The following is a 69,567-nucleotide window of genomic DNA, read 5'->3' as shown; positions in this document are numbered from 1 at the left end:
TTCTGGAATAATACAATTTCTACCTTTAGGAGCAGACACCAATAACCTTCTCACCCCATCTGGTATTGCATCAAAAACTACAGCATATTCTCTTGGAGTGACAGGAAAATCATAAACAGATAAAAATTCCTTGTAAGAAAATAATTGACCATTATCATTCAGTAACTGACTCACAAGTAAAATATTTCTATCAACCCATTTCTGAATATATAATGATTTGTTCTTAAATTTAATATCCTGATTATTCCAAATGAGATATTTATGGGGAGAAAAGTTGTGAGAGTATATTATTAACCAAGATGATAAGAATTGACTATGAAAGTTGGAGAGTTTAATCGGTAATTTAGAGATATTGTAGTTGCATCTTAGCAGAAAGTGCATTCCTCCAAGTGAGTTAAAGATTTGGTTGGTAATAAAATTACAAATTGAATTGGGATTTTTTAAAAAGAGTTTGATCCATTTGATTTTAAAAGACGCATTTAAGGAAGTGAAATCTAAAGAATTTAGGCCACCAGAACACAACTTGTTTATCATTACATTTTTTTTAATATAATGTATTCTCTTTTTCCAAATGAAGTTAAATAATATCTTATCAATTTTTGTGCATAATTCTTTTTCGAAACATCAAGTGCCATAGCTGCATAAATAAGTCTGGAGAGGCCTCAACTTTGGCTACCAAGGATCTCCCAGTGATGGATAAATCTCTTTGAAGCCAAAGATTAAATCTATGTTGTATTGCAGTTATAAGAGGGTCGAAATTTTCAGATAATCTGGCATCTTGGTCTTTTTGAATGATAATACCAAGATATTTAACCTTATTTTTAACAGGAACACCTGATATAATAGTATCTGTGCAGAATTTAACAGGGAGAAGTTCACATTTTGGAATGTTGAGTTTAAGACCAGAGGCTATTGAGAAAGTATTGACAGCTTTGAGAGCTTCATCAACTTGATATTTATCCTTTAAAAAAAGTGTTGTGTCATCCGCTAGTTGAGTAATATATAATGTTCTGCCAGCAATAGAGAGACCCATTACACTGCTGTTTTTAAAATGAATAGAGAGTAACTGCATAGGAAGAAGGAAAAGATATGCAGAAATTGGACAACCTTGCCGGTAGGGCTGTTCGATATAACGATATATATCGGATGACGATAGAAAAACGTCTATCGTTTCATTTTACGCTATCGTTTGTTTCGTGGTGTCGCAAAATAAACTGTTTATGGCAATATTTTTTCATCATTTTGATGGTCACTGTAGTGGCTATATTAATTTCTTAAAGTTCTCTCTTTCTCTTATATTTAATATAACCACACTACGGACGGACAAGCGCTTGTTTTTTATGCGTTTTCGTTAGCAACAACGACGGTAAAACCACGGCGTGTCCGTTTGTTTATTTTCCACATAAACCTTTCACAATAAAGCTCAAGATCCTGTTGAGGCTTTTCAAAATAAAACGAGTCACGTGAAAGATGCAGAGTATTTACGGATGAGAAGCAAAAAAGAGCCGCCAGGTGCTAAAAAATAAACCTTAGACTCAAACGTTAGAACAGACTTTTCTCCGCAGCATGCTGTGTAATAAATACTTACAAAGAAAACAGTGGCCGTTACAACTTATGTCTAAAAATGTATAGTTCCATGCATCAGCTAAAACACTCGACTCCAGGTACACGACGCCCAGCTGGAAACACTTCACGCAAGTCGAGATGCCCGAGATTCACAGAATTTACAGGAAATGTTACATTTTTGCAATTTATATCGTTATATCGACGATAGATTTCTTAATATCGGGATATGAGATTTTTGTCATATCGCACAGCCCTACTTGCCGGATCCCACGGTTGATATCAAATCTTTTTGTTGTACCAAATGGGAGTTTGATTGAGCTATTTGCATCTGCATATAAAGTTTGAATTGATTTTTTAAACATATTTCCAAAACCAAAAATATCAAGAGCTCTGAACATGAATTCATGTTCAATGGAGTCGAAAGCTTTATAGAAATCCAAAAAAAGAATGAGACTATTATCTGTGATTAGATCTGAATAATCCAAAATATCAATTACCAGTCTTATGTTGTTAGTTATGTGTCTGCCAGTCATAAAACCAGACTGTGTTTCATCAATGATATCATTAAGTGCACATTTTAACTTTTTAGCCAAACACATAGCAATTATTTTATAATCGTTATTCAGCAGTGAAATAGGTCTCCAATTTTCTATCAAAAGGGTGTCTTTTTGAGGTTTAGGAATCAAATTAGCCCCTGAGTCAAAGAAGGAGGGAGCTTTTCACTATCAATGCTTTCAATATATACTTTATGTAAACAAACAAAACTCTAGCTATTTTTTCAAATTAGAAAAACACCATAATGCTCTTGCCAGCATGACTAAACTTTGTTCAGGTGGGGTCATCACACAAGACCCTCAAGTGATTTCCAAGACTTGTGAACTTTTCTATAAAAATTTATATAAATCTAATTTTTCTACAGAAGCCATGGAAAAATTCTATAATTCCTTAGGTAATATTAAGACAATTAGTGACAATAATAAAACTATGTGTGATGCCCCCATCACAATACTAGACATTGAAGGTGCTATTAATAAAATGAAACTTAATAAGAGTCCAGGGAATGACAGTTTGACTTCTGAATTTTACAAATTATTTTCAAAGGACTTATCACGCTTTTTACGATCCCTAAAAGTTGATTTCGTTCAGTGGGAGAAACGTTTCGTCACTGATCCACGTGACTTCTTCGTTCTCAGCTGACTGCAGGTTTCTTATAAACACCTTGTAAGGTTGAGGGCACCGGATCCGTGGGGATGCTGTTTGCTCTGTGTTGTAGCGTCCTCAAGACACCCAGTTTATGCTCCAGAGGATGATGGTTTTAAATATCCCCCATTACTGATGGAAATCTCACAGTCTAAGAAGGCCAACCTGCCTCCTCCCTGGTGTATCTGATGTGTTCGTCCAGCTAGTTGCTGTGATCTGTGAATTGTGGTACGCCCTGAGATTTGATTGTCACCCAGGTGTCGTCCACATACCTGAACCAATGACTTGGTGGTGATCCAGGGTAGGATAGCACAGCCCTCTGAGATAACAGCAGGGTTAGAGAGTCTGTGTCTGTGCCAATAACAATCCAAATAAAGTCATTTATGAGACTGAGATTGGCTTCCTGTGATAGTGAGAGTGAAAGTATGAAAGCATGCAAACGCCGCCCTGAAACTCCCGTTACATCACCAGGTCACTCCTATTTATAAACAATGATGATGTCATCAAGGAAATAAGGAAACGACTGAGTGAGTTTACAGTAAGTTAACTAGTTAAGTGAGGTTGACACGCACCTGTACGTTAATTGCAGGGTGGCGCTGCTCGGCGACGCAGGTTTCCTCCCGTTCATTCCTCCCTTGCCTCCTGCAAGCAGCATTGCGAGCGGATACATCTTCAGGATAAACCGGGTGGTCTTGGTCGGGCTACGCTCTGGACATTTGAGTTGTTTAGTGACACATTTGTGGTCCCAGTGTGGCCGTCTTATTCCTTTTTAACTCCAGCTGTCGTGGAGAGAGGTAGTGCAGTATTTAAGCAGATTCAGTATAGCGACTTCAGTCGTGAGGTAAACAGCCTGACTCCTAACTAGAGAAGGTTAAGAGCTAAATGCATTTTTCAGGATCTGTCTGCTGCTATAAACCTCTCCTCAGCGGTAGCAGACACTGTTTTGGGACTCGTTCTCGACAGAGCTGCTGTCTTGTCCCAGTTGATTTAATTTGTATTGGTTTTATTTTCTTTTACCTTGCCTTGTTTTATTTAGTTTATTTGTGGACTGTTGTTTATATTTGTGCCCACACGGCCGGGCGAGAGTGAATCCCCTGCCTGTGTGTCGTGCTGCTTCTTTGTTACCTCTGTACCGACCCAGCTGATTTGCAACAGCTGTAGAGGATTCCTCTTTTTGTGTTTTAAATACCAGTGAACTGGGGGCACACCAGTAGCCATGGGACCTTCGGTGGTGGGTCGTTTTCCACCATTCCTTTGTTGTGCATCACCTGGTGTATAGCCTGTAGACTTTTTGTGTGGTTTTCTTTTGGTCCTCAGCTGCTGGTAAGTCTAGTTCCACGTGTGGTTTTATGTAATCCAGGACACTGTTTTAGGATGGGCTGTGCCACAGTCAGATTTTGGTGTTTTATTCTTTGTTTTTTTTTAATGTTTTTTTACAAACACAAATATATGTTAATATTGGAGCCAATCTGCCTCAGTGCTGCATCCTTGATCCTGTGCTGCCTTTTTTTTTTTAAGAAGAAGATTTTACGTTTCCTGGGGGTGAAATTCCCTTAGGTGGCGTTGTCATTTTACATAGATAGCCAGCACTTATTGACCACTTCTCACAAAGTAGAGTGCAGCTTTTCCTTTAGTTTAAATTCTCATGTGAACTGACTGTTTTTTTAATCCTCATTATTTAGTTTTATATCACAGAGGCCTTTACATTCAGTCAGACACAGAAGCCTGCGTTCAAAGAAAGAACTGAATATTAGGGCTGGGTATCGTCACTGATTTCTAGAATCGATTCCGATTCACAAGGTCCCGAAACGATTCAATCTGCTATTCGATTCGGGGAAATTTTGCCTCAGACAGTCAGAAATATGATAATTCTGATCACATATCAGTACATATAAAAATATAGATATCTATAAAAAGAAAGTTGACACTTGCGAGACTTTATCAGAAGTGTGAGCATCACAGCAGATGCCTTTGTGTCAAAGTAGCTGAGGATAAAACACAGAAAAACATGAAGGTGATTTTCCTGGCCTGGGATTTTATAGCAGATGACATTAAAATATTCTGCAATCAACATATGAACATTACCTGATGCTGCTGAAGAGAAGCAAAGGGTGAGAAAGTCATATCTCACTGATTCTGATCTGTCGGTGGGTCCGCGCTCTGTGTTTACGTCTTTGTGCAGAATCCGTGAACTTGCTCTCATTTACTGTTTTAGCTGTTTGGTGGTTGTTGAAAATTTTGTGAGGTTTAACCTGAGGGCAAAATAAATTTATATTTAAAAATCGATTCAGGATTTTAATGAATCAATATCACGTTATCCAAGCTAGAATCGATTTTAATTGATAAATCGATAATCAAAACCCACCCCTACTGAATATGTGAGTTTTTATGTTCTTCCCTCTGAAAGTACGAGGTTCCACTTCCTGTGTGACGGTAATGTCAGTGTACGAGACAGCAGGGTTCACTTTATCTGTAATACAGAACAGTTCATGTGTTCACAGCTGGACTCAACTGTGTAAATCCACATAAGTGTGTTTCAGTAATAAGAGAGAAGGAATCATAAAACTGCTGCTGGAAACAAAGCAAATAAAGAATCTGGGTCACAGATCTCGACCAGCAACACCCATCATAAGTGTAAGAGCCAAAGTCGATGTTTATGTTTTGTTTATTTGTTAAGGTGGCACAGGTGTTTATATTTTCCTGGATCTCAGGTGATTGCGTGGGGGTGTGGTCGCATGTTATTTACTTGACGCCATGTTGGCACCAGGGTTGTTGGGTGAGTGATTTGTGGGCAAACTTTTCTGTTGACTGTCATTTTTGGCACGTCAGTTAATGCATGCGCTATTTGTAATTTGATTGAAAGCACAAAAGTTTTTGTTTTGTTCTTAAAATAAATACGCAAAGTAGAAGTACGACTCATTATGGATTATTGGAGACGCGTCACAGGAACACAACCAACTCAGCCGGCCGTGGCTTTTATGGATGGAAGCCGCAACAATAAGTGTTGCCTGTGTTTGTTTATAGGGTTCTCCCTGCATAGCAAAGCAGGACAGAATCCCTCTGACATCAGACATGTTATGTAAAGATGTTTATGAAGGCGTGTGAGAGTAACGTGTGGAATGACTGACACACCCAGTACATCCACTGAGAGTTATCGCCTGACCTGAGATGATGGGTTCATGACCAGTTCCAGACTGAATTGTTTTTCTGGTTCGCTGATATCTCTCTTTCTCGCTCTTTCGTCCCCCCACTCTCATGCTGTATTTTCAGCTGGGAACATTTCATTTGTTCAACATCAGTTTGATTTCAGCTGCTAAATCTAAAAGCACTTTGGCTCAGCAATAACTAATACATCAGTGTATCCAGTGTTTGCACCCTAAACATCTCACTGCTTGGCTGCAGCAGGAGAGGACTCCTTCAAACTGACAAAACAAGAAGCGATGAAACACACTTATCACCTGACCTAAATGATTTTATGATCAACTTATTCATTGCTAACATGTTTAAGAGTTATTCATTATTAAAATACGTCATGTTACAGTATAGTTACTTGTGTTTGTTTACCAGTAACTATACTGTTACTGGTAAACATCACCAGTAACAGTAGTTACACAACACTAACCCTTTTACAGTGTTAGTGTTCCGTTTCCTGAGTGTTTCCAGCTGTGTTCACTTTCTCTGCAAACATTTTGTGTGTTACACAAGCGCTCAATTCAAGCATATAAATCCAGAAAACTGTTCCAGTAATAAAGTAAACACACAGAACTGCTGCTGAAAATAAGTGAACAGGATTCTTTTGACACTTCAGGTTTAAAAAAGAAAAAAAAGAAAAAGAAGGTAGCGAGGAAAAAATCGACTGGAAGAGAGCACAGATCTAAGACCAGAGGAACGAGCTCTGTCGCTGTTTGAGTGTTTACTTTGTTTGGTAAACAAGGAAGGAGTTCCCTCCTTCATTCCTAGTTCATTCCTTTTGCTGACGAAGATGAATGAACTATAAATAACAGAGTTATAAATTGTTTCTGAAACATGAGCTTTGTCACAATAGAGTGTCTCCCAGCTTAACACAGTTTCTTCATGACTTCTGAACTAGACTCTCCAGTAATAAACCTGCTGTGTTTATGTGTCAAAGTGTGATTCTGAATCTTCTCTGCTGAGCTTTGAAAGACAAACTGAGTATCTGAGTGAGTTTTTATGTTCTTCCCTCTGAAAATACGAGGTTTCACTTCCTGTGTGACAGTAATGTCAGTGTACGAGACAGCAGGGTTCACTTTATCTGCAATACAGAACAGTTCCTGTGTTTCAGAAGAAATCATAAAACTGCTGCTGGAAACAAGGCAAATAATGAATCTGGGTCACAGATCTCGACCTGGTGTTGGTTGGTGGGTGTTGCACCCAACAACCAACACCCATCATAAAAGTGTTTCCTGTGTTTGTTTACATGGTGCTCCCTGCATAGTGAAGCAGGAGGGAATCCCTCTGATGACATCAGACATGTTATGTAAAAGATGTTTATAAAAGCGTGTGGAATGACTGACACTCCCAGTGACAGACCCACTGAGAGTTATCGCCTGACCTGAGATCATGAATTCTGTTTTTCTGGGTCGTTGCTTTACAATAAAGCACCTGGAGACGACTGTTGTTGTGAGATAGATATAGAGATAGTCATCTATATCTAAGTTACAGATTTTAAGTTACAGATTACAGGGGATGCAGAGGGACGTAACACCTCCTCCCTCAAAAGGGTTCCTCTAGGACCCCTAAACAAATTAAAGCCCCTCTGAAGCCTTGATCCCTCAAAAATAAGCCCTCAAAAAGCATACACTTGAGTACTTTAATACCAGGTCTCCTAACACAACTAAATACTGACATTTCGTTAGTTAGCATCTTTAAGCATGGATGCCCCGTCATGAGGATCTGAAGTTGCCACACTGAACACACACACACACACACACACACAAAGTAACATGTGACCAACACAAAGGAGTACAACAGTCACAAACCCAAAATGATTACCTGACCTGCTACAACACAAAACCAAAAGTAGCAGCAAATAATCCCAACTAAGTGATCTGTTGTCTCCACCACACAAACAGTCACATACAAGTGGCCCTATACCACAACAAGTTACTTTAATCCAAAAAGTTCAGTAAAGCAAGCACACTAGTGACCAACCACAAAATGGAGAGCTATGGCCACACAATGATCACGTCAAGGGCGGCTCAGCACCCCTCAGTGTTATTGCCATCACCTGGCCAACAACACTCACAAGTGATCCAACAAAATAGCCATATTCCCCACAACACTAAAGGTCACAACATAAAACACTCACCTCACAAGGATCTCTTTAGCATCCATCAACACTGACATGTTAGATGCACACACAGTACACATTATGCCAACTTAAAAACAACCTACCTGCCTCAGCTACAAGACCATGATTTTAATGAATGGTCTCAAACCTCCTGCCAAGTTTAGTGCCACTGGTTCACTTTGAGCAACTCCCATCCTAAAATGCTAAAAAAAAAAAAACCAATAAAACTTTACCTGTCTAGTCTTCAGTGGTGTACCGGGCTCGAGGCACCTTTAAACGCAAACTCAAGGGTAGGCAGCAGACCAGGGGTACAGTCTCCCACCAAACCCTGAAGCGTACCCCCACCCAGGATAACCACCAAACACAAAAAACTAAAACAACAAAGCAAAACAACAAACAAGTGCTTCGATGGAAGGGCAGCACAGCCACCCAGCTGAAACACACTTACTAAAGGGATGTTACTCAATCACAGTGAACACCTTTGCTCACCTACTTAAAAGTCAAACAGATATTCAGTCTCCACTAAAATGTCCAAATAATCCCGGACGAGCCCCCACTTATGTTACGACCCGGCTCGAGGCCGCAACATAAAAAAAGGAGACGAATAGCAGAGTGTAGGTAGGAAGAGGTTTTATCTTATAATGGATAGGAGGTTGGCTGAAATGGCTGGTGACACCAAGGCAAAGGCAAGTGACTAGGTGTGGCCAATTAGCACCAGCTGAAAACATTGAGGAGATTAGGGGATGCAGAGGGACGTAACAACCACACTTTCCTGTTCAGAATAAGTAAAAACAGATTCATGATATCTGGTGATTTCTAAAGCATGTTCCTGTAAATTATCTCTGTATGCTGCTCACTGACATTCTTACTATGTTGTATTTTTCTGATTTCAGTTTAGTTTTCAATAATTTTAGAGATATTTAGGTGTTGCTCAGGATTCCCCTCACTCTTTCTGTTGGTGTAGTTGTTGCTCTCAGCCAGCAGCTAACATTAGTAGTTGGTCAGTATCGTAGCTGCTGAATTATATTCGTCATGTCGTCTTGTAGTCAAAGTTTAAATATAAACTGAGCTGCATGTTTGTGTTGAGGTGTAACGGTTATATTTTCGCCTGCAGCCTGAATGTGAAGATGACGAAGAAGAAGATCTGGTTCCACACAGACTGTTAAGAAGATGACATCATGGATTTCATGCCTTTCTTCATGGTCCCACTATGGACTGTAATGCTGTTTTTCATTTTTGATGATTTAAAAATGGAGACGGCACTTCCAGTTAGAGCAGGTTTGTTGTGAGTAAAGATGTTCACTTGATTTTAAAACACTCCGGTTTAAGAACAGAGCAGAGGTAAGCAAACAAAATGTGGAGACGAGCGATGCAAACCTATGACCTTTCCTGCATATTAAAATTCCAGTTCCTCTGTGTTCTCCATATGAGGTGGCTGTAGAGCAGGTCTTCTAATTGAAAGGTTGGTGGTTTGATCCTTGGCTCCTCAAATCTGCATGCCAATATCCTTGAGCAAGACACTAACCCTGATGCATCCATCAGTCTGAATGTTAGATAGAAAGATAGAAATGCAGAGGCCATTATTATTAGTGCTGTGGATTGTAAAGAACAATGTGGATTAGACAATCACTTAAACACTGGAATCCAAAGTGAAATCAAATAATCAATCAGATATTATGTAAATATAAATAAAATATAAATACCTGTTTTGAATGGCAGAAAGATGAGAGAAAGTGAGAAAGACAGAGACAGATGGGTGAGCTCCATTCACTCTTATCAGCAGAGAGAGAGAGAGCTGCACACTGTGCTGTAAACTCTTTAAAATACCTCAATAAAAGCCTCGTCTGTGCCTACAAGGAGAAACTGAAACAGGAGCAGTATTTTGTTTGTTCCACTTTCAGCAGAAAACTTTATTTGCTGCAAGAAGTAACGTCAACCTGACTTTAGCCCATTAGTCACATACTGAGCTGCCATAAAGAATAGATTTATGCTGCTAAAATGTTAGAAAAACACTTAATTTTCATGCCAAATATTTTTTTTCTTTTCCTTTTTTTTTATTTTTTATTCCATCTCACTTCTGCTACAAATATCTCATAAACAGGAGGCAGGTTCACTATAACCAAAACTAGACTCACACATCATGTCAGTGTTATAACAAACAGCATCCACAGTAGTATAAAGTTAGGTTTCTTCTTGGCTCAAAGTTTGCTCAGCAGAGCGGTCCACCAGTGTGAAATGGTCTCTTACAATTGGTCAGAATTAACCAATGAAAGTAGGTCAAATGTTACTTTTTTTTTTTTTTTTTTTTTCCATAAAGAAGAAATTAAGTTGAGAAAACAGTCCAATTTTTCTCTGCATCATTTTTTTGGGAGGGGTGTTTTGTGTGTTTGTGGTGAACTTCTTTTCTACATCAGCAGATCATTGCAGGGTCTCTGGTTGTCATTATCTATCATCTGTTTTGGCTGTCGCTGGTTTTCTGCATATTTCTTTCACTGCCTTCATCAGAAACTAAAAGTGAGAGTAAGTATGTTGTTGCTGCTTGAGCAATCAGACTGACTTTTGCTCGTCTGTATAAACTTTGTTGTGCCATCAGTGATTCATGATATCACTTGTGTTTCATTGTCATTGTTGTATATTGTTTATTAATGCCTGTTTGTTGTTGCACTGAATGAAAGTTCTGTGTCTGTAGTTTTTGTACATGTGTGTTTCAGGGATATCAAAATCCACTGCATGCGTATTCAGCTCAGTGAAAACATCAACTGTAAGTCAAATCATATGTATTATTAATTTAAATAAAACAAAAGATAAAACAAAGCTGATTTTATTGTTTCTTTTACTTTACTGAAAAGTAAAATCAGAAAATAGTCACCATGATGGTCCATATGTTGATTTAGTGGTCAGCTTGTTGCCTCACAGCAAAAAGGTTGCTGGTTAAAATCCCAGCTGGACTCTTTCTGTGTGGAGTTTGTGTGTTCTCCAGCTTCCTCTTTGAAAACGTGCTTCTTAGGTTCATCAGTTGTTTTAAATTGGATCTGAGTGTTCAGATTAAAGCGCTGCATGAAGATAAAAATCTGACTGGTGGTTAGAAACACTTTGGAGGGCAGTAAGACTGAAATCAAAGCAGAGCTCATGTGATCCACCTGAACTGCCATTTTTGTTTTGTGTTCTAACTGTTAATGCTTAATTAATACTGATTATTATGGATGATAATTATAAGGCTTTGTTATGATACAGCAGTGATGACAGAGTGTAACAGCTGTAATGGTTTTACACGGTCATAGAATAAATTATAACTGAATGTTTTTTTTTCCCATTTTCATGTTTGATCAAATATATTTAAATTATCATGAAGCTGTAATGTTTTCATGTAAAACAGGACATGATGTCATGTGATAGTACATTCTTTAAAACATGAACCAGAGTATCAGGAGATTCATAAAAAACATAACATCTATAAATACTCATACTTAATAATCTGACCATCATTCTTTGCATCGTTCACAAGTTAGAGCCTGTGGACCAACACGCTGCAGACGCTCTACAGAGCAGAGTTATTATTTCACATATTTACTAAACCTCAGCCTCTGACAGTCTGCTGCTGATCTCAGTAAATGAACAGTTTCCCTGAGCTCAGGTTGTCACGTGATCAAAGAGGAGCGATGAACTGCACTTTTTTTAATGACAGAATTTCTTAAAGTGATCTAAAAATGTAACATTATTCAATATTAAATACTGAAGGGACCTTCAGATCAGTCTGACCTCAAGGAGAGGTCAGAGGTCAAATGAGACATAATATTTTAAATCATTATACTATACATCCTATATGACAATAATACGTCCCACACGTCTAAGAATCATAGTTTCATCATAAGTTGCAAGGCTTTTTGTCAAACTTCCACCAATAAACCATACGTGACTTAATGGTTTCGGATGTTGTTGACTGCTTCCTCTTTTAAATCTTTTAAATTAAGTTCCTGTTAGAAAAAACTGCTGAACTGATGAAAAAAGAAGCATGTTTACTTATTTTATACAAACTGATGCCACGTGTTGTCTTAAGCAGGATTTACAGTTCAGCAGAGGCAGCGCTGTCAGCTCTGCTCCAGGGAAAAGTTATAATAAAACGATTTTTTCTGAATTAGTTCTTTCTATTTCAGAGTTTTTTATTTCCAGAGCAAATTTTCTTATTTCAACTTTTTTATTGTTTAAAACTTTTCATTTTTATTCGTTTCAGTGGTAGTTTTATTTCTTTTAATTATTATCACTTATTGTTGTATAGAGCGCAAATGTCAGAGACAAGATTTAGGTAAACCAGTGCATGTGTTACAGTAAAAACCCACTGAAGTTGATTTCACTATAATAATCTTGGATTGTCCAGTCTGCCTGTGGTGACATTAATTCTCAGTAGAGGCAGTGGCCAAAAGTAGTGGTTGCTACACCCATTCAGTGGGAAACACGTTTGCTGTAAGAAGAAGTGAAAGCGAGAGTTTATTCCCGTCAAACTTTGCTGTCATTAGCATACATCATCTGCTTCCAGTCAAGTGCAGACTGTAAACAGCTGCAGAAACAGGATGTTCATATTGCTGGAGCTTCTGTTGAGCTAATTGGTTTTGTTATTGGGAATTTATCTATTTAACTAATGGCACAAAAACTCAAAGGTATGAGTCCTAATTTTTTTTTAGATATATTAAATATTATTTTAGCACTTTAAATAAATGCCATGCTATTAAGGATAAATTAAAACGTGCTTAATTCATCATTTATATATCATTACTTCTCTTTAGTCTATTATTTATAAATACATATATTATTATGACTGTGATTATGGTTATTATTAGCAGTGATGTGATAGCTGTACATGGTGTATACAAATAAAATGTCTGTATTGACTAATAGCATATAAGGAGGAGTGCAGTGCTCCCAGCATCAGTGTAATCAGCAGAGCTTCCATTGTTCTCTGTACTGACATGTCTGAGCATTTATACTGGCAGGTGGAGGATGTTACACCATCACAACATTTTAAACAGCGCTGAATCTTTGCTGCTGCTTTGCTGCAGGTTTGATCTCACAGATGATGATGATCAAAAAAATGATCAAAGACTTCAGTTTGAGGTGGTGTGACTGTCACCTTCTGTATCTAACAGATTATTGGACTGATTAAACTGTCGTATATCCAAGTTAGTCTCTGGATGCTGTGCTACATACTGCTGAGTCATTAATGACACAGCACGTTTTTGTTGTGTCAACGTGACTTTCATGTTTCTCCATTATGAAAGTTCAGAGTCACTTACTTCACCTGACAGCTTAGCTTGTTTTTATTTGTTATCAGTCAGACACATAATGTCTGAGTCTTCAAACTGAACAGAAAGTGAGACCGAGCAGAATTGGTTACAAACTGAGACGCGGAGTTTCTATAGAAATGATCCAAATACAAAGTAATTTTTGTGATGCGTTAAAGCACGACAGGCACGCAAGCGTCACAGTGAGATTTCCCTTACGTCATCACGTCATGGGACTAACACTCTAGGGCTGAGTTAACCCCACCCAGATTTCAGTAGGCGGAGTGTTTTATACAAGAGCGAGTGATCCTCGCAGCTCATTCATTCAGAGCGAAGCAGGCAGGGACCGATCGGACTGTAGCTTTCCAAAAAACTCACTTCACTCAGAAAACGGAACTTTTAATCATCTATCATGTCTCTGAACAACTTCTACTTTAAGGACTCTTCCTCTTTCTCACTCTGGACTTTTCTCCTGTGCTCGGCTTTGTCCGTCTGGACTCCTGCACAAGGTAAACGGATTTTTCCAGCTACCAGCTGCATGTTAGTGTAGATTACAGTGAATTTTAATCACATACTGGCGGATGTGAATAAGCTGAATTGACTATTATCAGCTGTGCTGTGTTGTCCGTCACTAACAGCGTGACAGCTGTCAGTGAGTTACTTTAAAACCAGACGAAGCTTAGAACGAGTATATTGTCAGGCAGGTTCTGACTGTGAAGCGACTGCTCTCAGTTTAGAGGGGAAAAACACAGTTACAAAAACACAACATCCGATGAGCCGAAACTAAAAGACTGATTATTGATCCGGAATGACGCAGATTCAGTCCGCACACATGCTGCTGTTGACCTCACATGTTTTCACAAACGCACTTTGATTTTATTGAAAACACGTTAGTTTGATAAGCAGCCGTCACGTCTCCATCAGGAATTAGGTCAAACTGCCCACGTGACTCGTTCGTCTAATCAGGTGTTTGTGCGTGTTTTGTAGTTTCCTCTGGATTTGTAGTTTACATTTTTAAATAAATCAATAAATTTATTTTTATATTTTTCTTTATTTGGAGCAGCGAGGTGAAAGAAACAGCATCAACAAGTAAATCATCAGAAGATCAACATGAATAAGTGAAAAGCAGATACTCTGTATGATAGTAATGAAACAAAAGATGGCAAATTAAATCAACTTGTTTACTTTCAGCATGTAAAACTTAAATGTTAGAATTTCAGGACCACAGACGGCACACACGAGGGTCAGTCAGTCTGTAACAGAACAACAAACAGTCATCATTGACAACAACTTCACACTGATTATAATCCTCCCTGTTTGGTGATTTTAACATGTTGTGACGTATATGAAGAAACACTTAAATAACATAACAGAGACTCATGGGGCTCTTAATGATCTTCAGGTCTTCAGTGTGTAACTCTACAGGGGTCTGTAGGAGTTCAGGAGAATTAATTTTCTGCCTGTTTCCAGGTGAGGTTCTGGTGATTGGTTCAAATCTTCCAATCATCGCCGCTCCGGGTGATGATGTCATCCTGCCGTGTCACCTGGCGCCCACGTTCGATGTCCAGGGTCTGACGGTGGAGTGGTCCAAACCCGACCTGAAGCCCGACCCGTCGGACCGGCTGAGCCGAGTGGAGTACGTTCACCTGTACAGGGACAGGAAGGAGGTCCCCGACATGAAGATGGCCTCGTACTTCAGGAGGACGGAGCTGTTCATGGACGACATGAAACACGGGAACATTTCACTGAAGATCCTGAACGTGTCGGAGGAAGACAACGGCAGATACCGATGCTTCATCCCCAAGCTGCAGAGCCGAGTGAAAGCTGCTGTTGTTGAACTTGTAGTCGGTGAGAAGATTTGTTTTGATATTGTGATTCCAAATTGAAAGACTCTGATTTGTGTATTATTTTTTTTTTTATTTTTGTCCCCTGATACAAACTTTCAGCCTCATTTTAATAACAGATTTTGACTGTTTTGTCTTTTAGATCCAAACTTTGCTACAACCTCAACGACAGAGACGTCGCTGCAAACTCCAGATCCTCAGGACGCGACTCCAACAAATGGTGAGAAAACAGTCCAACTTTACTCTGCATCATCCCTGTTTGGGGTTTTGTGTATTTGTGGTGACCTTCTTGTCTTTTCTACATCAGCAGGTCGATCCAGGGTCGCTGTGGTCATCGTTGTCATCACCTTATTATTAGTTCTGGCTCTCGCTGGATTTGCTGCATATTTCTCCAGACACATTTTTCAGAAACTAAGAGTAAGAAACAAATAAACAAACAAACACAAACATGTTGTTGCTTCTTGTCCTGTCAGACTGACTCATTATTCTACTTCTTTCGACAGAAGCATCCAGAGGACGATGAGGCACAAAAACAACCACTACCAGTCTAGCTGCCTTGCTCAAAGGAATAAATGGACTGGTTCTTCTATACTGCTTTTCTACTCTGCTTGAGCAAACAAGACACTTTGAACTTTGACCCCAGCTGAAGAGTCAAGCCTCGTCCAGTTTATTTATCGAGCTCAAATTCGCACAAAGATTAAAAAAAAATGATCCTCTCTGATCATCGCTGTGCTGGACTGGAGTGAATCATTCCCAACAGCAGGGCTGGAAGGTTTTCACAGAATTAAAGGGAATTTCCATGAACATTGGTGACACAGCTCAGTTGGAAAGATGGAAAAAAAAAAAAAACCCTGAAAACTGTGTTGGAGACACAGAAGAAGTTACAAAAACAGGTTATAAGCTGATTACTTTACTGCACTGTGTTAAAGACCTGCTGTGAATGATGTTTAATGCAGCTGTAATTTAAACAAAGTCACTTATTTTTATATGAAAGCTAGTTTTATGTGACAACACTGTCAGCATCTTATAGGAAGTGATTGAAACTTCAGATATTTATTTTTTTATTATTTTAAAATCCACAGTTAATTTATTAAATGTAATTGAAACTTCCTCCTGGTCAGGACTCGATGTTCAGGCTGTTTCTATTTATTTATTGAAAAAAGCAGAATGATCCTGATACAGAGCTCCAGCTTTACTTTTTGTCATTTAAAGCTACAAACATTGTGCAGACTGACAGGAATCCTCCTGACTGTAGTTTCTGCTGCAGTTACAGTTAAAATCAGAGGATGTTTGTATCCAACTCTTCTTTATTCCTGCTCTGTCACATGACCGTCGCTCCTTTGGTTCACAGTTAAACTCAGACTGATGTGTCTGCAGCTGTTAGCCAGCTCAGGGTCATGTTCTTATCTGACCTCAGATATTTATTTATAAGCATATTGTTGCACATGTGTGTGTTGTTGTCTCTGGATGGATGTATTTGGGTCTGCAGTGAGTGTAAAGTTACAGTGATATATGTGAATGTGTGAAGTCTTCTGCAAATACGAGTGTGAAAGTAAAAAGTTCAAACACCTTTAGACACTAATATTTTTTATTCCAGGGTTTTGTATTTCCAGAGCAAATTTTCTTATTTCAAGTTTGTTTTTATTGTTTAAAAACATTTCATTTTTGTTAGTTTCAGTGCTAGTTTAATTTCTTTTGATTATTATCACTTATTGTTGTATAGAAGGCAAATGTCAGAGACAAGATTTAGGAAAACCAGTGCTTGTGTTACAGTAAAAACCCACTGAAGTTGATTTCACTATAATAATCCAGGATTGTCCAGGCCGCTGCACTGAGATTAGTTCTCAGCAGAGCTACACCCATTCTGTGCTAAACGCGTGTGCTAGAAGAGGAAGTGAAAGCGAGACTTCATTCCCGTTGAACTTTGCTGTTGCTAGCACATGTCATCTGCTTTCAGTCAAGCGCAAACTGTAAACAGCTGCAGAAACAGGATGTTCGTGTTGTTGGAGCTTCTGTGGAGCTAATCCATGTCATTGGGAATTCATCCATTTAATTACTGGCACAGAAACCCAGAGGTGTGAGTTCTGATTTTCTTTTTGATATGTTAAATATAATTTTAGCACTTTATATAAATGCCATGCTATTAAGCATAAATTAAAACGTGATTACTTCATCATTTATATATCATTACTTGTCTTTAGTCTGTTATTTATAAATACAGATGTATTATTATGACTCTGATTATGGTTATTATTAGCAGTAATGTGATAGCTGTACATGGTGTATACAAATAAAATATCTGTATTGACTAATACAGATAGGACAGTGCTCCCAGCACCAGTGTAACCAGCAGAGCTTCCATTGTTCTCTGGACTGACATGTCTGAGCATTTATACTGGCAGGTGGAGGATGTTACATCATCACATCATTTTAAACAGCGCTGAATCTTTGCTGCTGCTTTGCTGCAGGTTTGATCTCACAGATAAATGATCAAAGTTACCTTCTTTAGCTAACAGAATATTGGATTGATTAAACAGTTGTAAATATACAGTTAGTCTCTGGATGTTGTACTACATACTGCTGAGTCATTGATGACACAGCACGTTTTGGTTGTGTCATTAATGCTTTTCATGTTTCTGCATTATGAACGTTCAGAGTCGCTTACTTCACCTGACAGGTTAGCTTGTTTTTATTTGTTATCAGTCAGACACATTATAACATGACTGAGTCTTCAAACTGAACAGAAAGTGAGACCGAGCAGAATTAATTACGAACTGAGACTCGAAGTTTCTATAGAAATAATCCAAGCACAAAGTAATTTAGGTGATGCGTTAAAGCACGACAGGCACGCAAGCGTCACAGTGGGAGTTCCCTTATGTCATCACGTCATGGGACTTCATAGCGCTCTGGGGCTGAGTTAACCCCACCCACGCGATCTGGGTGGAGTTAACTCAGCTCCTAAATAAAGAGCGAGTGAGCCTCACAGCTCATTCATTCTGAACGAAGCAGTCAGAGACTGATCGGACTGCAGATTTCCAAAAACACTCGCTTCAGTCAGAAAACGGAATTTTTAATCATCGATCATGTCTCTGAACAACTTCTACTTTAAGGACTCTTCCCTTTTGTCACTCTGGACTTTTCTCATGTGCTCGGCTTTGTCCGTCTGGACTCCCGTACAAGGTAAACAGATGTTTCCAGCTGCATGTTAGTGTAGATTACACTGAATTTTAATCACATACTAAGCAATGTGAATAATCTGAATTGACTATTATCAGCTGTGTTGTGTTGTCCGCCACTAAAAGCGTGACAGCTGTCAGTAAGTTACTAGAAGCTCAAAACGAGTATACTGTCAGGCAGGTTCTGACTGTGTGAAGCGGCTGCTCTCAGCTTAGAGGGGAGAAAGACAGCAGAATTACAAAAACACAACATCCGGTGATCCGAAACTAAAAGACTGGTTATTGATCCGGAATGACACAGATTCGGTCAGCACACATGCTGCTGTTGACCTCACATGTTTTCACAAACGCTTTTTGCTTTTATTGAAAATACGTTAGTTTGACAAGCCGCCGCCACGACTCCATCAGGAATGAGGTCAAACTGTCAGGTCAATCAGGTGTTTGTACGTGTTTTGTAGTTTCCTCTGGATTTGTAGTTTACATTTTTAAATAAAATCAGTAAAATTAGTTCAGGTTATTGAATCGGACCTGTTGTGTGTGGGTTTTTTTTTTTCTTTATTTGGAGTTCAGGTTAAAGAAATGGCTCCAAGTAAATCATCAGAAGATCAACATGAATAAGTGAAAAGCAGAAACCTTGTATGATAGTAATGAAACAAAAGATGGCAAATTAAATCAACTTGATTACTTTCAGCATGTAAAACTTAATTCTAAAATGTTAGAATTTCAGGGCCACAGACGGCACACACAAGGGTCAGTCAGTCAGAACAACAGCCATCACTGATTATGTCTGAAATCCTCTTTGGTTGGTGTTTTTTAACATGTTGTGACGTATGTGAGAAACACTTAAATAACAGTACAGAGACTCATGGGGCTCTTAATGATCTTCAGTGTGTAACTCTACAGGGGTCTGTGGGAGTTCAGGAAGTTTAATTTCCCATCTGTTTCCAGGTGAGGTTCTGGTGATTGGTTCAAATCTTCCAATCATCGCCGCTCCGGGTGATGATGTCATCCTGCCGTGTCACCTGGCGCCCACGTTCGATGTCCAGGGTCTGACGGTGGAGTGGTCCAAACCCGACCTGAAGCCCGACCCGTCGGACCGGCTGAGCCGAGTGGAGTACGTTCACCTGTACAGGGACAGGAAGGAGGTCCCCGACATGAAGATGGCCTCGTACTTCAGGAGGACGGAGCTGTTCATGGACGACATGAAACACGGGAACATTTCACTGAAGATCCTGAACGTGTCGGAGGAAGACAACGGCAGATACCGATGCTTCATCCCCAAGCTGCGGAGCAGAGGGAAAGCTGCTGTTGTTGAACTTGTAGTCGGTGAGAAGATTTGTTTTGGTGATGTTTGTGGTTCCAAATTCAAAGTTGTTTTGTCCCTGATACAAACTTTCAGCCTAATTTTAATAACCAATTTGGACTGTTTTGTCTTTTAGATTCAAACTTTGCTAAAACCTCAACGACAGAGACGCCGCTGCAAACTCCAGATCCTCAGGACACGACTCCAACAAATGGTGAGAAAACAGTCCAACTTTACTCTGCATCATCCCTGTTTGGGGTTTTGTGTATTTGTGGTGACCTTCTTGTCTTTTCTACATCAGCAGGTCGATCCAGGGTCGCTGTGGTCATCGTTGTCGTCACCTTAATATTAGTTTTGGCTCTCGCTGGTTTTGCTGCATATTTCTCAAGACACATTTTTCACCAGACACTAAAAGTAAGAAACAAACAAACAAACACAAACATGTTGTTGCTTCTTGTGTCATCAGACTGATTCATTATTCTACTTTTTTTCAACAGAAGCATCCAGAGAACGATAAGACAGAAAAACAACCACTACCAGTCTAGCTGCCTTGCTCAAAGGAATAAATGGACTGGTTCTTCTATACTGCTTTTCTACTCTGCTTCAGCAAACAACACACTTTGAACTTTGACGCCAGCTGAAGACTCGAGCCTCGTCCAGTTTATTTATCGAGCTCATTTTCACACAAAGAAAATGTCGTAAAAGAAATGATCCTCCCTCATCATCACTGTTCTGGACTGAAGTGAATTATTCCCAAATAGCAGGGCTGCAAGGATTTCACAGCATTAAAGGAAATTTCCATGAACATTTGTGACACAGCTCGGGTGGAAAGATGGAAATAAACCATCATCTGAAAACTGTGTTGGAGACACGAAGTTACAAAAACAGGTTATAAGCTGATTACTTTACTGCACTGTGTTAATGACCTGCTGTGAATGATGTTTAATGCAGCTGTAATTTAAACAGAGTCACTTATTGTGATGCTGTAAGTGTTTATTTATGAAAGCTAGTTTTATATGACAGCACTGTGAGCACCTTATATTTATTGGTTTTCATTTTTAAAGCCACAGTTAATTAATTAAATTTAATTGAAACTTCCTGCTGGCCAGGACTCAATGTTTAGGTTGTTTCTAGTTATTTATTGAAAAAAGCAGTTTGATCCTGATACAGAGCTCAAGCTTAACTTTCTCTTTTTGTCATTTAAAGCTACAAACTTTGTGCAGACTGACAGAAATCATCCTGACTGTAGTTTCTGCTGCAGTTACGGAGCTAAAATTAGAGGATATTTGTGTCCAACTCTTCTTTTTTCCTGCTCTGTCACATGACCGTCGCTCTTTTGGTTCGCAGTTAAACTCACACTGATGTGTCTGCAGCTTTTAGCCAGCTCAGGGTCTTTAATTTTTTTATTACCTCAGATATTTATTTATGAGAATATTTATATTTAAGAATTTTGGATGGATGTATTTGTTACTGCAGTGAGTGTAAAGTTACAGTGATATATGTGAATGTGTGAAGTCGTCTGCAAATATGAGTGTGAAAGTAAAAAGTTTAGACACTAATGTGGTGTTTTCTTTTTTGCCTCTATTTGATGTTAAGTCACTGTTTACCTCGTAACATGGTTACATTTGACAATGAGAACCTATATTAATGGAGCCTTTACTTTGTTTATTGTTTGCATGTTATAAACCTGACGTCAATCATCAACATAGTGCATACAGTTCAAATGCAGCTTGTGTTTAAGAGAACGCTGCCATCTGCTGGCTGACCTGCAGAAAAGCTGTTTGTGTCACAGGTTTGATGACACACCTGATGTTATCAAACCTCCAGTCAGTCTTTTTTTCTGCTGCTTTATGTCAGACTGGGTTTGATCCATGTTGGTTTAAATCTGACCAGTAGAGCTCAAAGTTCATCTCCTTCAAAAAAACAAGAAGGAAACTTTCCACTTCTACTTAGTCAGACGACTGTGAAGTCGTCCAAACACAGAATCGACACATTTAATGTCACTACATTAACTGTGACGCTGATTTTTATATTTTTATACTGAACACTGGTTCTCATGAAAATGCTGAAGTTCTTCCCTCAGATCAGTAACATGTAGTAAAACACAGCAGTGCTGACCTGCAGCTTCCTCTCTGCTCACATCAGGTTGCTCTCGTCCTTCCTTCTACTCCCACATTTATACTGCGAGCACCTCAGACAACATGCAGTCACATCATCACAACACATCAGCCTCTTCCTCCTCAACATTCCTCTTTACAGTCTGATCTGCAGCTTCAAGGACCTCTCTGCTCCCGACTCTCTGGTTTCTACACAGAGAGGAGAAAACATCCACCTGCTCCACCCAGAATCAAAAAGATGAAGAAAGCAGATTTCCTGCTCTACTGGACAAATGAAAATCCCAAGTGACAGCAAGGAAGACAGAATGACTCAGCATGAAAATGTCTGTAACTCCCAACAGTTATGTGATATGTGTTTTGCATTAAAGCTGCACTTCAGTTGCTTCAGATTTACATTTACTTCCACATTTATCATTTAAAAAAATCCACAAACCCCCGCCTCTGTAGTCAGCTGACTTTATGGTTTTACCAAGTGATCTGAAACACGAGACTGAACTGAAGAAACACAAACATCACTTCCTCTAATTTCCACATTGACTCACCAGTGACTCAGTATGACGCATGTGATACATGTCCAGTGTTCTCTTTCAGGGACTCGAGTAAGCTCCCCAATCTCAGTGTTCAAATGACAGTAAAATAAATGTAAAATAAATTCACTTGCAGAGTTGAAAGTCAATACTATCTAAAGAGACCACAAGTGTTGTTGTACTTCCTTTATAGTCATTTAAAACCTCGGTGCCTGAGGTGTCACACTGCAGTGTCATAGCTGTCACATGTCATGACGATGCAATTTTACATCAACAATCACCATAAATTCCTCTTCTGCATATGAATCATACTTTAACCTAATTACCAAGGTTCAGTCGATGGTGGTCGGACCTTGAAATATTTCTTAATGGTCTTTTCGGCCTGGCATGAACTGAAGGGTCATTCTTCAAAACCAGACCCTTTATTTAATCATTTCCTGTTACACATTTAAGAAAAACAAACAATAAGTCATGAAAGGTAGATGTAAATAATACTATCTGAAAATATTCTTCACCATGAAGTTAAAAGATGGTCATCCTCTTATTGGATACTTACTCAATTTCAAATAAATATTCATTTAGATTTTCAATTGTCACATTTTTAAGGTTTTATTTTCAAATCTATGCTCAAATAAACTCTTTATCTAATAATTCAAAAGGTTACAGTTGTCATACTTTAATTTGTCTTCTTTCATCATGTGGGTCACAAGGTTATGGTGGTTGTGCTACAGGCCGTCTAAAAATACTTTAAAACCAATGACCTTTGTCACTGGTGTTGATGGTCCCATGCTGTTAACACAAGATTCTTGTCATGGGTTGTTATTAGTAAGGAAGCCCTCTATCCTCCTCCTGTAGGCCTCCTTGGTCAGTTTGATGCCTCTCCTCACGTTGGCTCTGCTGGTGTTGTAGAGAGCTGTTCCTCAGCCTGAAGCTCATATGAGATCTGATCAGAGCCTGGACTTCACTCGTCATCCAAGGTTTTTGGTTATGAGAAAACCCGGATGGTTTTTGTCACTGTCACATTCTCTACACAGCACTTAATGTGGAAAAGAACAGACTGAGTGAAGGTCTTCAGATCCTGCTTTGTAATTTGTTTTTGGTTTTTTTAGATCTTTCTTGTATTTTAGATAAAATTGTGGAACCACATTTAAAAAATAAATGAATTACACTGTAAAATCTAATTAGTTCCCAGAACTCCCAAAAATTATGGAAACTCGTTGCCTCAAAAAAATTGAGTAAAGCTTAGCTAAAAATGACTAAATTAGAATAACTTATTTATTTTGAGTACTCTGTACAAGCTCATTTGTTCCCAGAACTCAAAAAAATTGGATCAAGTTTATGTAAGATGACCAAGTTAGGGCAACTTACTCATTTTGAGTACACTGTACAGCCTTGTTAGTTTCCAGAATTAAAAAAAATTATGGAAACTCGTTGCCTCAAAAAAACTAAGTAAAGCTTACTTAAGATGACTGTTAGGACAACTTATACATTGCAAGTCTGCAGTATTAAGAATAACTTGATATTTCTGACTGTACAATACTAATTGTTTACCTACTGACAAACATTTCAAGTTCAACTAAATGAAAAAACAATTTGTGGTAACCTGAATATGATTAAAAATAATTAACAACTTTTTTTGTAATGATGTTAAAATGAGCCCAACTTTTATTTTCAAACACAACAAAGTATAACAGCCAGCATACTGGACACTGTTCTCTTGAACAACAAACAATTATATTGCCATCACTGTTATAATCTTACAATGAAACAAAGTCTCAGATGTAATTATTCTGAAAATAAGTTTAGGCCTACCACAAGTTTGTTTTGTACTTACATTACTTATATAATCAAAATAAAATATTTGTTGTTCTGTCACAAGTGCAGTCTCTAATTTAAACAACACATTTGTTTTTCATTCCAACACAGGAGCTGGAATGTTGTATTATTTTAAGGATGGCTTGTTTCCAGTCCAGGCATTACTGCCTGAATGACTATCATGGATCGAGGTGATCCAAATGTAGGTGCAGAAGAAAGTCTTTAACTTCCCTTAAGTACAGTGGCAGTGGATGTGGTTTGGAGATGCAATGAGCTTGAACCTGCAGGCGACCATCTTCCCTGACCACACCATCTGTGACGGAGGACTCATCTCTCCTGGTGTCCTGCAAGCAAACAATCATATTTTTTGGAACATGAACTTAATTGCTTTCTTAAAACATTTTTTTCTGCTTTTGGTATAGAACAGACTCCAATTTAGACAATCTCAGGCTCCCTCCCCACCGGAGAGATGACATTCAATGTCCCAAATTGTCAGTCTGGATAGCCGTGACCACCACGCAATAATGTCATGAAAGCATCATTTTAAAAAGGGCTATGCAAACATGGCCAATAACTTTCATTCTAATGATGTGCAAAATGATTTGGGCACAAAACAAATTTTGCTGTTAGAAAACTTGCAGACTTCACTATATACAGTGTAGATCCTCTAAACTAAGTTTGGGGGATGTGATCTTTCAAGAAATGCAGACCAAACTGTTGTTGTTTGTTTACTTACACAGCATGTCTTGTAGAATTAACCGGAGTCACCAGCAACAGCATAGTGCAGTCATATCTCAAGTCTAATAACAGAAGACAGGAAAAGATCAGTAAAGAAACAACTTCCCCAAACCAAAGCACAAATAAAACAATAAGTAAAACAGGCTGATCTAAAGTATGATTAAAGTTCAGCCTGATTAATATAAATGTCACTGACAGTTGCTAATATATTGGAAAACCAAAACACTTACCACTGAGTTGATGTCTTTCTGTCCAACAACAGGAGTGCTGGTCCCGATCGGCCTCAAAGACAGTAAGAAGCAAGCAGAGGGAGAAAAAACAGAACATTGATTTGATCCTTAATGGCTGTGCAATCACTGTAACATAGAGTTTGCTTATGTTGTTAAATAAAGGCTAGATTTGGCATTAATAGATGCCACAGGTGTTCAAAAGCTGCCACAAAGCATGAAAAAAATGGACGTCTCTGAAAACGTCGGAGCATTTTTGCAAATATGTGATGTCTTGATAAATCGAGCAGATATTTGAACTTTACACAGCTACATTCTCGCCTGAAAATATCTTAAAAGTTTATTTTGTGACCCAGAAAAAGTAATAAGTTTTTCAGCGGCGCTCCTCCGCCATTGCCGCGCTTACAAGTACACACAGGCTCCGACAACCACCACCGACAAATGCGATCCTCCTTTTCACCAGACTACCCTTTCTGGGTCACAAAATAACCTTTAAAGATATTTTCAGGCAAGAATGTAGCTGTGTAATGCTCAAATATCTACTTAATTTATCAAAATATTACATATTTGCAAAAGTGCTTCCACGTTTTCGGAGAGCTCTGTCATCCACCCCCCACACCTACCCCACCCCTAACGGCTGCACCTCCCAAAGAATTTTGTCTGGGCTCTTATCTCACTTATTTATTTCAAACGATCAACAGAAAATTTCACCACATAGTTTTATGTAAGGTTTTTAAGGCTGTGGTGTTAATTTTTAAGTAACATGAGCCCAGCGGCAGCAGCAATGCTAGGCTAACACTAACTAGCTAGCAAGACTATAAACCTGGTGCTAAACTAAGAGAAGCCACAAAATCAGTTTGAATAAGAGTAAACATTTACTCACCAAGTCAGTGTATCAGGTAAAGATCCACAGCAATGACAACAATAATATCTTGAGCTGACGCTTCTCCAGGTTTGATCAACATATTACATAAAAAATGCGCTATGAACATGCGGACTGATCCGAGAGGGAGGAGGACGTGACATTTTCAAAACACATCTTTCATCCTTCCGCACTGAGAAGCAAAACTTCCAGCTTACTTAGTTTTTCTAAGTTAAGACAACTCAAATTAATTGAGTTTATCAGCGTTTTTGCATAAAAAGTACTGGTAACTTATTTAAATTGAGTTCTAATAACAAATTGATAAAAATTGAGTTCAGCCTATTTAATATTTTTAATTAAACAGAATATTACATTTTACAGTGTAATTAATTGATGGTGTTTATTAGCTGATGTTCACTTTGCCAACTGCAAACTGCCCAGGATAACAGCGATTACAACGTGGATTTAGCACATGATATTTACCAGGTTTTAGTTCCTCATACACTGAGCTTTAAATTATAATACATTTAATGTTTATAAACTTTATAAAGAAACACAAAAAAAAGTTCGATGAAACTATGACTCAGGTTTTATTTTACTGTTGGAATAATTATTTAATAAATAAATTCCATTATCAGTCCTTAATTAATCCATCGTTACTTACATGTATGATTACTGAAAAAATCCACTGTCAGAGGAAAGCTGTTTGACTTTAAGTAACTAATTTATTTAAAAAGACAAAAAATGCTGTTTCAAAAGTGCATCTTAATTTTTATACATGATGAAGAAATCCTGCAGTAGGAAATGAAACAGATCTGTCAGCTTGACTGACAGGTTTCATTACTAAGTGGTGAAAAGCACAATTTAATTGTTTGCCTATAATTTAATTATTTTGGTGTGCCCATATTAGGGCAGGTTGTAAAATGTATGAGAATAAGGCAGAGTTTACCTTATAATACACAAGAGCATTTTTTAAAGACTCGTTACCAATGTTCCCTCTAATTTTTCATGTGTCTGAGCGAACACACAAACTCCCTTAGCGGTTCCTTGGACAAATTAGAGCATTTACATTTATGTTAGACTACTTTTAATTAACTGCTTTAGCCCACTTACAATGAAAAAAAAAAGTTCATGATCTGTGTAGTATGTTAATAATAATAATAATGGATTGCATTTATATAGCGCTTTTCGGGGCCCTCAAAGCGCTTTACAATTCCACTATTCATTCACTCTCACATTCACACACTGATGGAGGCAAGCTACAGTTGTAGCCACAGCTGCCATGTTAACACTACTGAAAGTAAAAATAAGCTAAAATCCAATTCTGAAAACACAACTTTCTTATTTTTTTAATAAAGTTGACTTGTGTTATGAGTCTGTGGTCTGGGAGAGAGTCCTGTAACTCTCTGTCTGTAAAATACAGTATACAATGACCAATGTTGGGCAATTAATTATATAGTTACTTCTTCAAAAAACTTACTGAGTTTTGCAAACAACAATTTTTTGCAGCTGTTTATCTAAAAACGCAGCCAAGGCGATTTTTTAAATAAACATTTCAAATTATTTACAGAACAATCAGCTGCTCTGAATCAAATCTGATGCCACACAAATTTTTGTGCCACTCCAAAAAATAATTTCTGTCCACTATGAGATAAATGAGAATAACAGCCTGATACCTGCAGGCCTGACAACAGGAGATGTTTCACACTTTTTTTTTTAAATTGAAAGTTTTGTAATTATGACAGTCATCCACATGAAAAAACAAAAACAGCAACAACAAAAAAGATGCACAAAAACAAACAAACAAACAAACAAACATAATACACACTGACAATAACATAATGGCACAGTGAAACCCTCAGATCTGCCTGGTCTGGGGGAGCTCCCCTCCACCTCCACCTGACGAAACCATGTCGTCAGGTTTCTGCTACTGTCTACGCAGCACTTTACGGTCCACCCCTGATGATATTTGGAAGGGTACACTCTTAACCCGAATTAGTTGACTTTACTCGCAAATTGCGAGGAAACCCGTTGCCTTATACCACTTTAGTTTTTACACAAGCTGAAACTAAATACGTTTAGTTTAACTAACATGGAATGTTAAGTTTTTACACAAGCTGAAACTAAATAGGTTTAGTTTGACCAACTTGGAATCATAAGTTTTTACACAAGCTGAAACTAAATATTTTTAGTTTTATTAACATGGAATACTACGTTTTTACACAAGCTGAAACTAAATAGGTTTAGTTTAACTAACATGGAATGTTAAGTTTTTACACAAGCTAAAACTAAATATTTTTAGTTTTATTAACATGGAATACTACGTTTTTACACAAGCTGAAACTAAATACTTTTAGCTGTATTAATATAACATGAATTTTCATATTCATATTTTTTTGTGTAGTCAGAATTATTGAATAACAAGATATTACTTGTTACTGGTACTTACTAAAAAAATTAGATTGTATTTTCCTCTAACAAAATAACTTTTTTATGAATTATAAAAAACATTGTTACAATGAAGTTGGATAGGAAAAAAAACAAAATCTTCAAATGCTCCAATGCATTTTATTTTTAAGAAAAAGCCACAACAAAGCCAATGTTAATTTGTCTGTGTGGTAGTTGAATGTGTGTGTGTTTGTGTGGTAGTTGAATGTGTGTGTGTTTGTGTGGTAGTTGAATGTGTGTGTGTTTGTGTGGTAGTTGAATGTGTGTGTGTTGTGTGGTAGGTGAATGTAACAACCAACAAAAAACAGAATTCCCAAAAATTCCCTGTTACAAACAGGATCTGCACCATCTGCCTACATTAAGGCAGGTCAACAGACATACTAACAAAGACTTTCTAATTAGAACAATATCCAACTCCATCTACAAAGACTTATGATGCAACAACTTAAACAATGTCTGTCTTTCAGGTACAACTCTTCAATTTTTACTTTCACGTCACATGCTTCTGCTCACTTCTAAAGCATCTAAGTGTGTGTGTGTGTGTGTTTGTGTGTATAGAAGTTTATGTGTAGTGTTTTTTGTTTGTAGGTGTTGTATGGGACTGTTCTGACTGGGTGCTGAATGTGTCTGTTTCTGCGTTTTGTGCCTTTTTGTTGGGCTGTTTTACAGAACCAAAAAGGTGAGGAAAAAAAACAAACATGTCACAGTAGAGATGACATCACTTTACATTGTAAGCTGATTTTTCAAAGATTGTATCTTTGGCTTTAGGTCAGTGTGGCCTAATGAGAGCAAAATCTGTTGGATGAACAGAAAGGTCAGCTTCATACTTTTAGGATAGTTAAGATGGAGTGCATACGTGAGTCCAAACAGAATGCACATTGCTTTAGGCAGATCTTGGATGTTTTCCATCACGACTTCTCCCTCAATGATAATTTTCAACAAGGTTGGACTTGGATGCTGGGCAGATGTGAGCACAGCCTCTTCACGCTCAGTGAGAAGAATCCCGATGTCAAGGTCACGGAAAAAATCAGCATCTGATTCCTTGTAAAACAAAAGTACATAATCATTAGAATACTCGTTACAAAAATAAACTTCAATCATGATACCATGAGAGTGTCATAGTGAAATGTAAAAGAAAAGAGTGGAATAGAGGCTTCGGGAACACTTGGAAGTGCTATAAAACAATCTTCATAAGTAGATTGACAGGGTTATTGAAACAAAAAACAACAACCAACCAACCAGCGTTTAAATATGCAGCATAATATAGGAAGGAACGTCGATACACCAATCAAAATGTAGGGGTGGTACCTTCAATTTAATTGGGTCAAAAGCAATTTGAACTGGATCAGTATAAGTGATTTTTCAGACTTGATCCGGTTCTAATTCCATTCTAATTGTGTTAATTACTTCCTTTTATACTTAGACATTCTTTCTTTGCATTCCTTTTGATATTTTATTTTTCATATTATTTTTCTTTTGTTCTTTTTTCCAAATATATTTTGTGCATTTCCAGGTTGATTATTGTTTCCTATAACCTCAAAGCGTTTTATTTACTGCAGGCGTCTGTCCAATCAACTCTTGACCTTCTCTGTGCACCTTGCATGTGGGTGAAGCTGTGCCAGGAGACGTTTGGCTAAAAGAACACAAGAGTGTACTTACAAAGCCTGCTTTGAAGAAGGTTGAAGGATTGTCCCCCAGGATGATTGGAAGCCCTCTGAGCACCTGTGTCCGGATTGCAGTTGGGTCAGTAGTCTTTGGGAATGAAACAGAATAACAAATTAGACGACTAAAATAAAACAAAATAACTTATCAGTAAGAAAGCTACTGATCAACAATAAACTGAATTACACAAACTATAGACTGGGACTATGATGTTTGTAAAACCTGTAAAGAACAATACTAAACATAATTTGTATGAACTTACATTGGTCTGTTGTGAAATCTGAGTCAACAACTGTCCAACATTCCCTCTCTTGGAACGAAATAACTCAAGGAAACGAGGACTGTGCCGATCGATGTTCTCATAAAATTCCTGCTTGAGGTTCTTGCCCACAATCCTGCTGAACTCCATGAACACCTGAAAAATACAGAAAGAGAGAGAGAGTAAAAAAAAAGCACTTAACATAACCAACCTGTACAAGACAAGCCATCTGCAAAGTAGAGCTGGAGAAACAGCCATGAATGTCATTTTTGTGGAATTTTAAGTTTTGATGTTTCTATGTATAAACGACATGCTCCACATTAAAGTCATCCATGTTTTCCTTAAAGGGGTCAAAAGAAATCGACATCTAGGCACATTATATAAAACACAGATAGTTATTAGTTATCTTTGCTTTTGTGAACATACCTGATCTTCTGTGAAGAGGGCAGGCCAGCGTTTCACCATCATGTTTATGGGGGGTTCAGAGTCCACAACCTCTTTTCTTCTCAAAGCAAAAGTCTGATCCATCTTTTGTTTTACAAGAAGTCCATTTGGGGTTCTCTTCTGCATTTCATCAGCCAAGTCCTTACGGGCCTCTTCCAGGGCAGCTTGATCAAATCCATCCGGAAAGTTGGGCAAGTAGTTGATTTCACCTTTCTTTGCCTTTTTTATCCGCTTGTTTGCTGGTTGTCCATCTGATGAATGCCTTCCCCGCTTACCGGCATTTACTGCAACATCAAGGCATCCTGATTGCCTGCGCTTTGTTCTATAATTTCCCATTTTATGCTTTAGACTATTTTTCCAACCACAACAGCGAGTGACAGAGCCTCGCTCCTGGAGACAGGGGTGTTTGTTTATCAGTGCTGTTGCAACACTTTCAAACTGAGCAGCAGTTGGGTATGCTGTGTAGCTATACATGCTTTCTGCCAGTCTCTCTAGTATCTCATGTTTCAGCTCTTTTGAGACCTTAAGGTGTGTTCCTTCACTCATAAACAGCAAATCTGCTTGCCTCAGTCTATACTCCACATCAACAGAAAATGTTGGAATGTCAAAAAATTCTGGCCATGGTTCACGTCGATCCTGAGGTGAATGTGAGAGTATCTCTGTATCTGCAGTACTTGTGTCGCTAAAGACGTCATCAGATGAGACAGGCACCAGGTCAAAGACAGGCAGGACTTTAATGGTTGGTTTTTCTGGAAGTTCTTGAAGATCTGTTAGATTACATAGTTCATTATTGAATTCAGGGTCTTGGAATTGGAGACTGAAGTTGTATTGAAGTCCCAGTGACTCTCGAAGCTTGGTTATCAAGTCTTTTACTGTAGAAGGCCTTGAATGTAGGATGACTTTCCTTATATCTGCCTCTGTTAGAATGACTCTCATGGTCATTTTCTGGTTTGCAGTCATCTTGGAAATAGAAACAACAATTAGAATATAACTTTACATATAAAAAAAGGAATTTAACGGCTAAACAATCACTATGTGCATCACAAAAATAGTTGATTAATGCATTTGTTGCCTAAATTCAGTACACTTTTTTTTCCTTCAGAAGAAACATCACTATGAAAATAATTAAGATAACTTAAATGATAGAAGTGTTTATGATTTCAAGTCAAAATATTTGAGAGCATCATACTGGGCTTTGGAAAACACTGAACAAGCTGAACTATCACCAACACAGAAACAAGTTATGAGTACTATCCAGAGGGGGAAAAAACTATGGATGTCCATGAGATTGAAGTTGTACATCCAATAAATGTGTGTTGTTTTTGTTGGTGTTGCTTGTGTCTGTGTGGTACATGACTTTGTTGTTTGTCTTGGTGTTCTATGTAAGATAAGAAAATTATGATTTATCCTGAGATTTAAGTGGTAATTCCATTTTTTAGTCTATTTCTATAGAAGCCCCCCTACTCAAATGTACAAGAAAAACATTTACTAAAATAGTCAGACATTTATGAAAAAATATAAAACCCTTCTCAGACTGTATTATTATATATTTCATCATGAGCTCTAAAATTAGACAAAAAACCTTACAGTCTAGACTGATTGCAGAAACCACACTTTTGCTTTTTAGCATATAATATGACGCTTGAGGGTCACTACTAAATGTTGACCATATGTGTATGCTGGAAGAGGGAACACATCATTTAGATCTTTCAGCTGCACCACACACAGAGAGGGGTTCCTGCTGTCACAGATGAGTTCAAAAGACCTCAGATGCTCGTGGTACCAAGCAGTCATCTCATTACAAATAAACAGGATCTCGGTGTTGAGTGCCACTATCTGTTTGATCTGCCTAAATGAAGGTAGCCCAGCGCATGAACCAACAGAGACTATCATGCCAGAACGATATGTAACTCCATCTACAGAGACTGATGATGCAACAAGCACTGATGTAAGCTGAGGAACTTTCCGGCAGAAAACCTGTTGGACATCCTCAGGATAAGATCTGATTGATGCTGTAGTGACCTTGTCCATTTCAACTGATGGCCTGAAAAATGAACTTGTGTCCAAATAGTAAGCCATCATTTTCTGATGCTTAACAGCCAATGTCAGAGCTACATTTTTGAAGTTGTGGGCATTACGTATGACCCGTTTGAAGAATTTGTGTTTCCCCTCAAATCGCATTGTCCAAACGTCTGAAAGGGGACCAAATGCTTTGATCAGCTCGGGGTAATGCTCGAGGTAGTGATGTTTTGGCCGTAATCTAAAATCTGGGAATGTTGTTTGCAACAATTCTCTGTGTTCTGACACTTTGCAGTCAAGGAAATGTACTGACTCTTCAGTGTGCTTTGTTGCAACAGCCAACTCAACAATCTCTTTTAGGAGCAGTAAAATGTTCCATGCATCGTCTCCCTCAGGGACTTTATGGCCAATGATAAGTGGGAGCAGCCTAAGTAGAGCCCAGTTCTCATGGCCATTGCCACCAATGGTCCCTTTGGTAGAGAAGCTGTGGGAAATTGGCTGAGGCTGGTCAGTTTTGTCATCAAAGGCATATTCAAAAGCTTTTATAGCATAGTTCAGTGTGTCTATGGTAAAATATTTTTTAGAAATCATGTTTGAAATGCAGAGTGATAGCTCAACAGGAACAATCCCTTCCAAAAGGTCATGGAGGATGTCGGGGGGATACCCATGGACAACGTGAAAATGCTCCAGACCATCAGTCAGTACACACTCTCCTTTAACACCATATTGTTTTGCCTTAGTAGGATCCTGCTTTACCTCCTGCACCTGCTGATTGTGAGCATCAATAGTGCGGGGTTCAAAAGCACCTGAATTTACCTCTTTGGCTTGCATCTCGTCCCTTGTTGCCATGCAGAACCTGCAGAATCTGTCCACCGTAAAGCTTTCGAAGAATCCTGCCAGAGAATGAGCAGCCAGGTTATCTGCAGCCACATATACAACTGTCCCTTTAACACATTCTCCCAACTTCTCAACATAGACACCATGTTGCTCCAAAGAAGCTAGATCTTGAATGAGTGGGTGGAGAATTTTTGCATAGCCAAATTCTTTCACATAAGAGGCTTTACACAAGACAGCAAGCTGGATGGAGTGGAGTGTGGATCTGTACTTTGATGGGACATTAGCTATCACCCAATACACTGCACTCATTTTGTGTTTCTTTCTAGATGTTCCCAAAGGGTTGGACACTTCAAAATCATCTGTATATAGTCCAACAGCGATTTTGAATTCATCCCCTTTAAGGAGGTCATTTTCATTACAGTATGTACCATCTCTGTATGAACTGTACTCATGTTGCACATGCTTTTGGATGGAAAGAGCTTTATCCAAAATGTCTGCCCTACTCAACATCTTCTGTAGCATTGGATGCAAAGGTACATATACAGCACTACATTTTTTTCCTCTTTCAATAAGGTACTCTACTGGTTTAACCTCTGTAAAGTTTTTATTCACATATGCTGCTCTCCTTTTTGTAGTTGATAAGGGGCCATTCTTGCCACAGAATTTCATCATTACATTACCCTTTTCAGCAGCCCTTACTAATTCTTCCACAACAGAATCTTCCACATTTGTATGTGGTTTGAGAATTTCCTTGACTGCATTATGCAGCAGTGGCTGGGCTAGTTCACAAATCTGTAGCAGCTGTTTTATAACTTCTTGTACTGTATTTTCTGGAATGTGTAGCACTGTTTGCATCTTTAAAAAAAGAGCAGCAAGATTGTGCTCCAGCTGTTTTTCTAAATCATGAAGATCTTCATTGGTAGAGTCCTCATTGTCTTCCGATTCGGAGGTGTCATTGGGAGGCTCGTGATATTCTTGTGCCATTTCATTAGTTACATTACCAGCAACAATTTCCGGCCTGAACATCCTCCAGTCGAGTGTTCTGTGCTCTTTACTTCTGTGTGCATTAAATGTAGAATACACACTGGTGTGAAAGTTGCAGCCATTAAATGGACACTGGACTCTGTGATTTACCTTCAAATGTGTACTGCGCAAGTGAGTGAGGAAGACTGCTTCTGTGCAGGGTGCAGAAAAGTCACATGACTGACACTGAAAGGTTACTTGTGCAGTATATATTGGCTGTGGAACCTGGGTTTTTTGGTGGATCTTTGCTAAGTGAACCTTGAGTGCATTCATGGAGTTGAATGTGCACACACATTCTTGGTGTAAGCAGGGAAATGGGGCTGTTCTTCCATAGTTTCCGTGTTTTAACCGGTAATGTTTTAAAAGGTAACCCCTTTTCTCACACATAAACTCACAATACTTACACTTCCACAGCATCTTCACAACACAAGGATCTGTAAAACATAAAACAAGAAAACTATCAGACCAAAATAATATTGCTGTATAACACAAAAAAGTAATAGAACCAAAATATATGTGTTACCATAAAACTGGCACGTAAATAGGTAAGAGAGAGTGAGGGAGAACGAGAACAGAGTTCCTACAGGTTAGTTAGTCTTTTTAAGACCTTTTATGTTAAAAATGAAAGGTGGCAGTATGTGTAAAAGTTGATAACAAGCCAAGCAGAGTTGTGAAAAATTAAAGAACACTTCAGAAGGCCACAAGAAAGTTTGTCTAACAATGTTGTTTTTTAACGTTGTTACATTTTTTTAATGTTAATCATTTCTCTAAGACATCGTGTTCTGAGTTTCTGACCTGGGTCATCATAGTGTTCTAAATCGTTGATTCAGCAAATATAAACTTATGTTACCCTATATATCAAAGTAATTGTGGTTGACAAATTAAACTGACTAAATCTAACTTTATTATTCTGCTGACAATAATAGATGGACTCTAGCTAGCAATAAGTAGCCTATATATTACCGATATGCACCAAGTTTAAACCGTACAGTAAGTGACAGCGTCAAAAAATACCTCCAAGCTTTTTGGTGTTGCATGTTCCAACAAAGATATTTATACTACTTATTTTACATACTAACCGTTCAAGGCGTTCAATGCTGCTGAGAAAATGTCGGCAACAGTCTGCTTTCTTCCCTCCCGCAGAGTCCGCGTTGAATCCGTTGCAGAGGCCTTGTGGGGCGCCCAGTGAAGTTTTGAATTAGGCCCCTCCCCTTTGTTATAAAACTAAACACACCAAGTTAATTCTACTAAACCGGATTAGTGGCACTTACTATTTCAGCTAAAAAGTACAATTAACTAATGTTGTTTAGTAATGATAGCAGGTTTTTACAAAACATAACAGTATAAGTAATGATCACTCAGAAGTTTAACTAGAAACAAAATCTGGGTTTACAGTGTATTTCCAGTCTCTTTTATGAGCTGCCTTCTAAAAACAGTGACCACGTCCTTAGCAGGCCTTCCTTCTTCCAGTAGCTGTGTGAAAATACTTAGCTAAGCTCTGGTTATATAACCCACCACCCATCATCCCACATTACCACCTTCAACAAATCTCTCCCACTTCCACCAGTTTTTATGAAATTGGTCCATTTTAAAGTTAAAAAAAAAAAGTTTTTCCGTTCTACAGGTCCTTCTCAAAAAATTAGCATATTGTGATAAAGTTCATTATTTCCTGTAATGTACTGATAAACATTAGAATTTCATATATTTTAGATTCATTACACACAACTGAAGTAGTTCAAGCCTTTCATTGTTTTAATATTGATGATTTTGGCATACATAACTCATGAAAACCCAAAATTCCTATCTCAAAAAATTAGCATATCATGAAAAGGTTCTCTAAACGAGCTATTAACCTAATCATCTGAATCAACGAATTAACTCTAAACACCTGCAAACAATTCCTGAGGCTTTTAAAAACTCCCAGCCTGGTTCATTACTCAAAACCGCAATCATGGCTAAGACTGCCGACCTGTCTGCTGTCCAGAAGGCCATCATTGACACCCTCAAGCAAGAGGGTAAGACACAGAAAGACATTCCTTAACGAATAGGCTGTTCCCAGAGTGCTGTATCAAGGCACCTCAGTGGGAAGTCTGTGGGAAGGAAAAAGTGTGGCAGAAAACGCTGCACAAAGAGAAGAGGTGACCGGACCCTGAGGAAGATTGAGGAGAAGAACCGATTCCAGACCTTGGGGGACCTGCGGAAGCAGTGGACTGAGTCTGGAGTAGAAACATCCAGAGCCACCGTGTACAGGCGTGTGCAGGAAATGGGCTACAGGTGCCGCATTCCCCAGGTCAAGCCACTTTTGAACCAGAAACAGAAGCGCCTGACCTGGGCTACAGAGAAGCAGCACTGGACTGTTGCTCAGTGGTCCAAAGTACTTTTTTCGGATGAAAGCAACTTTTGCATGTCATTCGGAAATCAAGGTGCCAGAGTCTGGAGGAAGACTGGGGAGAGGGAAATGCCAAAATGCCTGAAGTCCAGTGTCAAGTACCCACAGTCAGTGATGGTCTGGGGTGCCATGTCAGCTGCCGGTGTTGGTCCACTGTGTTTTATCAAGGGCAGGGTCAATGCAGCTAGCTATCAGGAGAGTTTGGAGCACTTCATGCTTCCATCTGCTGAAAAGCTTTATGGAGATGAAGATTTCATTTTTCAGCACGACCTGGCACCTGCTCACAGTGCCAAAACCACTGGTAAATGGTTTACTGACCATGGTATTACTGTGCTCAATTGGCCTGCCAACTCTCCTGACCTGAACCCCATAGAGAATCTGTGGGATATTGTGAAGAGAAAGTTGAGAGACGCAAGACCCAACACTCTGGATGAGCTTAAGGCCGCTATCGAAGCATCCTGGGCCTCCATAACACCTCAGCAGTGCCACAGGCTGATTGCCTCCATGCCACGCCGCATTGAAGCAGTCATTTCTGCAAAAGGATTCCCGACCAAGTATTGAGTGCATAACTGAACATAATTATTTGAAGGTTGACTTTTTTTGTATTAAAAACACTTTTCTTTTATTGGTCGGATGAAATATGCTAATTTTTTGAGATAGGAATTTTGGGTTTTCATGAGTTATGTATGCCAAAATCATCAATATTAAAACAATGAAAGGCTTGAACTACTTCAGTTGTGTGTAATGAATCTAAAATATATGAAAGTCTAATGTTTATCAGTACATTACAGGAAATAATGAACTTTATCACAATATGCTCCCAACAAGATGTTTATCAAATATTTGTCCCTTAAGGAGGCTGCTGATGGGGTATCGCCCAAATACACAGTACAGAAATCCAAATTTAATTTGAGATCAGTCACCAAGTAAATTGATTCGACTACTTCACTCCAGTATGGTTGGATTATTAGGCATTTCCAAAATATATGAAAATGATCTGCCATATTTTCCCCACAGTTTCTATCCATCTGTCGGTTGACCTTTTTGTTTGTATTTTATTTTGGGTGTTATAAAAAACCTAATAAAATTTTTCCACGTGAATTCCCTCCAATAACCCGAACTAGTAGTTTACATCTGTGTTCTACATATATTTAACCAACTGTCCTCTGATATGTTGATTTTAGCCTCCGTCTCCCATTTAATTTTAATATAATTGGTTGATTGATCCTTAAGTGATTGTAGATTCCGATAAAGTTTAGCAATCAATTTGTTTTTAATCTGACCTTTATAAGCTTCTTTTATAAGGGGGACTAGGCCTTCACTATGTTCTTCTGTAGTTTTTATATTACTATTGAAATAGGACCTGACTTGGAGATATCTGAAAATCTTGGTTTTCCAAACCATAGATGTCTCTTAATTTTTCAAACCTATGTAATCCTTCTTTTCCTAACAATGAGCAAAATGGCCCAATCCCCCTTGTTAACCAAGTTGTCTAACGTCTCTCTATTTGTGCAGGGATAAATTCCTTATCATGTGTGACCCATCTGAGTTGTTTAATGCAGCTCCTGATTTAAGACTTTTGCATTCATCAAACCATATCTTTAAAGGAGTTTTAGTCCATTCGTTTAAATTATTTTTCTGTTCCAAATATAATTTTTTATCTCATAATATTGTCTGTAGTGGTAATTTTAATTGTGTCACATCTAAATATTTCCATTTTGCTTCATACGACGGATCACACCAATAAATTAAGTATCTTAATTGTGCTGCTTTAAAATAGCTTTCTAAGTTTGGGAGGGAAAGTCCACCATATTCCTTAGGTAGTTGCAATGTTATATATCTAACTCTGGGTTTATGGCCCTTCCATATAAATCCCGAAATCATTCTGTTCCATAACGCAAATTGTTTGGCTGGTATGTGTACCGGTATAGATTGAAAAAGGAAAAGCAGTAGTGGAAGTATATTCATTTTGATCAGGTCAATCCTATTTCATAGATTTCTGTCAATTTTTTGGGAATCGAGATGTATCTCTCTTGTAACTCCTATTCAGTAGTCGCCTCATTGTTCTGACACACACAACAAAACTATTGACTACACTACACACTAACTACACAAGATTTGCGCTAAACGTGCAAATCTCTCACATCTCAACCATCGCATTATTGGCTGGACTATGGGATAAGGTGGCATCGTTCTAATCCCATACGGGAGCAGCCAGTCACCGACTAACACTGCAAAACAGAATTGTTAAAGTTTTAATATTAATTTCAATTCAGGTTAGATTTATTTTATTTATTTATTTTTGCGCAACGCAGATTTTCTGTGCGCAGAGACCGTGGCAGCAGTGAGCAATTGCGCACGCGCGCAGCTTAGAGAAAACATTACCGTATTTGGATATTTGAAGACTGACAGGTCATTCATTCATACATCCAGTGAGATCTAGGCAGGAGCACAGCCAACCTCAGATTTGATTAATTAATCCACGGACTCCGTGTTCTGTGCACCATGTCTGTGTACAGCCCACTCTCTGGCTCGCTGTGGACTTCTATTCTGTGCTCGGCTTTCAGCGTGTGGACTCTGGCTGGAGGTAAACGTTACTGTCAGCTCACAGCTGTGTGTTCTTCTTCTCCGTGTCGCTGTGAGTGATGACAGTTATCAGTGACTTACTTTGAAAGAAGTTTCAACGAGATGATTTAAGCAGGCTCTCCTTTGCGATGAGCGGCTTTCCCCCGTTTAAGCGCTCATAGAGGATTAATTATAACGGACAACACTGAACAGGCTCAAAGTGTGAGTGTGAACGTGTTAGACTGGTGTCTCTGTTAATACTGCAGGGCCGCGTGTTTAAAGTGTAACAGAAGACACGTGCTATACTTTGCTGTTTGGCACCAGCATCTGACAGGTGTGGAGATCTCCCGGTAAACGTTAAAATCGTCCGCTGAAAAAAAAGGGAGACTTAGACACCGCATCTGGCCGTACCCATCCACCCATCCCATATCTGTGGAAGCCCGTTACCACCACTAAAGAAAGAAAAAAAGGATCCATAACTCGAGTTATTTTCTCGAAATGTTGAGAAAAGTAACTCGAAATTTCAATTTTGGATACTTGGTTTTTGGGTTGTTTTTTTTGTTTTTTTCGTTTTGGGTTTTTTTTTTAGTGGAAACGGGCTTCAATACGTATCCGTCCCACAATGAGTCAGTCAGTGAGTCACGGAGAATTGTTGTAAAGTATGTCGTCAGTTAATCAGCTCAGAATTGATGTGACTGAACAAAAGGACGTCGTGACATTTTACATCCCGGTAATAACAATTCATTTGTTTTAAATGCTTAGCTGACATTTGGACTTTCCAAATATAAGCAGCTCTGATGATTTTGGTGACTTTGCTGTTTATCTGCCATGTAGATCATGTTTGAATAACCACCAATAATCAGTTATTGCCTGATATACGCACACATCCATTTGTGTTAATCGGTTAGGCTTCTACCCTGCTGTGCTACACATCCTCCACAAAGACACGTTATGAGTTAAATGTGAAAACAGCTCTGTTTTTTAGTTTAAACGCTCTCTGCTTCTTGCTGTTTCTTCATCTCGTCTTGTAACTCTTAGTACCCCAAAGACTGAAGAAATGAAAGAAGACAAAGGTGATTCTGTTCAAACTGGAGCTGAAACAAACAAAAAACCCTTTGCTTTTCCTTGTCATGTCTAACGGTTGACATGTCTCTGGCCTGGGAGGGTTATCACGAGCATTTAATTAACAAATTAATCAAATTAAAGCCGCAGTGTTGAACAGTTTTGAAGAAGGTAATCCAACGTTTTTCATTTGTTAAACCAGTTTTGTTACTTAGGCCTTCCTTCAAAAACTTGATGGATGCTTTTGTTTTTGAAATGATGATAAAGAATAGAAGTTCAACGAAATTGACAGAACTCCGAAACTCGACCAGTTTATTTGCATGGTTAATCCCTAAAGGTCCGTCTCTCTAAAGAGGAATCACTAAAACTAAGAAATACTCATTGTTTATGTCTGAAATCTCTCAAATGTATAGTGAGTGTTATGGGTCAGAGAAATTTATTTTCTTGAAGTCTTTCATAGATAGAAATGGCAGAACCTGACTTTATTGACCTTGTATTCCAGTTTCTTCACGTATAAAAGCTGACAGAGTCCCACATATTGAACCTTCAGTGGTGTTGTGACTTATGATGTGCAATGTCACTGTCACCCTGTGATCATATGGGTCCTTATGGACACATGAGCTGAGGTTTCTACACAACCTCAGCCCATGTGAACTCTGAACTGAGGTTTACCCAGGTCCCAGGCTCTACTGACTCGGCATCACTTATTAGAACTAAACAAGGTTTTAAGGTGAAACATCTTCAGGAAGTTAAAAACAGAAAATAAGTCCAGATCTTGTCCTGATGGCCATCATGACCTGGATAACTAAAGCATCGTTCAGGATGTCTTTGAAGCTGACTGTCTGTTTCTAGAAGGTTTTTCAGCTCAACCCTCAAATGTATTATTATTTATTTCAGTAATAGTTATTTAAAATCTCCAAATGTCATTGAATTTCTGAAGGTCTGTGTTCATCACACCCTCACAAGTCTCCCATGAGTTCTCTGTTGTTTTTGGAAACATATTGAGGAGGACTTGTTTCATTTATTAATTTAGTCCTAGAAACACCTCTGCAGTAATGCCACAAAGACTCATGGGCCTGTTCATGATGTTCAGGTCTTCAGTGTGTAACTTTGTAGAGTTATACACTGACGATCTGAGGATCTGTGGAAGTTCTGTAGGAGTTCAAGAGAATTAATTTTCTGTCTGTTTCCAGGTGAGGTTCTGGTGATTGGTTCAAATCTTCCAATCATCGCCGCTCCTGGTGATGATGTCATCCTGCCGTGTCACCTGGCGCCCACGTTCGATGTCCAGGGTCTGACGGTGGAGTGGTCCAAACCCGACCTGAAGCCCGACCCGTCAGACCGGCTGAGCCGAGTGGAGTACGTTCACCTGTACAGGGACAGGAAGGAGGTCCCCGACATGAAGATGGCCTCGTACTTCAGGAGGACGGAGCTGTTCATGGACGACATGAAACACGGGAACATTTCACTGAAGATCCTGAACGTGTCGGAGGAAGACAACGGCAGATACAGATGTTTCATCCCCAAGCTGCAGAGCAGAGTGAAAGCTGCTGTTGTTGAACTTGTAGTCGGTGAGAAGATTTGTTTTGGCGATGTTTGTGGTTCCAAACAGTTTTGTGTGTTTTTTCTATACCATTACAAACCTTCAGTTTCATTTTATTTTATTTTTTTCGTGACTTTTAGATCCAAACCACATTAAAACCTCTCTGACAGAGACGTCGCTCCAAACGCAAGATCCTCAGGACAAAACTCCAAGAAACGGTGAGATAGCAATCCAACTCTTCTCCTCATTATTTCTGTTTCTGTGACATTTTTGTGCATTTATGATGACCTTTTTTCCTTTATTGACATCACCAGGGTCTCTGTGGTCATCATTGTCCATCGCCTTCATGTCCGTTGCTGCTGTCGCTGCTTTCTTTGCATAATTCTATTAGTGCATTTTTTAGACATTAAAAGTAAGAAACAAACAAACACAAATAATGTCGATTCTTGCCATCAGACTTAATTGGATTAAAAAAAAAATCTTTTCAACTTTTTTTAAAAAAATCAGAAACAGCCAGAGGCAAATGAGAAAAACACTTTTTATTTTTACTGGATCTTCAGTCAGGTTGGATTCAAACCAACAGCCACCGGGAGACACTTGGGCCCAGCAGCACCAAGATCATCTTCTATAACAGGAAGTGAGCCTAATTTGAACTTTGACCCCAGCTCAAGACCACGTCCAGTTTATCTATCAAGCTCATTTTCACACAAAGAAAGTGTCATACAAGAAAACACAGAGTGGAAGATCAGAGGATCTAAACAGGAAATATTTCTTAAAGAAGTCTTCAGTCAGAGTGGCTGCTGTCAGACTCTGGAGGATCTGCTTGGAAACATCAAGCAGTAAAACTGATGGATTTCCTCCTTCAATACAAAACTGTGAAGTTCAGCCTGGAGAAGAAACACTCCTCTGCCTCACTGTCAGCATGTTTAATGAATATTTATTTAGTCTCACTGTGTGAACTTATTTAAATGTTATACCTGAGTATTTAAAGAAAACTTAAATCTCCAGTGAGACCTCAAAGCATCTCTGATGGACAAATTAAAGGGTTAAAATCCCCCCTGATCATTGCTAACTAGACTGAAACAAATCATCCCCAAACACCAAGACTGTTTTGTGTTTAAATATTTTCATTTTTTTTCCAGCATCCGTTACAGATCAAAGCATTAAAGGAAATTGAAAGGTTTCTCTCTAGGTACCATGGCCTCCTTCCATAGTCCAAACATTAAGTGGAGATTCTACATTGCTCATAGGCAATGTGAGTGTGAATTTTTCTATGTCTTTCTCTATTTGCCCGCAACAGACTGGAGATCTGTCACGGGTGCACTCCGTTTCTCGCCCTATGGTAGCTGGGATGGGCTCCCTCCCGACCCTGATAAGGATGGATAGAAATAAGCCATAAGATTCAGAGTGCACATGCAAAAGCCATGCATACCAAACCTCCAATCACAGTTTCTGCTGCAGCTGTAAAATTGTTCCTTTTATTTGATAATTTTCTACACTCAAAAAATTAACTGTTGACTTCAATTAATATTTTTTTTTGTCAACAGGTTTCAGAAAAATGTATTATGTTAGATAGAAGCAAAAAACTGTAAGTTAATTAAAACAAATGAAATTAGATTAGAAAAGCAAAAGTTTTGTGAACTGAGGCAATAAAAAAATACTGTATTTCTTTAAGTTTTTCAAAGATGTTTTCCCTCTGATTGAGAAGCTTCTTTGGTTCTAAAATCCAATGGTGAAGAATCCCAGGTATTTAATCTCTTGTGGGAGCTGTCTCTTAAGAAGGTTGTTGACCCAGTAATGATCATATGACTCACCAAGGTGAGGGTCATTATCAGTAGAGGTGTCAGGTGAAACCACCTGTCTTCTCTGTCCAAAACATGAAAGACTGACCTTTATCCTTTATCTTTCAAGGTTTTTTGAAACCTCTGCTGATAATTAAAATTCCATATTTTTTTGGAAGCTGGACTTCCAACAATATCTATAAAAAGGGAAATCTTTGTGCAAAGCAATCTGATACAGTTGAAAATGACTCCTAAGGTCAGCCTAAGTGTCCTGGAGTGATAGTGTTGCAAACAGAAATACCCAGAAGAGCCAAAGGATCAGGGCAGGGGGGTATATTTATTGTGTAAATATGTCTGTAGTTCAAAGTGATCGAGAACAACACCTTTTTATAGCTCAGTGATGGACTTTATTGTTTTTGTTTAGTAAGACCTACATAACTGGGTGAAAGGGTGTTCCAGCTCATGGCTGTGTTGGCTGGTGGCGTTTTCTCCAGGTGTTTCCAGATGTTTCTAGTCGCAGGTCTGGAAATTTTTTTTGACACAAATGACTAAGAAGTAAAAGAGAGAGAGAGAGACGGGCGGGGCTAAAGAAGTAGCCTACTTGAACGGTCCACGATGATTCGGGTTATTCATTCAAAGAATAACTACGAGCCATGTCTGTGTACAGCTCGCTGGGTGGAGACTCATCCTCACTGTGGACTTTCATCCTGTACTCAGCTTTGCTCGTCTGGACTCCCGTTCAAGGTAAACTCACAGCTACATTTCATTCACATTTTCAAGCAATAAACAAGCCGAATTCCCTTTTAACAGTTCAGCTTTGTTGTGTGTCACTGTGAGTAATGACATCAGTTAATTACTTTTGAGACGTAAAATAATGTTAAATTGTGGTGATTGTCAGGCAGGTTCTGCCCTGTGTGAAGCGGTTTCTTCCAATTTGAGCGTTGATAAGAGTATTATGTATTTATTTATCGGATAAAGGCGATGATCCACTGAGCATTCTAAAGATGCGTAAAGGTTTGACATGCCTATTTACGTCAGACACGGCACACCTGTTTCTCACAGCGTAAACAAAACACATGCGCCACACTGCTGCCTAGCAACAAGAACGAAATAAGGAAACATGTCCGGTGTGGAAACTCGCTAGAAAACATTAAATGTAGTCTCTGTTGATATCACGTAATGACACAATTCAAACTTTGTTTCTCGCCTCAAATGTTTTCATTTGCTCATTTCGCGAGTCTGTTTTTGAAAAATGTACGAAAAGGTTTGAAAGGAGCCGCCATTTCGGCGCAGTTGTAAGGCCTGATCACGTGACTGATTTGTCCAATCAAATTCAGTCACGTGAAAGTCTTTTATTTTATTTATTTTTCAGTTATTATTGTAAATATTTTTAGTCAGGCTTTCAGTTTAAAGTTTCCATTCTGCGTTAAATTTTAAATTACTGTCCTACTCCACTGTTTTATGAGGTAAACTCCCTGAACCAACTGTACAAAATCAGACAACAGAAGAAAGTCGAGATTAACTTGTAGCTTTTTATGGCTCTCCTGCTTTGTTTGTTCTGAGCAGATGTGTTCACCTTGGCAGGGAAGGGGTGCTCGATTTGTGTGCTACACACATTTGATCTTTCTAAGAATATTCTACTGAGTTTTTAATTTACATATGTCATAACCTCATTTATTGTTTGGTAATCATGACTTTGCTATTTTCAATCCTGATTCTATCATTGAGTCATTTCTGGGAAAACCCCACAACACATCCAGTTAGCTTATCACGGGTGACTAGACATAAAATAAATTAAATTATATAAGGATTTTTGTGTTTGTGTTTTTATATATATTTTTTATTTTATCTGACCTGTTATCAGGGTCAATGAATTATTTTGTGAATATTTCTAACGAATCTATATAGAAAGCATTAAACATCACAATTTAATAAAACATTACCGAATATAAGGCCAAAAAAACATTATATTAACTCATTTCCATATGTTTTTTGTTTGTTTGTTTTTAAACATATTCATTTTCAGGCTTCATGTTTTTGTGTATGATGTCAGCAGCTCGTATAATAAAATCTTCTCCATCTTCTCATGATGTCTTCTGAAGTTGTGAATTTCTTTTTCCAGTTATTCCGACATCCCGCGATGGTACAGGAAGTCTTTCTAGAAGTCCAGAAGTCTTCAGCAGCCAACTCGGTAACGTCTCCACACTGTCGAACTTAATACACTGAATTTACTTTAATTCACTTAAATTACATTGAATTTATTTAAGAAATCATGGCCTTATGGGGGAAAAAAGTAATTTCAGCAAACAAGGACTGAATTAAAACAACGTCACACAAACCTAATGGGATACTGAATATTTGCGTTGTTGTTTCCACACAAACACCAGAAACCACATCATACATTGACAAGAATCAAACAATACAGATGGCTACAGGTAATCAAGTTAAAATGTAAATAATATAGCTTAAGCTCATAGTCACACCATTTTTAAAAATTTAAACAGCTGGAAATTAAAGTGAGGGACCAAATAAACACTATGTTCCAGTATGTTTAGCCCACATATGCGTCCATCAAGGTTTTCCACAGATGAGCTAGTTTTGGCTTTAACAACTTAATTCAGAAGACTTTGGTCAAAAGACTCTGTGGATTTAGTTTTTTTGTCTGCTTCCTGTGTCTGATTACTGTAATTTAATTGTTCTGGATCAGCAGGTATCCACAGGAACCCAGCATTTTACTGTCTGTCTGATGATCTCATGATGATGTCACTTATTTACAGAGATTACTCACAGAGGAAGCTGTTCAGGATTAGATTAAAGCAGTTACTGACCAGACTGTTTCCCATGATCAAAACTTTAAATCCCTGACACTGCGTGTGTCTAAACCAGCACAGATATGCCTCCATTTAAACCTGGTGCATTCAGCTTAATTTATTCTACTCTAAATTCACATATTGATATTGAGATCTCTGTCCTGTTTACCAGTATACTGAGGAGGAGTTCTTTCTTTAATAATTTGATCTCAGTAACAAACATTTCTGGAATAACAGCGGAAACACTCATGGGGCTGTTCAAGATCTTAGGTCTTTGGTGTGTAACTTTACAGAGTTATACACTGAAGATTTGTGGAAATTCTGTAGGAGATCAAGAGAATTAATTTTCTGTCTGTTTCCAGGTGAGGTTCTGGTGATCGGTTCAAATCTTCCAGTCATTGCTGCTCCGGGTAATGATGTCATCCTGCCGTGCCACCTGGCGCCCACGTTCGATGTCCAGGGTCTGACGGTGGAGTGGTCCAAACCCGACCTGAAGCCCGACCCGTCGGACCGGCTGAGCCGAGTGGAGTACGTTCACCTGTACAGGGACAGGAAGGAGGTCCCCGACATGAAGATGGCCTCGTACTTCAGGAGGACGGAGCTGTTCATGGACGACATGAAACACGGGAACATTTCACTGAAGATCCTGAACGTGTCGGAGGAAGACAACGGCAGATACAGATGCTTCATCCCCAAGCTGCAGAGCCGAGTGAAAGCTGCTGTTGTTGAACTTGTAGTCGGTGAGAAGATTTGTTTTGGCGATGTTTGTGGTTCCAAACTGACATTTTTATGAACAATTTATGACCCTTATGTTTTTTTGTGTCTTTTAGACCCAAACTATGGGAAAATCTCATCGACAGAGACCCCACTGCATCCCAGAAACTTCCAAACTCCAGATCCTCAGGACACAACTCAGAGAAACGGTGAGAAAAAAAATCCAGATTTATCTCTGCATCATTTCTGTTTTGGTGAGTTTTTTGGTCCATTTTTGGTGACCTTTTTTCACCTCAGCAGGTCGGTCCAGGGTCGCTGTGCTGATCTCCATCATCATCGTTTCTTTACTTGTAGTCGCTGCACTTGCTGCTTATTTCTCTCGCCATCACACAAAAGGTACGTCAGAAACAAACAAACACAAACATGTCGCTGCTTCTTGTGCCGTCAGACTGACTCATTATTCAACTTCTTTTAACAGAAGCATTCAGAGGACCAGGGGATCCAAAGTCATAACAATTACTAGTGCTTTGCCCAAAGGTTCGTTGGTGTTAATGGAGCGGAGAGCGTTGGAGGTTTAGCTTTCCTGGATCCTGACAATTTGGTTGGGGATTCAAACCAGCAGCCACAGGGCCCAGCAGCACTGAGATCATCATAAGGTCACTTTTACAAAAGTGTTTTACAACTATCAGATAAAACACAGAGTGAATGCTACACAGTATCTACACAGTAAATAAGTGAAAGATGTTACATGTAAGTTATTATTTTCATAAATAACAAGAAGCACTGTGAGAACACAAACCTCTGCTGAGGAAAGTATTTACTTAAAAAGTTTTCTATTTTGTATGTGTTCGTTTTGTTTCCTTTGTTTGTTTGTACTTTATGAAGTTTGCAAAGCAGTAAATATCTGATAATAACACATTGGACAAGCATTATGTAGGAGTCATGGATGAATAACAAGTATTTATTTGTAAATAACTGACTATGAAAAACTTGAGCTGATTATTTAATTTTACACTTTAATTTTACACTATATTTCTGACTAACTGGGAGCTTGCCGTCTTTCTCTGAGGTCAACTTAAAAAAGCTTTATTTGGTATAGAAATTCAGTTTACCTCGCTGACGTGAAGCATGCTTAAACTTGACCAAGAGTGGAGAGACTCGTTCTTATTTTTATTTTTTATGAACTTTAACGTGTTTCTTTTATTTGTCTTTAATGTTTAAAATCACCTTCTTCCTGCTCTTTGTAAACTTTGTTTTTAAACTGCGTTATAAATAAATTATTCCATGCCTCATATTGATTTATTTATTTATCATTTCTGTGTGTTGTTTCCTGTTGGCATTTTATGAAGTTTTCAAACTGTTTGATTAGATGAAAGTTTGTATTTTTGTGAATTATTTTGTGTTTCACAGATATTAAAATGCACTACAGAGTTGTATTATTCTTAGTTCAGTCTGATTCAGTCATCTCTTACTGCATTATACACATACACACTGTTCCCTCTTACTCCTTTATGTCTCAATTAATGTCATGTATGATGAAGCTTTCATTAGTCTCATGTTTCTGACAGTTTGATGGGAAACATGCACGTGAGGAGCTACCTGGATTTAATTTGCCAGGTCTGGTAGTCCTCATCTTGCTCCTTCTCACAAACTAGCTTTCTGGGCCTCATACAAAAACAGTCTTAACCCTCTAAAATAAAAACTAAAACTACATATAAAAATCAAAAAAAGTTACATTTTTGTTAACTAAAATAAAATTAAAAAATAGTCAGAAAATGCAAAACTATAATAACTCTTATAGCCACCGCCATGTCCAGGACTCTGTTTTTGTTTTTTCACTTTACACAGGTGCAGACTCGAGTCCTCAGTCCTGTATGTCACTGAATTTGTCAGAGACTGTGGTGGCAGACCATGGAGTTGCAGGCGAGAAGTAGGACCCGAATGCAGGACTCTTATCGTGAACAGTAAATTTATTTATAAAGTGCACGATGAATCACTGTTTACAAGTTCCAGGCACTGGGGTGACGTGGCACTTCCTCCCTGAATCCCACACAGTGCAAGTGTCCGTGAAAAGTGAATAGTGAAAACAACTCCTACCAATAGCTAGTGAAGACAAAAGACATTGATGACTAGGCTATGCTTCCTTTAGCGAGGGTTTTCTAAAATAGCAGACCACGGCTGTACTGACAAGTCAGAAGGAAGAATCCGGCACTGACTGGAGCTCAGCCAGACTCTTAAATAAGGCGCTGATGACGAGTGGCAGGTGTGGCTGCCTCCAGCGCAGGAACACTTGCAGGATCACGATCTGGCGACCCAAAACATCTGGGAGCATGGACACAAATAAACACACACAGGGAGACGGTTGAAAAAAAAACAAAAAACAAACAAAAGACTACACTCAGAAAAAAAAGTATATTTATACAAAAAGTACAAGTCACAGTGATTTAGTGGTCATTAAAATGTGTTCAGAACTGCTGATGGTTCATCTCATAGACGATAGATAGATGATGACACACTGCTCTCCCCTTGTGACTGCCGTCAGCAGCAGTTATGCAGTTTAAGATAGTTTCATGGGTGTAAGTTACAATAAATACATTAAAATACTTTCTTTTTAACACATCATATTTAATGTATACATTGTTGGTTTAAAAACACACATTTAAAGGTTTTACAGAATGTGTCCAGGGTGGAACCAATGTTCAGTCTGTTGTTTGGGGTTGACAATATTTTCATTTACACGCCACAGTCGGCAGTAGTGTGCGCTGCAAGATGTGTTTTAATTAACCCCTTCAAGTTCATGCGGCCAATGAGGTTTGCAATTTGTGTTTTATATGTTAGTAAAAAAATTTGATGTTTGTTTGTGACAGAACTGTCAAGTTTATGTTAGTCACGTGTAATATGTTAACATTTTGTAAAGGTCTAATTGTGAATGTTTTTTATGCTGTTGAATAATATGCTTTATTGTTTATTCTCTATGATAACAACTTATTGTGAAAACTGATCATTCTATGTTGTTTGTACAGTTCAAATGGTATGGTTGGTGCCACTTGTGTCCAGTAAATGCAGTAAAAATCAAGAACGCATTGTGTCCGTTTTTCAACTGGAGGAAGCTACACATGAGCTGACTTTATAATTTGAAAGTATTGGTACTGGTGTTGGCAATACTGGCTCTGTAGTTAATCAGTATTGAGTCGATACCAAACGTTCGAGGATCACGCAGCGTTGCTCAGAACTCTTCATCGTCACCATCATGAAGACCGTGAAGAGTTGAGAGTTAATGATCATTATTCAGGTTACAGACGATTTGCAGTGACTTCTTGAACTTAGCTGATTTGTTTGTGAACCCGTATTAAGTGTTCGCATAGTAAGACCCACACAGGGTCTCAAATGGATGCAATGCATCATGGGAGTTGTGGTTAATCCCTCCACCAAAAAAGTCTTAAAGTAAAAAAATAGAAGTAAAAAAGTAACTTTTACTTTAAGAATCAGTGACTTACAAATAACATGCCTTCAAATTTGCTTGTGTCTAGACATGTAGGTGTGGGTAAATCCAGAGCCTGCCTGCACACTCATAACGTTACACCGATAAAAAGACATGCTGAGGTCAGAAGATCTGACTTCATATCAGGATCTGTTAAAGTTTTTTTAGCTAACCATAGCGCAGTGAAACACGTCACATATTCAGATGATTTAAATCATTTCACAGAAGAAGGGCCAACACATCAGCGGAGACGTTCAGAGGGACTTTCAGATTCAAAATGAATCCAAAGACAGTGAGATTAAAGATTAAATTATAGTAAAAAAAAATAAAATATAATCAACACAGTATTTTCAGAGGGGTCAGAGCGCTGAGGGAACAATCATGGCAGACAAACAGATGACCAAAGCAAATACAGCAGTATTTTGTCTTTCAGTATCATAAGAGGCACAGCAGTATTTTTGTTTAGTTTTATATTTTTATTTTGTTTGCTATGTCTTCTCCTTCTGCAGCACGAGTCAGCATCAATGTTCTGAGTCATCAAAGTTATGAAGCTTGTGACAAACACCTGTTTTATCTGCCAGCTGAATCTAAATATAATCACGGGGCTAACCGCGGGGATTTATGGGAGTTTTTGAAGACTTTAGAAACTTTATTTTTTCCCCTTCATCGAGTTACAGTTAAATATTATTGTTTGTTATAGATCATGTTTTTCTTCTAACATTTCCGTGCTCCAAGCTTTTCTATAGTAATGAGTAATTATTGTTAACAACAATGAACAGCTGATCTGGTGATCATGTTGTTTGCAAACGACCGTTACGGGTCAAGGCTCCAGGTGTTTCCAGATGTTTCTCGATGTTTCACGTTTGGAGTTACTGATTTAAAAATTCTGGCGTTAAATTACTAGAGTCAAAAACATGTTTATCTGCGATCATGAGCGCAGTGAGTTTACTGATAGACAAGATGAATTGTAAGATTTATTTATTTATTTATTCATATATTAAGAGCGCAAACAAATATCACCACTTAGCCTGACCACCTGTTAAATCGCAAACACACTGTGAATGACAGAAATATGTTCAACCTCAGCCTTTAGCAGCGGAGCACGTCAGCTAAGTTAAATAGTGTGCTGTATTCAACCAATCACAGACGAGTGATGCGAGGCGGGAATTTAAAGCCAGTCTCGCTTTCACCGAGCAGGAGGCAGAAACAGACCTGACTCACTCAGTCCGTGCTCTATCTGCCATGTCTGTGTACAGCCCACTCTCTGCCTCGCTGTGGACTTTTATCCTGTGCTCGGCTTTCAGCGTGTGGACTCTGGTTGGAGGTAAACGTTACTGTCAGCTCACAGCTGTGTTTTCTTCTCTGTGTCGCTGTGAGTGATGACAGTTATCGGTGACTTACTGACACGGAAAGAAGTTTAAACGAGACGATTCAGGCAGGTTCGCCCCGGTGATTTGCGGCTTTTTCCCGTTTGTAGAGGTTTTTTATAACGGACATGCCTGAGCAGGTTGACTGTGTGTGTGAACTTGCCAGACTGCTGCTTCTGTTAATGCAGCAGAATTAAACCAAAAACAAAATTATGTTTAAAAAATATAATAGAGCGTGTTTGTTTCTGACTAACATAGGCATACAGGATGAAGTCTGTATTGTACTTAAAAAAAATCCCGAGCTGGCTTTCTATCATCATTGAGGGGAAACGACTTCATTTAGAGGGTGTATGAGGAGGATGTGAAGGGTGGAGTAAAAACAGTTAGATGATTAGAGTTGGGTTTAAAGGTTGGGTGGAGCACTGAAGGTTTTACTAACACTCATTGTTATTTTTAATCACTGTTCTGTTACAGGTTATCTGAGGCAGAGTCACTGAGCCCAGCATGAAGTAGAACAACACAGCATTAGTGTACTATAGTAAGAGAGCTCTGACTGTACGTGAAACATGCTCTACAGTGTGGTTCAAGCTGATTTGATTGTAAATCAAATGAGGAGCTTTGACTTTAATAACTCGTTTTATAAGACTAACCAAACTAATCAGATGCTCTGGTCATGATTCAGCAGCTAACAATGCCATGTGTGAGTGACTCACAGGAACTTCTGCTCTCTAATCTGATCCATACATACATTTTTAACTGATGTGTCTGCAGGAAAGGCGTCCGGTGTCAAAATCTGAGTCAGACCAAATATGTGGATCCATCTTGGAAATAAGCAGCTGAGTCTAGTTTCTAGACTTCATGTCTCTGCAGATATCACAGGCAATTATTGCTGAGCAACATGTGAATGTAGGGTTCGTTATATAGTTACAGAAACACATCCTCCACATTATCAGTCATTGTGAAGAACTGACAGAAAGCAGATCTTCTGCTGTTTGTTGGTTTGGTGTAAAACCACGTCCTGCTGATCTAGTTATCAACATGCTGCTGCTTCATCTCATGACCTTCTTAAACTCTGGGTAATTCAAAGACTGTCACTGTGACACGAAGCAATGAAAAGAAGTCATGATGACTCCATCAGAAATCTGAATCTGATTAATTAGCACAAAATACTCCATGTCATTGCTTTCAGTGCCTTTTGCTTTCTTTGTCTCGTCTGATAATCAGCTGAACGTCTCTGATTTGTGAACATTAGTAAACTGAGGCTCGTCTGCATTTCCTTTAAATAGATTATCAGGTTTATGTGTGTGTGCGCCTCAAAACTCTGACTTGTAGCTAAATTCACTCTGAGTGTTCAGTGTGACTAGAAATGTTTTATAGAAACACATTGAAATGTTTTATAGAAACACATTTCTAGTCATGAGGGTCTGTGGGAGTTCACTGGGTTTAATTTTCTGTCTGTTTCCAGTTGAGGTTGTGGTGATTGGTTCAAATCTTCCAATCATCGCCGCTCCGGGTGATGATGTCATCCTGCCGTGCTACCTGGAGCCCACGTTCGATGTCCAGGGTCTGACGGTGGAGTGGTCCAAACCCGACCTGAAGCCCGACCCGTCGGACCGGCTGAGCCGAGTGGAGTACGTTCACCTGTACAGGGACAGGAAGGAGGTCCCCGACATGAAGATGGCCTCGTACTTCAGGAGGACGGAGCTGTTCATGGACGACATGAAACACGGGAACATTTCACTGAAGATCCTGAACGTGTCGGAGGAAGACAACGGCAGATACAGATGTTTCATCCCCAAGCTGGAGAGCAGAGTGAAAGCTGCTGTTGTTGAACTTGTAGTCGGTGAGAAGATTTGTTTTGGGTTTTTTTTTTTTAAACCATTTTCAAGGTTTCAGTCTCATTTTAAAAACAGACTATGTGTCTATGTATCTCTTAGATCCAAATTTCTCTGAAACCTCGACGATAGAGATGCTGCTGCTTCCTAGAAACCTCCAAACTCCTGATCCTCAAGATGTGACTCAGAGAAACGGTGAGAAAACACTCCAACTCCAACTGTTCTCTGCATCGTTTCTATTTTAAGTTTAAGTTAATTTTTTTCTAAACTCTGTGTTTGTTTTGACCTTGTTTATTTCTACATCAGTAGGTCGGTCCAGGGTCTTTGTGGGCATCGCTTTCATGGCCTTAATATCAGTTGCTGCTTTTGCGGCATATTTTTCCCATCGCCTTGTTCAGAAACAAAAAGTAGGAACTAAACAAACACAAACATGTTGTTGCTTCTTGTGCCCTCAGACTGACTCATTATTTAACTTCTTTTAACAGAAACATCGAGAGGATGAAGGGACCCAAAACCAGCTATGACAGTCTAGATGTATTGCTTAAAAGAAGTTGATGATAATAGTTCATGAAGCATTAAAGTTAATCTTCACAGCAGACTCTCAACTCACCATCCTCTTTTGTCCCTCCCAGCTCATCATCCTCACCACCCCAGCCTCATACTCAAGCCTCTTGGCTTGACAGTCGCCCTCCTTTGCTTGAAGCTCTGGTTTGTCGCCGCCCCCACCAGTCACTTGCCTTCTTCCTGCCACCACACTCCTAAGCCACGCTGAGAATTGTCCCGCCATCGGTCATATTGCCTGAGGTGTGCTGGTGTCCAGTCAAGCCATTTGAGGGTCTCCAGTGCTAGCCTCCTGGCCAGCCCTCACATCTCGGGGCAGAGGCCTCTGTCACTGGCCCTAGATCTTGTCCCATTTCTGGCCAACTCTGTGAACTCTTCTTTTATGTTTTGGACTTGTGTGTGCCCCCTTTGTCTTGTGTCCTTGTCTTGTTCCAACTTGCACACTCACACTTGGATAACATTTTAATCAGTGGGAAAACTTTGGTAGGTAGAAAAGAAACTGAGCTGAAACATTTGTACAAACATCATCAGGCTTTGATGGAACAAAAAGCATGATGTATGGAAACCATAAGCATGAGCCCTTGGATGTATATCTCATGCACTCTGGGTGTGAAAATGGCTCCTCATCCTCCTCTGTGTACTCTGAGAATGACATGGAAAAGGAATCAGAGGTAGAACCAGACCAACAGGAGTCCAACTCTGACTCATCTGAAGATGAGACTGGAGTGGAGATAGATGAAGCAGCAGTAGGATGGACTTCTCCATCTCCATATTTTGGTATCCCACAAAGAATGTGACGTTGAGCAATATCCCAGCAGCAACAGGTTTGATCCCAAGACCCCCCCCCGCCATACCACATCTCCATTGATACTGTGTCAGCTCCCAAACAGACAAGAAACCAACTAAAAACCAGCAACAAACAACTTAAACATAATAAATCACAAAGAAAGGATAATGCAGTATCCACAACCAGCTTCCAGTTTGGATTCAGGAGACAGACACTATCTCTACTTTCAAGATTAGGCTTAAAACTTTCCTTTTTGCTAAAGTATATATTTAGGGCTCTACAAGGTGACCCTGAATCCTCCCTTAGTTATGCTGCAATAGACGTAGGCTGCCAGGGATTCCCATGATGCATTGAGTTTTTCCTTTCCAGTCACCTTTCTCACTCACTATGTGTTAATAGACCTCTCTGCATTGAATCAACCTGCTTGGGAGGCACTCAATGTGGACGCAGGCTTCTGTGGGGATGTTCATTTGGACAGTGTTTACAGGTCAAAGATAAATCAACTCCTGCTGCAGGCTCATCTCATCAGTGAAAGTAAAGGCAGTGCGACTCTTGCACAGAGAACAGAGCCGGCAGCACCTGCTGCACATGAGGGAAGTTCACATGCAAAGACCACAGTGTTCATTTTCAGCTCTGCTCCACCAGCTCCCCCTGGTGGGTTTGGGACATACTGCAGGTTAGGCACAGTAATAACAGGAACTATTTATACTGTTTGTACGGTGCATAAAGCAGTTACATATTTATGTAAACATATTTATTTATATAAAAGCTGAATTAAGCTGGACAAGCTGTGGTTAGTTTGTAATAGAAATACACATTTGGCCTAAATTCACTGCTCTTGTATTGAAGTTTTTTGTCACAGTGGGAGGCGGGTCACATATTGGCCTTAACACTTTGTATATGACTGGGTAGCATTAGCAATTTACAGCCAACATATTGTTTTCTTTGTTTGTTTGTTTTCTTTGTTTGTTTTGGCATATTGACTTCGCCATTATTTGCATTAAATGTATTGTTTTACACCCTCAAAAAAGGGATGGTATGATAAAACGTTTTTTCAAGCCTTTACTTGGCATTTATTACAAAACATGTGTTGTTTTAATTGTTTGTTAAATTTCCCCAATTTCTTATTTTGTTTGAATTCACTGTTTTGCTTTTGTCTGTAGAAACACTTTGCGTTTTCTATCTCCACATAGTATTAGTAAGTAACAATACTGTTAGTTACGCAAACCAAAAAAGAAATGCAACACTTTTACAAGAAATTTGTAATCTCTTTGTAAACCGGTGATTCACTCTTGTGACATCCCTCCTTTTGATATATACTTATATATACATGTACTTACATGTATACATATACATGTAAATCATCCGTTGTCAGGTGACATTTATCAACAATTCAATCTGTCATAGCAAAGATGTTTTTCTGAAAACAAAAATCACATGACAAAACGCTGACCACAATTTAAAAAAAGAAAAATCTAGAACTGTAAACAAATATTACCAAGGAAACACCAAGCATACCAGTGAATCCGGAAAAGCGTATTGATTATGTCATTTTAAGCCAATCAACACAGAGAGGCGTGGAGTTTAGACCCGCCCATGTTTCCAAAACACACCGAGAGTATTTGAGCAACCGGTGGAGAGAACATGTGTCAGAGAGAATATTCGGGAACAGGAGGCAGAAACACAGTCGAGAGGAGCATTCGTTCATTCATTCAGACTGTGTACTTTATCCACCATGTCTGTGTACAACTCGTTCTTTAAGGACTCTTCGTCACTGTGGACTTCTATCCTGTGCTCGGCTTTCAGCGTGTGGACTCTGGTTCAGGGTAAGCGGATATTTTAAATGTTACTCTGAGCTGCAGTTTAATAACATTTTATGAATCAAAGCAGCCAAATTAACTATTATCAATTTTCCTTTGTCGTGTGGTATTATAAGCGATGACAGCTTTCAGCGGATTACTTTGGCATTTAATAATATATTAAATGTGATGATTCTCGGGTAACTTCTCCTCTAACGAGCGGTTTATTTTCGTAGTTTTATTTCGATCCACCGAACAGTCTAAAACTGTGTGTGTCATGTCTGTGTGTGAAGGTTTAAGGCCGGTACTGAAGCGACATGAAGCAGAACCCTGAGTTTATCACAATGTAAACAGTAACCATGTTTGTTCTGTTTACACACGTGCTTAGCAACACTTCCGGTGACGCGATAACTGTAGAGATTCGGGGGAAACCAGCATCTGGTGATCTGAAATAATGACGTATACACTAACTAAACATGCTGTTTGTCGCATGAAATGTTTTCAGAGACTCGTTTCGCTCAGTCGTTGCTGTGAAATTTACAGAGTTTGGAATGAGCCGCCATTTTGGCTCAGGCTTAAATCTGAATCACGTGATTTTCGTCCAATCAGGGCGGCTGTAATGTGCTGCGACCTAGTCTGTGTGTGTGTGTGTGTGTATGTATGTGTGTTTGTATAAATATATATTTCTATTTTTAACGTTAAATGAAATCGAATGATCAATTTACAAAAATCATTAATTAAAAATTTTTAAGTGCACTGGAATATGGTAAATGACCTGTATTTGTATAGCGCTTTACTAGTCCCTAAAGACCCCTAAGCGCTTTACACGTTCAGTCATATATACATTAATAATACATTTTTTAAATTTAAAAACATTGTAATCCTAAACAACATTTTACTCAAGCTTTGTAGTTTAAAAATACCAAGAAATGTTTACACTTTAAACCGAACGAATGAAGCAAAGTCTAGATACTTATTATTCTTGTATAGCCCTGAACTCAGCTTAATCTCATCACAGTGGATATCAGGTGGAGAATGAAGTTCAACGAGTAAATAATGACAGGATTAAAATGAATAAATTAAAAAATAATGAATGAATGAATGAATGAATGAATGAATGAATGAATAAATAAATAAACAATTATTCAGTATGATGATCAAATGCTTGGTTGGGTTGCAGAAGATTCACATTAATAGTTAGTTGTTTTAAAACGATTAACCTGTAGCCTCTTATGGATCCCTCCTTTGTTTTACATAATCAGATAGTTCGTCTTGGCAGAGAAGGAACGTTTGATTTGTAGTGTTTGGTTTTTTTTTTCCATATTTGATTGAGATTAAGTTGTATATGTTGTAATCTTATTTAATTTTATGACAATTATGATTTTAATATTCCCAATGGGAATTTAGCATTCAAGCGTCCTTGCTCTAAGTTTCTAAACAATGGGTTGATGACATTGTCTTGTCTATTATTACTTTGACTTTATCAGAGTTACAACTAATGAATCACTGTTGTGAGTAATATTGGTAACTCTACATGATAACAGCACTCACAACCTGATAGTATAAATTAAATATTACCTGAAAAAACTAATTTAATGAGTTTGAACTATTATTCTTAAGTTTTTTAAAAACAATATTAATATTCTAAATTTCTTTCATATTTTTCTTTTCACGATTCATGTTTTTGTGTATGATTGCATTATAAACTCTGTTCAAACTTTTTCCAGTTTGATTGGACAGTTTAGTAAGTTGTGGATTTCTTTTTCCAGTTAATCTGATGTCCCTTGATAGAACACAGTGTCTTCTAGAAGTGTAGGAGTCACCTTCAGCAGCCATCGCGGTAACATGTCCACACATTGAAATTTGTTACCAGTGGTTAAACCTCAGCACTTAATAGCTTCACTTCATCTTAATAGTTGCATTGTTTTTGCCACACAAACACCAGAAACTACATCATACATAATTATAAATCTAGACACAGTCCCGTGAATGTTTGTGCCTGCTATTACAGAAGTGTATATCTGTAGAGTTTTTATACTCCACTGTGAAAAAGGAACTTACATTAAGTAATTAGAGATTGCTTAATGTAAGTAGGTAACCTTAAAAAAGCAAAATAAAGTTTTAATGATCTCAATTTGAATTCTTGTGAAGAGCCTTCTCTAAAAGCAAAAAGCAGATTTAAAACTAAGCAATGCATAATGAATATTTTGTTTATCCCTCCCTACATAATTAAATGGAAGGATTTCATATATTTATAAAAAAAAAATAGTTTTACTAAGGATAAAAATTCATTGTAATCTCAAAAGTCTTCAAATCTTTAAATTTTTTGAGCATTTATTCTTTACACCTAATTGCTAAGATACATAAAGTAAATTTAACCTTATATTTTATACCAAAAGAGCTCATAGGGGAATAAATAAATGGAAAAATAAGCTCAGAAAACAAAAAAGAAATTTAAAAAAAGTAAAAAGCTTACGCTTAGATAGAAAAGAGACTGGATTTCTTTACGTTTCATGAAGCTGTCTCACCTCTCATCCAAGAAGGTTCTTCAGTTTTAGGACCAAATTGTGGAGAGTCCCAGGTTTTTTAAGCCATAGTGGCGGTTTTCCCTTAAGAGGATTGTTGACCCACTATTTATCATGTGCCCCATCACATGAGCCAAGATGTGAAAAAGAGTGTGGGTCATTATCACCAGATGTTTCAGGTGAAACCGCTGTGAGACCTTGCCTCACCCTATCATGTGACCCATTGAAGTCGACTGATGCAAGATTTGAGTGGGCGTTAAGGTGTCTGGAAAGGATCTCAAAACTGGATTATAGATGGCAGACAGTTGGTGTCATAAACCACCGCCTCTGTTCAAAGATGGTCGCTCACAGTGGACATAGATGGCTTCTTTCACTCCTCTTTCAAACCGTCTGTCTTCTATGTCCAAAGTGTGAACATGGATGACTGACAGCTTACACAGACATAATGAAAATTTAAATAAAGATCAGTCCAAGTATAATCCAATGAAAGTGATACATTAATGAAATCTGACAAATAAAAATATTTACTGTTTATAAGGCAGCAAAGTGTTTCTCTTTATTAAAGACACAAAGCTGAGCCTGACACATTTAATCTGCTTACAAAGTTACAGGCAACAGTTCATCCTTGGGGGTGGGACATAAATATTAGATGGTAATCCAACAAGACGATGAGATATTTCAGTCCAAAAGAAATCAGCGTTCTCTCTTTATAAAAAAATATATCATATATTTAAAAAAAACAAATTGCATGTTACATAACAAAAAGGACACGACTTTGTTTATACCCCGAATCCAAACGTTCCTTACATAAACACTTGAGTTGAAGACAGTAGGACTGGTTTTGGTTCTTCGAAGGGCTTCTCCAGGTCTAAATTCTGACAGGAAGTCGCAGGTATTTCAGCTTCGAGGTGGTCCTGTGAGTCGCTGACCCACCCTACCAACATGTTTTATTAAGAGCCAAAGTGCCACAGTGTGACTAGGATGTTCCAGGTGTTTCAAATAAGAGTTAAAGCATCTGCATGAACATAAAACGGGAAAAATAATTCTGGCAGCCTTTAACGCAAGGGCTTCTGACTACAATAATCTGGATGGCTGAAAACCTTCACAGATATGTCACTACTTCATTTAAACTGAAGGATTAAACAGTTCTTTTTGCCAAATATACTGAGGAGTAGTTGTTTCATTTAATTTGGTCCCAGAAACACTTCTGCGGTAACAGCACAAAGACTCATGGGGCTGTTGATGATCTTCAGGTCTTCACGGTGTAACTCTACAGGGGTCTGTGGGAATTCGGGAGGTTTAATTTTCCATATTTCCAGGTGAGGTTCTGGTGATTGGTTCAAATCTTCCAATCATTGCTGCTCCGGGTGATGATGTCATCCTGCCGTGTCACCTGGCGCCCATGTTCGATGTCCAGGGTCTGACGGTGGAGTGGTCCAAACCCGACCTGAAGCCCGACCCGTCGGACCGGCTGAGCCGAGTGGAGTACGTTCACCTGTACAGGGACAGGCAGGAGGTCCCCGACATGAAGATGGCCTCGTACTTCAGGAGGACGGAGCTGTTCATGGACGCCATGAAACACGGGAACATTTCACTGAAGATCCTGAACGTGTCGGAGGAAGACAACGGCAGATACAGATGTTTCATCCCCAAGCTGCGGAGCAGAGTCAAGTCTGCGATTGTTGAACTTGTAGTCGGTCAGAAGATTTGTTCAATCCAAACTGAACTTTCAGACTTGGAATCATGCTTTGTGTATTATTTTAACTCATTTCCAAACTTTCAGTCTCATTTTATCAGCTTATTATAACTCTAGTGTTTATGGTCTTTTTAGATCCAAATTTTGCTAAAACCTCCACGACGGAGATGCCGTTGCACTTCCAAACTCCAGATCCTCAGGACGCGACTCCAGCAAACGGTGAGAAGTCTAAATTTTCTCTGTGTCACTTGTGTTTGGGTGAATTTTTTTGTCCATTTGTGGTAACCTTGTTTATTTCTCGTCTATGTCAGCAGGTCGATCCAGGGTCTCTGCGGTCGCCGTTGTCATCACCTTCATGTCGGTTCTGGTTGTCGTCGCTTTTTCTGCATATTTCTCTCGCTGCCTTCATCAGAAATTAAATGTAAGTAAGAAACAAATAAAACACAAACATGTTGTTGCTTCCTGTTAGACTGACTCAGTATTCAAATTCTTTCAACAGAAGCTTTCAGAAGGCCAAACGACCCAAAGCCAAGTATAACTATTCCAGGTGCTTTGCAAACGTTGGTGTTCATGGAGCTGAGACCATTTGAGATTTATCTTTCCTGGATCTTCACAGTCAGGTTGGATATTTAAACCAGCAGCCACAGGGAGACACTCGGGCCCAGCAGCACTGAGGTCATCGTAAGGGCAGTGGATTCTAGTTTTTTTGTTTGTTTTTTTTAAAGCTGAAGACTCAAGCCATGTTCAGTTTATTTATCGAGCTCATTTTCAAAGATAAAGAACATTTAAGGATTTAAGGACTTCCTAGTCCCGGATACCCTTTAATGCAAGACTGAAGAAAACCTCCTGTCCTCAACATGTAGAAGGATGAAGATCATATTTATTTTTATGGATTTGTATTAACTTGAAGCCTTAAAATTCTAACTATTAAAAATTTACACCTTACTGGTTAAGGACAAAGTAATTCTTCCTAAAAGCTACTAGTGATGGACAAATTAAAGAGGAAGTCCTCCCTGAAATTGATTTGCTGCTTTGTTTAGAAAGTTTTGTTGGACATTTCCAGCTCAGTGTGTTGGAAAAAGATTTTTCTATCAGTGTGGATCTTGGAGATGCAGAAGATTGTAAAAACATCAACAGGATTTGATGTAACCATAAAGTTTGGAAACCACATTCAGGACTTTTTGTTTCTTCATGTTTACCAAATCAGTTTAATGCAAGTCTGAATCAAAACAGGTCGGTTATCATGACGCTGATGTAGAGAAAGTATTTACTTACAAAAGCTGTCCTGGATGACATCATTTAACTGATTTTCACACGAGACTTTATATTTTTAAACTAATTTATCAAATTTAGCTTGAAATTAGCTGGTGGTCAGATCTCTACGACAGAGTGAATGTATTTATTAAGCTGATACAGAGCTCCAGTTTATCTAAGAAAAACTAGAAGTGTCTATATTTTTTCATTTTAAGCTACAAACTGAAGCTACAAACAGAAATCCTTCCGATTTAAATTTTTGTTGCAGTTATCAGTGATAATTTCGTTAACCAATAATTTCATAATCATCATGTACATTTGATCTACCTCTGGTAAACGACACAGCTAGCTCCCATCCTCCTTGTTTCTCATGAAAATGCAACAAAATATCAACGCTTATAGAAGAGAAGAGCAGACATGTGGACACGTTGATGCCAAGGAAAAGCAGACACTTTGTGAACCGTGTGGGGCAACTCTCACCGGTAAAAACACAAGCAGCACTGTATATGTTAGACAGTCAACTTTAGACTCAAAGGTTTAGCTGCTTACTGGAAATGACTAAAACTACATCAAATTTTTCTGTCAAAATTAACAATGACTGAGAGACAAATGCCTAGTTGTTATTTTATTCCTCTTTAACTGATGACCTCAGACAGATCCTTCACTGACTAATCTTATACCCACTCCTTGAACACCAAACACCTGCAGGCAGGGCACCAATATGTTGTTTGTGCTGGTTGTTGTTTATTGCGGCTTTTATAGTTTATAGCGGTTATTTTGTATTAAGAGTCATAATGTAGCTCCATGTACCTGCTCTCTGCATTATAAGCTCAAACATACCCAGCAAACATCCTGAGAGCCTCTCTCAGGTCAAAAACTGACTATAGTACGATTGTTCCTGTCAACAAAGTCTGTATTTGTTTTGTTATTTTAAACATGTCAGCCTGTCACAAGTATTGCCTCCTAGTGGTCGACCAATCAGTCAGTCAACCGAGTAGCATCAGAAACGGGCTCAGAAGTTTGTGTGTTCAATTCATGGTTTAGGCTTCATCAGACCAAATTTTTTTGTATATTTTGTTTTATTATAATTGATTAAGAAAGAGTAGAACACAATTCTTGGACACAAAATTTCTTATCATAGAAAGCAACAACATCCAGGCCACGGATGTGATTTTTAGATCGAGGGCCACATACAGCCAACTTTGATCTTAAGGAACAGACTGGAACAGCTCAGAATGGAGTCTTTGCTGAGTCCCCTGATCTAGGCGATGTTAAAGAGTGCATCAAAATAATGTCTGTAATGTCTACAACTTAGTTCAAATTTAATTTTGGAACACGTTTTTTTTTTTTTTTTCTAACCAGGTCCAAAAAAACAAACAAACAACCAAAAAACAAGTTATTCAGCATCAAAATGTTTGCTGGGTAGGTGAATATTTACAAAAAAAGGGCCTTTATCTGTCTTTTATTATTTTTGCTTATTTTAATTTGTGTTTTTCGTTTCCTGTTGTAGCACTTTATTAACTGTACCTTACATTTATTTCAGCTCATTTGTCGTTAAGGCTTGACATTCATTGTGTTTTGCTTTTGTGTAGAAACTTTGTACAAATGTTCCAGTTCTAATTAAAAGTGTTGCACGCCTCATCAAACTGGTCATATTTGATTGCCATTGTTGTTTTGTGTTTCACAGACTGAAAGAGATGGCTCTTTCTGCTGTTGCACTGAATTAAAGTTGTGTGTCTTTGTGTTCTTTGTGCATCTGTTCTGTTGTGTACAGATAGATACTGGGAACGTTCACGGTTTTGAAGATTTTATATGAAGTTTATTCTCAGATGGATTTAAATAAAGTTTATTTTTATATGAATACTGTGACTGTGGGTCAAATAAAGCAAATGTTTAGTCCAGCTGTCCACAGTGTGTGAGCTGTTTTCTTTCTAATCTGTGGGCAGCTGAGCTGTGTGTGTGTGTGTGTGTGTGTGTGTGTGTGTGTGTGTGTGTGTAAATCCTCTCAAATTCAATTCTCTGCTCTCAGTGAATATCTATTTTAAAATCATTGGTCTCACACATGCTTTTTTTTACACCATTTCAAGCAGAACCATCAGTTTGTCCTCCAGGAATCTGAAGCCTTGTTTTTTGTTGGTATATAAGCCACAGTTGTCCTGTACAGTTTCTCATTCTGTGGCGAGCTAGTTTTCCTCGCTTTGCATGCAGCTTAAAGACAGTCTGTGAGTCAGGACCCTCCCTGCTTCCCTCACAGCCTCTATGGGGAAAACACTCATATTACTAATAAGACTTACAGTAAAATATGATTGCTCACAAGAGTGACGCTATTGCTGTTTTCCCCATGCATTATAATTTTACTTAACTTTAGGCAACATTAGAGAATAATGGATGAGAAAATGTGAGAGGGAGGATTAAGGCTTGGGTAAGACAGTCTGGGAAGAATAGTTTCTTGTTTCACGCGGGTTTTTATTCCACATGACTCATTATTTTAAGATCTTTAGCTGATAATGTTTAGCACCTTCAGGCAACTGTTGTTGTGATTTGGTGCTATATAAATAACATTGAACTGAACTGAGAAAATAATGAACTCAGTGTTTTACACTCATCTCCCTCAGTCATAATGCGACTCTCATATATTAGTTCAAATGGAACAGTAAGAATTTAATTTCATAAATTTAAGCTCAAATTTAGCTTAGATCTAGCCTGGAGCTGTGGGAGGCTTCCCAAAAATAGAGTAAGCCTCCTGGCAGTTCACAGAGTTTTATGTGAGGATGTGCTTCTATCTATCCAGTTTTGTGGGGAGAAGCTTGTTTTGCAGGCCCTGAGCTATGAGGTGGCCATGACGGATATCAGGCGCCAGTTATCGTGTCTACAGCTGGCCCTGAACATTTCTTTATACTGATATATCTGAAGGTTTCTAATTATTCAATCAGTAAGAAACTGAAGATTCTTTTAATCCCAAATAAAAATCAATCCCAACTAAACACACATGTTTTTAGAAACATGAGACTAATTAAAAGCCAATCCAGTTATAAAATGAGGGAGAGTCAGACTGTGACAGCTAAAAGATTTAAGGCGTGAACACTGTGATTAAATAAAACCTCCCCAGTCACAGCCTGGATATTCACCAGATGGGCGGTAAGGAGGGGCTGCATCGTTTATTCAGCAAGTAGGAGGCAGAGCTGACTGCAGCTTTACAGAGGAGGAAGAAGATTTGCTTCTCTCAGGCACCGACTGAGCTCGTTCTCATCATGTGTGTCTACAAATCGCACTTTGAGGACTCTTTTTTCCCTTTTTCACTCTGGACTTTAATCCTGTGCTCGGCTTTCATCGTCAGAACTCCTGTTCAAGGTAAATAATGATCTTAGTTCAACTTTACACAACAAATAACTTTAAGAAAAATGTCATAACATAATAGCTGTTTGGGCCAGGTTGCCAGATTCAGTAGAGCCAGGGGTCACTGAAGGTGATGACAGGTAAGTTCTGCATTCATGACGAGCAATCTTTTTCTGTCAAGTTTAGTACTTTTATGGAGGCTTAATATCAATAAACATCAACCATTAAAAACCAATGATTATCTCAAAATGTGTTGTGTCTTTGTGTTCTGATATCTAAGGAATTTACAGCTATCTGTAATTGATACCTTATTCTTTCCAACTTAATAGCAACATTTAAAACATACAAAAGTCATAAAAGCACAAAAATAACTAATTTTCTTTTTTGAAAGAAAGAAAATGAGGTTTAGCTTTGGAAAATATACATTTATGTATTATAAAGGACTCCAAGTATTGAATCTGAAGAAACCAAGAAACCCCCCTCACACATTCAAGCAGCGCTACTGACTACTGAAACTACTGACTAAGATGAATGTGCACGTGTCTTATCTGAGATGAATCTGTAGCTGCTCAAAGATACTCATTCAGTTTTCTGGCTCGTCTCAGAGATATTTGTGACTTATTTTCTTCTTCTGTTTTTAATTTTGAGGTTAACGATTCAGCCCCCCCCCCCCCCCCCCCCTCATATTTCAGTGTCACATCATTTAGGCTCCATATGACTCAACAGTTTAAGTGTGAAGTTTATATTTCTCCCAGAGGCAGCTGCTGTCTTCAGTTTAAAATAAAATAAATAAAAGTTGACAAGGCTGGAACCACAAGCTACTTTTCTACACAGTCATTTAACAGCTGACACTGTGTCTGCAGTCACACGTGACAGCTGTTATTTAAAAGAGTTAAATGAATGAGTAACCCCACAGAGTGTCTGTATTTACTGCACAGACTCCTATAATAACAGGTTATTTGCTGAGGTTAAAATCACACATTAAAGAAGGCAGTCCAGTGGTGAGACTTGCTAATGTCAGGATGCTAACATGAGCTGTTCAGCAGTAAAAACAAAAAGGTGACCATGACACAGTTAAACATAATTCAGTAGAAATCTTTATGCTCTCGCAGCAGATGGCTGCCCCTCCCTGAGTTGTGAACAGAGGCATCTTCCTGTTAAAATAAAGTTGGTTTTTTTTATTACCAAGTGCTTTTTCTTAGAGGGTCTTTTGATTTCTCCGCATCACTGTAGAGTTTTCACTTTACACTATAAAGTGGCAGAGCCAACTGTTGTTAGCCTTTATATCGTCAGTGTGTAACTCTACAGGGGTCTGTGGAGTTCAAGATGTTTAATTTTCCATATTTCCAGGTGAGGTTCTGGTGATTGGTTCAAATCTTCCAATCATCGCTGCTCCGGGTGATGATGTCATCCTGCCGTGCCACCTGGCGCCCATGTTCGATGTCCAGGGTCTGACGGTGGAGTGGTCCAAACCCGACCTGAAGCCCGACCCGTCGGACCGGCTGAGCAGAGTGGAGTACGTTCACCTGTACAGGGACAGGAAGGAGGTCCCCGACATGAAGATGGCCTCGTACTTCAGGAGGACGGAGCTGTTCATGGACGACATGAAACACGGGAACATTTCACTGAAGATCCTGAACGTGTCGGAGGAAGACAACGGCAGATACAGATGTTTCATCCCCAAGCTGCAGAGCAGAGTGAAAGCTGCTGTTGTTGAACTTGTAGTCGGTGAGAAGATTTGTTTTGGTGCTCTTTTGTTTTCAACTCATTTCCAAACTTTCAGGTGAACAGATCATGACTCTACTATATTATAGATCCAAAGTACGCTAAGACTTCTACAACAGAGAGTCCGGTGTATCCTAGAAACTTCCAAACTCCAGATCCTCGTGACGTGTCTCCAAGAAATAGTGAGATAACAATCCACATTTTCTCTGCATTGTTTTTGTTAGGGTGAGATTTTTTGTGTGGTGACCTTGTTCATTTTTTTTCTTTTTTATTTATCAGCAGGTCGGTCCAGGGTCTTTCTGATTGTCGTAGTTACTGCCTTCGTGTCGGTTGTGGCTGTCACTGTGTATTTCTCTCACCGTCAAACAAAATGTACATCAGAAACAAGCAAACACAAACATGTTGTTGCTTCTTGTGCCATCAGACTGACTTATTATTCAACTTCTTTCAACAGAAGCATCAAGGCGACGAAGTGACCCAAACCAACCATAACAATTCCAGGTGCTCAAAGGAGGGTTGGTGTTAATGGACCTGAGAGCATTGGAGATTTACCTTTTCTGGCTCTGCTGGATCCTGATAGTCAGGTTGGAGGTTCAAACCAGCAGCCACAGGAAGGCACTTGGCCCAGCAGCACTGAGACCGATCATAAGGTCACTTCTATAAACGGAGTCTGATTTAAACTTCGACCTCAGGTGAAGACTCAAGTGTTGTATCAGAAAAAACACAGCGTGGGAAATCCGGATATCTAATAGTAAATATATGAAACAAGCCACATGTAGGTTATTCTTTAAATTGGATTCAGATCCAGTGAAGTAGCCAGTCTAAAACCAATGGTTAAATTCTTTTCTATTTCTAGTCAGCAACATTATTTTGATCTAACCCTAATAAGAGTTTAAAAACCAACATGTACACTGGGGTAATGCCAAGCAGCAGTCCCCAGGGGTGAAAATGCCCAAAACTGCAGTTCATCTACTCAAGTCAGCCCTCACAGACTGTCATGTTAAAACCCAGCAGAAATGCACGTCTTCATAGCCAGCTACAAAAACGGTTTCAATTTCTATGGATGTGTTCATCCTCTATAATTGTACGCTAGTTGAATATTTCTTGCAACTTTTAACTTTTGAGTTCAAAGGCTCAAAGGAGGATGTGCCAGCAGCGATGTCCAAGCTTAACCTCTTTATAGTTGTGGTGTGGTTTGTGGCTCAGCTGCAGGGGAAGGGTGGAGCAGTGGGTTCAGGGTGTGGTGACCTGGATAAGAGACTAGAGGCTAGTTTGAATGTGATTCTATCATGTCGTTTCAGTTTTGTTCTTTGGTTCATCTCTTTCATCCTCTTTGTACTTTCTTTTTTCACTTGTAGCTCTCTGTCAAACACTGGAGGACTGCTTGGACTTCATTAGAGAACTGAAGTTCAGTCTGGAGATCAACACTGTTCTATTGAAATTTTAAATCAATATGCTCGTATGTGGCTCTCATTTTTTTTAGAAACAAAAATCAGGTAAAGAAAAAATCTGGTAATTCTTTATTTTTACATTCATCGGGTCCCAATCAGCCCAAATATCAAAGAGAAATTAAAAAAGCATGTCGTGGAAGAGTTCGGGTCTTAGGAGGTTAAGTGGGAAAGTCCTCCGTGGTTTTCACTGTGTTGAACTGAAATGAACATGCTGGTTTATTGGTCACAGTTT

The 69,567-nt window shown here is 38.7% G+C and overlaps 7 protein-coding genes and 1 long non-coding RNA gene across 13 annotated transcripts; 6 read left to right on the top strand and 2 right to left on the bottom strand.

Annotated features, from left to right (window-relative positions):
• Positions 1–10,410: 10,410 nt before the first annotated feature.
• LOC134624665 (butyrophilin subfamily 3 member A2-like) lies at positions 10,411–17,356 on the top strand. Of its 3 annotated transcripts, none has more exons than XM_063469692.1 (5): positions 10,411–10,838; positions 14,824–15,201; positions 15,340–15,417; positions 15,505–15,614; positions 15,701–17,356. In XM_063469692.1, exons 1-5 carry the CDS (start codon positions 10,808–10,810, stop codon positions 15,746–15,748), a joined length of 645 nt encoding a protein of 214 aa, XP_063325762.1. In that variant the 5' UTR covers positions 10,411–10,807; the 3' UTR covers positions 15,749–17,356. The 3 variants fall into 3 exon arrangements, with proteins under 3 accessions (XP_063325762.1, XP_063325761.1, XP_063325759.1); XM_063469691.1 differs by lacking the exon at positions 10,411–10,838 and adding an exon at positions 13,660–13,862 and having other exon boundaries at positions 15,508–15,614; XM_063469689.1 differs by lacking the exon at positions 10,411–10,838 and adding an exon at positions 13,660–13,862.
• An 858-nt stretch (positions 17,357–18,214) lies between these two features.
• LOC134624664 (CD276 antigen-like) lies at positions 18,215–21,148 on the top strand. 2 transcript variants are annotated; one of them, XM_063469688.1, is made up of 5 exons: positions 18,215–18,377; positions 19,322–19,699; positions 19,813–19,890; positions 19,981–20,090; positions 20,174–21,148. In XM_063469688.1, exons 1-5 carry the CDS (start codon positions 18,281–18,283, stop codon positions 20,219–20,221), a joined length of 711 nt encoding a protein of 236 aa, XP_063325758.1. In that variant the 5' UTR covers positions 18,215–18,280; the 3' UTR covers positions 20,222–21,148. The 2 variants fall into 2 exon arrangements, with proteins under 2 accessions (XP_063325758.1, XP_063325757.1); XM_063469687.1 differs by having other exon boundaries at positions 19,978–20,090.
• A 3,292-nt stretch (positions 21,149–24,440) lies between these two features.
• LOC134617116 (uncharacterized) lies at positions 24,441–26,057 on the bottom strand. The gene is made up of 4 exons (XR_010091498.1): positions 25,984–26,057; positions 25,104–25,155; positions 24,872–24,935; positions 24,441–24,479 (listed from the first exon to the last, which is right to left on the bottom strand). It is a non-coding gene; the product is annotated as an uncharacterized LOC134617116 (long non-coding RNA).
• Positions 26,058–28,609: 2,552 nt separating this feature from the next.
• Positions 28,610–31,582, bottom strand: LOC134617107 (sterile alpha motif domain-containing protein 3-like). The gene is made up of 4 exons (XM_063462295.1): positions 30,758–31,582; positions 30,335–30,487; positions 30,070–30,162; positions 28,610–29,451 (listed from the first exon to the last, which is right to left on the bottom strand). The coding sequence occupies exons 1-4, from the start codon at positions 31,319–31,321 to the stop codon at positions 29,134–29,136; spliced, it is 1,128 nt and encodes a 375-aa protein (XP_063318365.1). The 5' UTR covers positions 31,322–31,582; the 3' UTR covers positions 28,610–29,133.
• Positions 31,583–39,538: 7,956 nt separating this feature from the next.
• LOC134624666 (myelin-oligodendrocyte glycoprotein-like) lies at positions 39,539–43,700 on the top strand. Its single transcript, XM_063469693.1, has 4 exons — positions 39,539–39,630; positions 41,864–42,241; positions 42,354–42,431; positions 42,528–43,700. The coding sequence occupies exons 1-4, from the start codon at positions 39,549–39,551 to the stop codon at positions 42,593–42,595; spliced, it is 606 nt and encodes a 201-aa protein (XP_063325763.1). The 5' UTR covers positions 39,539–39,548; the 3' UTR covers positions 42,596–43,700.
• A 947-nt stretch (positions 43,701–44,647) lies between these two features.
• LOC134623765 (myelin-oligodendrocyte glycoprotein-like) lies at positions 44,648–48,091 on the top strand. Its single transcript, XM_063468785.1, has 6 exons — positions 44,648–44,738; positions 46,117–46,185; positions 47,167–47,544; positions 47,635–47,727; positions 47,819–47,914; positions 47,997–48,091. The coding sequence occupies exons 1-6, from the start codon at positions 44,648–44,650 to the stop codon at positions 48,029–48,031; spliced, it is 762 nt and encodes a 253-aa protein (XP_063324855.1). The 3' UTR covers positions 48,032–48,091.
• A 9,136-nt stretch (positions 48,092–57,227) lies between these two features.
• On the top strand, positions 57,228–64,462 carry LOC134617091 (myelin-oligodendrocyte glycoprotein-like). Of its 3 annotated transcripts, none has more exons than XM_063462276.1 (5): positions 57,228–57,375; positions 61,193–61,570; positions 61,705–61,788; positions 61,884–61,990; positions 62,069–64,462. In XM_063462276.1, exons 1-5 carry the CDS (start codon positions 57,285–57,287, stop codon positions 62,105–62,107), a joined length of 699 nt encoding a protein of 232 aa, XP_063318346.1. In that variant the 5' UTR covers positions 57,228–57,284; the 3' UTR covers positions 62,108–64,462. The 3 variants fall into 3 exon arrangements, with proteins under 3 accessions (XP_063318346.1, XP_063318353.1, XP_063318338.1); XM_063462283.1 differs by having other exon boundaries at positions 61,881–61,990; positions 62,072–64,462; XM_063462268.1 differs by having other exon boundaries at positions 61,881–61,990.
• Positions 64,463–66,037: 1,575 nt separating this feature from the next.
• Positions 66,038–68,594, top strand: LOC134617081 (myelin-oligodendrocyte glycoprotein-like). The gene is made up of 5 exons (XM_063462254.1): positions 66,038–66,174; positions 67,510–67,887; positions 67,974–68,066; positions 68,164–68,256; positions 68,339–68,594. Coding segments are annotated over exons 1-5 (666 nt in total). The 5' UTR covers positions 66,038–66,074; the 3' UTR covers positions 68,341–68,594.
• Positions 68,595–69,567: the final 973 nt, after the last annotated feature.

Source organism: Pelmatolapia mariae, linkage group LG3_W, assembly GCF_036321145.2.
Source record: "Pelmatolapia mariae isolate MD_Pm_ZW linkage group LG3_W, Pm_UMD_F_2, whole genome shotgun sequence".
NCBI lineage: Eukaryota > Metazoa > Chordata > Actinopteri > Cichliformes > Cichlidae > Pelmatolapia > Pelmatolapia mariae.
This window is presented reverse-complemented; position numbering and strand designations above follow the sequence as displayed.

Coding starts and splice junctions, on each gene's coding strand:
- LOC134624665 (XM_063469689.1), top strand. CDS start 13,766: ATGTCTCTGAACAACTTCTACTTTAAGGACTCTTCCTCTTTCTCACTC. Junction 13,863..14,823: donor CGTCTGGACTCCTGCACAAG/GTAAACGGATTT, acceptor GCCTGTTTCCAG/GTGAGGTTCTGGTGATTGGT. Junction 15,418..15,504: donor GGACGCGACTCCAACAAATG/GTGAGAAAACAG, acceptor TTTCTACATCAG/CAGGTCGATCCAGGGTCGCT.
- LOC134624664 (XM_063469687.1), top strand. CDS start 18,281: ATGTCTCTGAACAACTTCTACTTTAAGGACTCTTCCCTTTTGTCACTC. Junction 18,378..19,321: donor CGTCTGGACTCCCGTACAAG/GTAAACAGATGT, acceptor ATCTGTTTCCAG/GTGAGGTTCTGGTGATTGGT. Junction 20,091..20,173: donor TTTTTCACCAGACACTAAAA/GTAAGAAACAAA, acceptor TTTTTTCAACAG/AAGCATCCAGAGAACGATAA.
- LOC134617107 (XM_063462295.1), bottom strand. CDS start 31,321: ATGAGTGAAGGAACACACCTTAAGGTCTCAAAAGAGCTGAAACATGAG. Junction 30,488..30,757: donor CCCTCTTCACAGAAGATCAG/GTATGTTCACAA, acceptor TGTATTTTTCAG/GTGTTCATGGAGTTCAGCAG. Junction 29,452..30,069: donor CCTTCTTCAAAGCAGGCTTT/GTAAGTACACTC, acceptor TTGTTTTACAAG/GAATCAGATGCTGATTTTTT.
- LOC134624666 (XM_063469693.1), top strand. CDS start 39,549: ATGTCTGTGTACAGCCCACTCTCTGGCTCGCTGTGGACTTCTATTCTG. Junction 39,631..41,863: donor CGTGTGGACTCTGGCTGGAG/GTAAACGTTACT, acceptor GTCTGTTTCCAG/GTGAGGTTCTGGTGATTGGT. Junction 42,242..42,353: donor TGTTGTTGAACTTGTAGTCG/GTGAGAAGATTT, acceptor CGTGACTTTTAG/ATCCAAACCACATTAAAACC.
- LOC134623765 (XM_063468785.1), top strand. CDS start 44,648: ATGTCTGTGTACAGCTCGCTGGGTGGAGACTCATCCTCACTGTGGACT. Junction 44,739..46,116: donor CGTCTGGACTCCCGTTCAAG/GTAAACTCACAG, acceptor TTCTTTTTCCAG/TTATTCCGACATCCCGCGAT. Junction 47,728..47,818: donor GGACACAACTCAGAGAAACG/GTGAGAAAAAAA, acceptor TCACCTCAGCAG/GTCGGTCCAGGGTCGCTGTG.
- LOC134617091 (XM_063462268.1), top strand. CDS start 57,285: ATGTCTGTGTACAACTCGTTCTTTAAGGACTCTTCGTCACTGTGGACT. Junction 61,789..61,880: donor GGACGCGACTCCAGCAAACG/GTGAGAAGTCTA, acceptor CGTCTATGTCAG/CAGGTCGATCCAGGGTCTCT. Junction 61,991..62,068: donor GCCTTCATCAGAAATTAAAT/GTAAGTAAGAAA, acceptor TTCTTTCAACAG/AAGCTTTCAGAAGGCCAAAC.
- LOC134617081 (XM_063462254.1), top strand. CDS start 66,075: ATGTGTGTCTACAAATCGCACTTTGAGGACTCTTTTTTCCCTTTTTCA. Junction 66,175..67,509: donor CGTCAGAACTCCTGTTCAAG/GTAAATAATGAT, acceptor CCATATTTCCAG/GTGAGGTTCTGGTGATTGGT. Junction 68,067..68,163: donor TGACGTGTCTCCAAGAAATA/GTGAGATAACAA, acceptor TTTATTTATCAG/CAGGTCGGTCCAGGGTCTTT.